The sequence below is a fragment of the Papaver somniferum genome, chromosome 1 (assembly GCF_003573695.1).
Source record: "Papaver somniferum cultivar HN1 chromosome 1, ASM357369v1, whole genome shotgun sequence".
Lineage (NCBI taxonomy): Eukaryota > Viridiplantae > Streptophyta > Magnoliopsida > Ranunculales > Papaveraceae > Papaver > Papaver somniferum.
In genome coordinates, this window is record NC_039358.1 from 81,051,399 (window position 1) to 81,120,538 (window position 69,140).

The 69,140-nt window shown below is 38.2% G+C and overlaps 8 protein-coding genes, 2 non-coding genes and 1 pseudogene across 11 annotated transcripts; 3 read left to right on the forward strand and 8 right to left on the reverse strand.

The window, feature by feature from the left end:
- Positions 1-14,333: 14,333 nt before the first annotated feature.
- On the reverse strand, positions 14,334-16,137 carry LOC113291853 (UPF0548 protein At2g17695-like). Its single transcript, XM_026541343.1, has 4 exons — positions 16,039-16,137; positions 15,763-15,942; positions 15,452-15,656; positions 14,334-14,665 (listed from the first exon to the last, which is right to left on the reverse strand). Exons 1-4 carry the CDS (start codon positions 16,095-16,097, stop codon positions 14,474-14,476), a joined length of 636 nt encoding a protein of 211 aa, XP_026397128.1. The 5' UTR covers positions 16,098-16,137; the 3' UTR covers positions 14,334-14,473.
- A 188-nt stretch (positions 16,138-16,325) lies between these two features.
- Positions 16,326-17,693, forward strand: LOC113291862 (annotated as a pseudogene).
- A 133-nt stretch (positions 17,694-17,826) lies between these two features.
- LOC113291828 (putative tRNA pseudouridine synthase Pus10) lies at positions 17,827-22,475 on the reverse strand. The gene is made up of 16 exons (XM_026541321.1): positions 22,013-22,475; positions 21,730-21,930; positions 21,262-21,602; positions 20,982-21,102; positions 20,688-20,808; positions 20,176-20,330; positions 19,878-19,949; positions 19,564-19,632; positions 19,390-19,470; positions 19,195-19,314; positions 19,008-19,082; positions 18,788-18,868; positions 18,457-18,530; positions 18,311-18,371; positions 18,167-18,222; positions 17,827-18,073 (listed from the first exon to the last, which is right to left on the reverse strand). Exons 2-16 carry the CDS (start codon positions 21,910-21,912, stop codon positions 17,995-17,997), a joined length of 1,689 nt encoding a protein of 562 aa, XP_026397106.1. The 5' UTR covers positions 21,913-21,930; positions 22,013-22,475; the 3' UTR covers positions 17,827-17,994.
- A 111-nt stretch (positions 22,476-22,586) lies between these two features.
- LOC113291837 (enoyl-CoA hydratase 2, peroxisomal-like) lies at positions 22,587-26,676 on the reverse strand. Of its 2 annotated transcripts, XM_026541329.1 has the most exons (11): positions 26,493-26,675; positions 26,364-26,386; positions 26,152-26,257; positions 25,474-25,544; positions 25,251-25,323; positions 24,360-24,399; positions 24,078-24,150; positions 23,804-23,954; positions 23,442-23,512; positions 23,161-23,334; positions 22,587-22,944 (listed from the first exon to the last, which is right to left on the reverse strand). In XM_026541329.1, exons 1-11 carry the CDS (start codon positions 26,529-26,531, stop codon positions 22,857-22,859), a joined length of 909 nt encoding a protein of 302 aa, XP_026397114.1. In that variant the 5' UTR covers positions 26,532-26,675; the 3' UTR covers positions 22,587-22,856. The 2 variants fall into 2 exon arrangements, with proteins under 2 accessions (XP_026397114.1, XP_026397121.1); XM_026541336.1 differs by lacking the exons at positions 25,251-25,323; positions 25,474-25,544 and having other exon boundaries at positions 26,493-26,676.
- Positions 26,677-37,389: 10,713 nt separating this feature from the next.
- On the reverse strand, positions 37,390-38,780 carry LOC113291868 (probable xyloglucan endotransglucosylase/hydrolase protein 23). Its single transcript, XM_026541353.1, has 3 exons — positions 38,408-38,780; positions 38,105-38,298; positions 37,390-38,009 (listed from the first exon to the last, which is right to left on the reverse strand). Exons 1-3 carry the CDS (start codon positions 38,690-38,692, stop codon positions 37,604-37,606), a joined length of 885 nt encoding a protein of 294 aa, XP_026397138.1. The 5' UTR covers positions 38,693-38,780; the 3' UTR covers positions 37,390-37,603.
- A 1,105-nt stretch (positions 38,781-39,885) lies between these two features.
- On the forward strand, positions 39,886-39,958 carry TRNAA-AGC. The gene has a single exon. It is a non-coding gene; the product is annotated as a tRNA-Ala (tRNA).
- Positions 39,959-40,326: 368 nt separating this feature from the next.
- LOC113291882 (probable xyloglucan endotransglucosylase/hydrolase protein 23) lies at positions 40,327-41,716 on the reverse strand. Its single transcript, XM_026541368.1, has 3 exons — positions 41,359-41,716; positions 41,047-41,240; positions 40,327-40,952 (listed from the first exon to the last, which is right to left on the reverse strand). The coding sequence occupies exons 1-3, from the start codon at positions 41,629-41,631 to the stop codon at positions 40,544-40,546; spliced, it is 876 nt and encodes a 291-aa protein (XP_026397153.1). The 5' UTR covers positions 41,632-41,716; the 3' UTR covers positions 40,327-40,543.
- Positions 41,717-42,312: 596 nt separating this feature from the next.
- LOC113291875 (GDSL esterase/lipase At5g55050-like) lies at positions 42,313-44,395 on the reverse strand. Its single transcript, XM_026541361.1, has 5 exons — positions 43,860-44,395; positions 43,532-43,674; positions 43,160-43,387; positions 42,815-43,064; positions 42,313-42,595 (listed from the first exon to the last, which is right to left on the reverse strand). Exons 1-5 carry the CDS (start codon positions 44,119-44,121, stop codon positions 42,375-42,377), a joined length of 1,104 nt encoding a protein of 367 aa, XP_026397146.1. The 5' UTR covers positions 44,122-44,395; the 3' UTR covers positions 42,313-42,374.
- Positions 42,654-42,725, forward strand: TRNAW-CCA. Its single transcript has one exon. It is a non-coding gene; the product is annotated as a tRNA-Trp (tRNA).
- A 764-nt stretch (positions 44,396-45,159) lies between the features above and the next one.
- On the reverse strand, positions 45,160-49,964 carry LOC113291893 (T-complex protein 1 subunit beta). Its single transcript, XM_026541377.1, has 12 exons — positions 49,846-49,964; positions 49,558-49,632; positions 49,403-49,459; positions 49,234-49,299; positions 49,018-49,129; positions 48,716-48,844; positions 47,932-48,003; positions 47,562-47,677; positions 47,268-47,344; positions 46,349-46,834; positions 45,811-46,126; positions 45,160-45,568 (listed from the first exon to the last, which is right to left on the reverse strand). The coding sequence occupies exons 2-12, from the start codon at positions 49,561-49,563 to the stop codon at positions 45,422-45,424; spliced, it is 1,584 nt and encodes a 527-aa protein (XP_026397162.1). The 5' UTR covers positions 49,564-49,632; positions 49,846-49,964; the 3' UTR covers positions 45,160-45,421.
- A 630-nt stretch (positions 49,965-50,594) lies between these two features.
- On the reverse strand, positions 50,595-53,816 carry LOC113291898 (L-ascorbate oxidase homolog). Its single transcript, XM_026541383.1, has 6 exons — positions 53,442-53,816; positions 52,913-53,183; positions 52,276-52,387; positions 51,815-52,172; positions 51,347-51,712; positions 50,595-51,217 (listed from the first exon to the last, which is right to left on the reverse strand). The coding sequence occupies exons 1-6, from the start codon at positions 53,693-53,695 to the stop codon at positions 50,869-50,871; spliced, it is 1,710 nt and encodes a 569-aa protein (XP_026397168.1). The 5' UTR covers positions 53,696-53,816; the 3' UTR covers positions 50,595-50,868.
- Between the last annotated feature and the right edge of the window lie 15,324 nt (positions 53,817-69,140).

The following is a 69,140-nucleotide window of genomic DNA, read 5'->3' on the forward strand; positions in this document are numbered from 1 at the left end:
TGTCTTCTGGAATGATGTACATTGATGTGAAGATCAATGGAGAGTGGATATTAACGTTGGCTGATACCGGTACTACCAAGTCCTTTATTCATCCAAACATTGGCTTGGTATTGAACTTTACAGTTACTAGCACGGCTAGCACCATCAAAGCTGTTAACTCAGAACCACAAACCAGTCGAGGGAAAGTTCGTAATGCAGATGTTCAAGTTGGAGAATGGAAAGGAAACTAGATTTTCTAATGTTGGTCATGGATATGACCTGATATTGGGCATGGATTTCTTTTGCGCGGCGAAGGCGTCGCTATTACCTCATAGAGATGGGATATTGATTCAGCACCCTCAATACCCATGCTTTTTCTCAAGGGTGAGACTAAGCGATGAATCAGACAAGACACTTAAGCCATGTTTGTCTGCAATTCAGGTGAAGGAAGGTCTACGTAAAGGCTTGACTACTTTCCTAGGCATGTTGGTTGAGATCAAACCAGGAAAGGTAGTAGAAGTTGAGGATGGAATAACTGAGGTCTCAGAAGAGTTTGAAGACGCGATGCCTGCATAACTGCTTAAGTCGCTACCACCACGTCGTAGGATCAATCATATGATTGAATTGGTGCCAGGGGCAAGACCGCCTGCACAAGCATCATATCGTATGTCACCATTAGAACTCAAGGAAATGCGCAAGAAGATTTCTGAGCTTCTGCAAGCAGGCTATATACAACCGTCTAAAGCTCCATTTGGTGCTCCAGTTCTGTTCCAAAAGAAGCAAGATGGCTCACTTCGTACGTTTGTTGACTATAGGTCTTTAACAAGCTAACTGTGAAGAACAAGTATCAAATTCCTCTAGTGACAGACTTGTTTGATAGATTATCCAACGCCAAGTTCTTCACCAAGTTGGATTTGCGCTCAGGTTATTACCAAGTGCGCATAGCAGAAGGAAATGAACCAAAGACTGCAATGGTAACCAGGTATGGCTCGTATGAGTACCGTGTAATGGCATTCGGCTTGACGAATGCTCCTGCAATATTTTCCAACCTGATGAATGGTGTGTTCGCTGAGTATATTGACCACTTTGTAGTATTATACTTGGACGACATAATTATTTACAGTGAGACTTGGAAGAGCATGCGATGCACCTTTGCAAAGTGTTTGCAAAACTTAAGGAGGCAAGTTTGTATGTGAAGAAGGAAAAGTGTGAGTTTGCCCGGACCACAATAACTTTCCTTGGCCATGTGATATCGGTGCGTGCATATGGACTTGAAAAAGAAGATAGAAGAGCTTCGTTCTTTCTTGGGTTTGGCTAACTATTACCGACGCTTTATCAATTCTTCTTAATATAAAGGAGAATGATTTTTCTGACGTGGCGGTACCACATCAACCCCTATATTTTGTCCAAAAAGTGTACGCCACGTGGAAAACAATAACCGATCTGTCACCATTCAAAAAAGATACAATTTCCCCTTTTGGTCCTTAACAAAGAGATGCGATTTCTCACGTATCTTTAAAGTGAAGACAATGAATCGTTACTTCAGTTAGAAATGTGAGAAGACACGACTCTTAGTCATTGCTTAAAAAACTATTACGAAAAGACTGCCCTTTGCGAAAAACTCTTGGAAACCAGTATAAAAAATTGCCCTTCGCGGGACAAAATCGATATTCAAATACAACTATCTTTCTGTACAGATGTTCGGCTTCCAGATTAGGATCATTAGATTAACTGACAGACAGACTTGCTGTTAAAACATAGGGCTAAACTTTCAGAAAGGGGAATGCTTCGCTCCGATGTGGCATCTTGACATTCATTTTCAAAAATGCTGAAACAATAGTGTTCCACGTCAGGTGCCAAATCACACCCATATTTAGAGTGTTGTTAAAACATAGGGCTAAAATTTCAGAAAGGGGAGGGGAATGCTTCGCTCCGATGTGGCATCTTGACATTCATTTTCAGAAATGTTGAGAAAATAGTGTTCCACGTCAGGTGCCAAATCATACCCATATTTAGAGTACGGGAAAGGAAAGAAGAAGTGAGAAACAACGACGGTTGGAATGTTGCGTTTCAAAACGAAAAAGATGCATGCGTTTCGCATTTCAGAAAGAGTTTCAACTAGGGCTGCACATAACCGACTCGACCCGCCGACCCGACCCACACCCGTCGAAAAATATCCGTACCTGAACCGACCCATTTAGGTATGGGTCGACTATGGGTGAGGCACGTGAAAACCCACCGTATGTTGGGTCGGTTGCGGGTAGGAACTTCCTTCACCCGAACCGACCCACCAACCCGCCCAATATTTCCTAGCATGCTAGCCCTTAGATTTCCTATCCTAGAATGAATCTCAGCCATTGGATTGAAAAAATAAAATACCTAACCCTAACTAAGCATCGTACTCGCAGCCCACACCTATCACTTCGGCCTCTTCTTCTCTCCTTCTCAGAAACAGAGTCACGGAGACTCTTCTTCCCTAAATTGATTAATGGCTGCTTCATCAGCTGATCAGCATGCCTCGTCGGAAATGGTTTATCCACCCCTAGTAGTAAATTAGGTGTTAACAAAGAAGTTTATGGAAAATATTTGTCTCCTTCATTTTTAAGTAACTTTAATTTTCTACACTTGAATTCTGTAATTCTTCATGAATCATGATACAAGTAATTTGCAAGTTATGACGGGTAACCCACCACCCGACCCGACCCAACCCGTCTTATTGTGGGTCGGGTGAAAAGCGACCCATTGTTATGGTGGGTCGGTTACGGGTAAAAAGTTCAATTACCCACCAACAGTGGGTCGGGTGGTGGGTGAGGCCAAACCCGACCCATGTGCAGCCCTAGTTTCAACAGTTGCGTTCATAAATGAACCATTTTAAGGCACTTCACCATTATTAATGAACCAAATAATTGATTGGTTTCAACTGCTTCTCCCATTCCGGAACAAAGGGTAAGAAATCGTTTCAACAGTTGCGTCCATAAGTGAACCATTTTAAGAACTTGTTTGTTTGCAGCTGACTCGGCGTCTGAATCTGAGTCAACTCCTGACTCGGACCGAGTTAGCAGTCAGACCGTTTGTTTTCCATTTTGAGTCAGATCTCACTCGACCTCTGACTCAGACATAACTCCTGACTCAGACTCATTTGAGTCAGGTAACAAAATACCCCTGACTCATGGAACCAAACCACTGACTCACTTATTTACGAGTCAGACGAGTCAGATCTGACTCAAAACAAACATATCGACTCAGATTCAGATGAGTCAGGTGATTTCACTCAAATCCAGATGATTCAGATCCAGACGACTCAGATGAATCAGGAGTAAACAAACATGGTGTAAGGCACTTCACCATTATGAATGAACCAAATAATTGATTGGTTTCAACCGCTTCTCCCACAAATTATCTCCGTAATAAGAATCCAAAAAATATATACAGCGCTGCTTCCATTCAACATGCCCGTACTAGCATGGGTACTCTCATTTTCTGCCTATTTACGGTAAGTGGTCTTGGGAGTATACAAAGATTGATGTTTGGGTTAAAAAAAACTGTTCTCCTTGCTAAAATGTGTGACCCGGATCTCAATCTGCTTGGTAAGAAATCAGTTTTCTTATGGTTTGATGACCTGAGAAAATTTCAATGAGCAGTTTTTTGATAAGATCAAGATTAAGAGATGTTTCCTTGCAAACATAAGAGAACAACTTTTATCAAGGAAATTCCAACACTGCCGAACAGGTTGCATCCTTTTCCTTTCTCTTCTTTTTCTTTTGCTTTTGCTTTTATAGAGATATAATTAATTTTGGACCCTGACCGGAACAAAGGGTAAGAATTCTTTAAAGTGAAATACTAATTCTCGAACATTTAAGTTGTGGTCATTCTTAATATGATCGTTTCTCACTGTTTTTGATGATTATGTTGATTATGTTGGAGGTTGTAATGATGCTGGGGGTCATGTAGCGTTTGGATGGATTTCACAGTAACAATGCTTTCGTGGAGACTAACTAGGAGTGGAAAAGGGAACAAATTATATCTTAAAGCGCATACTTATGCCTATATTCTGTGGGATGAGGTATTTTGGTATAGGATCAATTCTTTTAATCAACATTTTAGGATAAGTCGGGTGACTATAGATCTAAATTCTGATTGATGTTTAAGTAGGAGACTGTCTGACACTGATCATTGTTGTTGGCAGTCAGAGATGGTCTTGCTAGAGAGGCGGAGGTGAAAAATAAAGGATTTCCATAGAAGAAATGGGATGAAGAACGTAGAGGTAATATGTAGCAAAACTTCCGTGTCAGTTGACGGTTGGATTTCACATCTACGTCAAAATTTACCTTTTATGTAGGAACGATCAGACGGCGGGCTATGTAAAATTCTCTCTTGCAAACAAAACATCCGAATGACATAAGTTTTCTGAACTAATTTGTTTCTTTTCTTTTTGAAGGTATCATATGAATTAAGTGTTGGGTGCAATAATCAAAAACAAAGAAAAATCAAATAAGCAAAAGTTATTGATACTTAGCTTCTTTATAATGGAAGTGATTGCTTTGACGAAACGAACAAGCTCCCCGTATCTCCGCAACAGCAACAAGGCAAAACTTTGGAAAATAGAGTGAGTCACGTGTTCAACACGCTGTCCTTAAGACATTAGCGCCCGGCTACACTCAAGAGTGATGCTATAGCCCTCACAGGACGGATATCTCCAGGATAAAACACCCTAATACACCTACTACTAGCATATGTAGTAGATGCTCAACTTGAGCTTGGCAACTCCGAAAAAACCGTTAAGGAAAATCGCGAATGCTTAAAAACCGCTATAAAATATTTTCCCTTAGGGGTCCCTCTAAAATATAGAGCAACCCCTTTCCCATAGATTTTACAAAAGTAGTGAATTTCTTTATATAATTGACAAATACAACTTAAGAAGAAAAACTCCCCGATGTGGGACTAAAAGCTTTATATAGTTTCTTAAAACTACTAAAAATTGGAAACTCCACGATGTGGGACTAAAAAGTTTCATTCACAAAATAAAACAATAAATTATAATTTTTTATTAAAACTTTAAAAAATTATTTTTTTATTAATCGTTTTCCAACAATCCCCCACATGAATGAAAACTCAATAAAACATGAAAACACATATAGATCTTGGTAAATAAACATCCCAACCTCACGATCCAAACAGACTGATCGTGCAAGTATTGAAATCATACTAGTCATTTCTACGTCCTCTCCCTCACACAAAAGTGTGTTGACCCCAGGGTCATACTATGGATTGCATAAATCATAATAGTATTGAGAGCTTTCATCTTTAATTCTCACATGGTGAGACTATAGGTATCTTTCACCAAAGTGAAAAAGCATGAACTAGTGAACCCTTAGTGACCTTTAGGTCCTAAGTTCCAGTAATACCAAAACCATCAAAATGAAAATCACATAAAAAACGCAGGAAATACCATTTTAGGCAGAGGTGTCCATGAGGTCTTGAACCTTTGCTTAGTGAGATATTACCAGAATTACTTGCTAGAGACAGTGAACTATGTCTTGAACTGCTAGCATTTGATGTAATTCGTGATAACAACCACGGGTGATATCTCCAAGATTGCTGCCAAGCTCGTGCCGTTTTGTCCGTTTTGGCCCTGGACGTATCCTGTTTCTCAGAATGCTCTAGAGAATCAGCTCATATTCTCACAGGAAGCGACCCACTTCCTCATTCAGATAGGTGAGTTTCCATAAAGAGTTTTACTGCTACACCCCACTTCAATATTAAATTGAAACTATAGAACTCATTAAGACTTATTAAAAAGTCATCCTCCACATGCAGTCATACTATCACGTCTACACCATAGGGAAGGGATAGAGAATGAAAATCTCTGATAGTGTTTACCTTTACCCACCACAAATTAGTTGTCTCATTCGAAACCTTGATCATGGGATCTCCAGTCAGCAAGGTTGAGTATCCTTCATGGCAAGTTTAATATATGAGCTTAAGCCCCAACCCCCTCGATGCATTTTTAACTATCTCTTTGTACAAACCTTTCTTCAAAGATTGCGCGATATTCTCCTTGGACTTTATCCAATCAATGGAAATAACGCCGATTGAGATTAGTTATTTCTTAGCTTTAACTATTATAGCTTGGCTAACACAATGTATAGATATAGCTGGCACAGGCCTATGCCAAAGAGGAATGTCTTCTAAAAATCATCTTAGGCACTCGGCCCCCTCTCATGCTTTATCTAACGCAATACTCTCAGATTCCATAATGAATTGAGCAATATGTTTGTTTGGAAATCTTCCAACAACAAACCCACATGTTAGAGTGAAACCATATCCACTCGTAGACTTAGACTCCTCTGAGTCAACTATCCAGTTTGCATCATAAAGTCCCAAGGACAACAAGATACCTTTCATAAATCAAAAGAGTATTTTAGGTACCATAATACTCTACTCAGTGCATCTGAATTCTCTTGCTCTGGACTACAATTATATCCACTTAACTTACTCACAATATAGGCAATGTCTGGACTCTTACAGTTCATTAAATTCATCAGACATCCTATAACTTTTGAGTATTCAAGTTAAGATACTCCACTACCCTTATTTTTCTTGAGACTACAAGAATAATCGTACGAAGTACAAGCAGGTTTACAATCAGACTGATTGTATCTCTTAAGCACAACTCAACATAATGAGAACGACTAAGACTTATAAATGTTTGATTATCTTCTAATCCTCATCCCTAATATTACATCAAAAGGGCCCAAGTCTTTCAAGTCAATGTTCTCATTCAGTGCATGTTTTTAGTGGAATTGATCACATCTATGTTTGTATCAAGCATATCATCAACATACAAGCATACAATTACGCAGACATCCTTAACAAGTTACTTGTAGACATACTTGTCAGATTCATTAATTTAAATCCACTATCCATTATCACATGATTAAATTTTCCATGTCACTGTTTACGTGCTTATTTGAAAACCATACAAACATTTTTCAAATTACAAACTTTGTATTCACAACCTTTCACTACAAAGTCTTCAGGTTGATCTATGTAAATTTCTTTACCTAATTCACGGTTTTAGAAAAAGCTGTCTTAACATCCATCTGATGTATCTCTACGTTCTTTATGGCAGCAATAACAATTAGTATCTCAACGGAAGTAATTTCCGTCACAATTGAATTAGAATCAAGGAAATCTACACCTTCTTTTAGTTTATAGCCTTTAGCTACCAACTTAGCTTAATATTTTTCCACAGTTTCATCTACCTATCGTTTCCTCTTAAAGACTCATTTACATCCCATGGTCTTACAACCTGGAGGTAAACTAGAAAGCTCCCAAGTCTGGTTCCAACGGACTGAGTCCATTTCACTAAATGAAGCTTCTTACCAGAATGGGGTTTCAGTAGATATTAAGGCTTCTTTACAAGTCTGTGGCTCAGACTAAGCTAGGCATGTTATGAAGTCGGTTTCATAAGAAGTCTCAAGTCTAATTATTTTACTTCTCTTAGGCTCAACACCAACTTCCTCTTCCTTTAAAATAAGTTCTGACTATTTGAAGATAAATCTAGGGGATCAACAACACATCTCTAATGAGGTACATGTTTAGAATAAACATGTTCAAAGAACTCAGCATCCCTAGATTCCGTAATAATATTCACACCAATGTCAGAAAAAATCAGAACACACAACCAAAAATCTATTTGTAGAAGTATACTCAATATACCCTATACGAAAACACAATCAACATTTTTGGTTTCAATCTAGTTCTTTTAGGAAGAGGAATTACAATCTTAGTCAAACGCCCCCACACTTTGACACATTCATAAGAAGGTCATTTACCGTTCCATAAACCATATGGAGTTTCATCTGATTCTTAAAAGGGTACTTTATTCAGGATATACTAGTTAAGAGGACTGCCTCCCCCCACAGGCCGCAGGTAATCCTGAACTAATCAACATGGAAATTATCATCTCCTTAAGGATACGGTTGTTATGTTCAAGGCTTCTAATTGGTTTCCAACTTCAAGTTTATACATCTTAAGGCTTCTAAGGCGTCATCCTTATCCTAAGCAAGTATACAAGATAGTACCTCGTACAATCATCTACGGAAGTTATAACCATCTTTTACCACAGTGGTTTTGGGTTGAACTCATGTCAACTAGGCCTAACTGAATTAATTCTAAAGGCTTATAATTACTCTGAACATTTGTGCTAAAATATTTTATAGCATATTTTGATTCTTCACAGATTTCACTTTTGTGTTCAAAATCCAAACTAAATTTGGGTACGAAGCCTATGCTAGCCAGTTAAGCATTGACTTATAAGTTTACGATTCCAAGTCTACCACGTAAAACAATCAATCACACAAAGATATCACAAGAATCAACTACGTTCACATCATCAGTTTTTTCCGTTAAGCTTATATAGACCCAAGTCATATAACTCTTGCTTAAAAAATCACTGCCTAGTTACAACAAGTTTTTCCAGATTCAATTAAGATCTTAAATATTTTTCCATCTACAACAGAACAAGATACAAGATTTTCGCATATGCTCGGAACATGAAAACTTCATTCAATGTGAGAATATTACAGATATGAGTTCTGCTCGACCTTTTCCTTTTATGCAACCTCTATTTCCTCTTGGTGGCTCCAGAGTCCACCTACTGGTCTCTCACATTGGTTATTAAAATAACTTCCGACATCATGCCACCAAACTCGTTCTAGTTTGTTTCAACTAAATTAGCATTAACTTTCTACTTATTAAGGTTTTTATGTTGTCTACAATTTACTGCCGCGTGGCCAGAAATTTTACAAACATAACACTCACCCTTAACTAAAGTAATTCCGGATTCAGGTTTACGAAATATACCTTTATCATGAAGACCATGCTTAGAGTTGCGTTCGATGTTCTCACCTTTGCCATCTTTGGAAGATTTGTTTCCAACCACATGCGGGTATTATCCATGTCCCTCGGAGATGACACCTTTATTCACAAATCACAATTCCAAATCAGAAAGTAAAATATGAGTTTTGAAGATAACATCTATATATACAAACTTCGTTTGAATCAGCGTTTCAAAAAACTCATGGTTACCCCACAAAAATTAATTTAGTTAACAACAATTTTCTGCTCGTCAGAATTTTTCAGAAACGTTTTTCTGTTTTGTAAAATATCAAAAAAATACTTTTACAACTCCAAAAATTCTGAAATTTTACACGGGTAACTATCAGGATGTCTACTACGTTGTGTCAAAAGGGTTCATCGAAATTCCTTATAGATTAAAAGATAAAATTTAAACTCTACAGCTGACCAGAAATTCGTTTTTGTTTTTTCACTCCACAATTAACATCCATGATTCACAAACCAATCAATCGTTTTCGATTATTACAAATGGTAATGTCTTAAGATTGTTGGGTGCAATAATCAAAAACAAAGAAAAATCAAATAAGCAAAAGTTATTGATACTTAGTTCCTTTATAATGGAAGTGATTGCTTTGACGAGACGAACAAGCTCCCCGTATCTCCGCAACAGCAACAAGGCAAAACTTTGGAAAATAGAGTGAGTCACGTGTTCAACACGCTGTCCTTAAGACATTAGCTCCCGGCTACACTCAAAAGTGATGCTATAGCCCTTACAGGACGGATATCTCCAGGATAAAACACCCTAATACACCTACTACTAGCATATGTAGTAGATGCTCAACTTGAGCTTGGCAACTCCGAAAAAACCGTTAAGGAAAATCGCGAATGCTTAAAAACCGCTATAAAATATTTTCCCTTAGGGGTCCCTCTAAAATATAGAGCAACCCCTTTCCCATAAATTTTACAAAAGTAGTGAATTTCTTTATATAATTGACAAATACAACTTAAGAAGAAAAACTCCCCGATGTGGGACTAAAAGCTTTATATAGTTTCTTAAAACTACTAAAAATTGGAAACTCCACGATGTGGGACTAAAAAGTTTCATTCACAAAATAAAACAATAAATTATAATTTTTTATTAAAACTTTAAAAAATTATTTTTTTATTAATCGTTTTCCAACATTAAGCAAGTGGTCATTTTTTTCAGGTATGCAAGTGTTGCTTGACTAAGTATTATACTTGGAAACGATCCATATTTATAACATCATTGTGCTAAGTATTCGATCATTTGTGGCTTGAAAGTGTTGCTTGGCTAAGTATTGTACTTAGTGTTTGATCCTTTCTGAACCTTCTCTCATTAGCATGCGAATGGTAAAATAAAATATCCGGGAGACATGTGCATTATATGTTACGGCTGATGTAAACTTATCTGACGATAATAGAAGCATTAAAATTTCAAAGGTTGCACACACTCTCAATATGCTAAGGCCATCAGATCTGCCTTACATTTCATTTACAGGAGAACCAGTATTTCCTTCGGTCATTACATAATTGGGATCAACACAAATATTTAGGCAAGGACTACAATCTTTTATGATCATTGTTTTGCTAAAGCATTATTATTTTCGATGTTTTTTCTTCAAAGAAGATTTTTTTTCCCGTAATTATTTTCGGTGCAAACAATTTAATATTGCAAACAAAATTAGACTAGGTCGCGACCTGTAAAGTTTTTCCGATGTGGCAGCAGACGTACCAACAGGTTTTGCAGGTGAGATCCAGCGATACCATGTAGTAGAATTTTCCTGGAATTTTATACTAGGTAGTCCTTTCAAGTGCAATTCATTATTGAAGAGTTTGAATACTTACAATTTGCAGCATAAAAAAATGAAAGAGCAGGAACATCAAAAGCTCTGTTAATAATTTTACTTTTTTTTTTAGAGCCTGCTTCTTAATGGGTTCTTTTCTAGTTATTTGCAGTGTTCGTGTTCATATTTACAACATAGGAGCTGCGTTAAACAAAGGATGTCCTTGCCAAAGAAAGAGTCAGAGCATTTCAGTTATAGGTACTACATTGTCTTATTATTCCATTGTATTTTAATGTATGGTTTAGATAGAGAAATAACCTTTTCATAAGATTTTTTGGTGTGAGGAATATAATATCCACATGAAAGAACCATCTGCAAAGAAACCACCTTTGAGTCTTTGACACCAATGAGTAACTATCAACTTAGTGTCTCAAAAGCAGAAGCAACAGAAATGAAAGTTTGAATAAATGTTGGATGATTTTTCCTCTTAACCAAGAATTATTATACAGTAAATGTGAAGTTATTGAAGATATAAAAGTTTCGGTTAGACAAAAGTTTAAAGTATAAAAATTTGGTTAGAAATATCTATTACAAGATGTTCCTGAAATATGAAATCTATTGATGAAGTAGCCCGTGCATTTGCATGGGCATGAAAGACCTTGTAGTTGTATATTCAAAGAAAATAGCCCCTTTGACAGATTTGTTGAGGAAGGACAAATCTTGGGCATGGACTGACGAGTGTCAGTGGTCATTCGATGCATTGAAGGAAGCGGTCTCGACAGAACCGGTTCTCCACTTGCATAGCTTCGATATACCATTTGAAGTGCACGTTGATGCTTCAGACAGGGCTCTAGGGGGAGTCTTGGTGCAAGATGGCCATCCGGTAGCTTATGGGAGTTGTAAAATTAACGATACTGAAGGGAGATACATTGTGCATGAGAAAGAGATGTTGGCAGCGACACATTTCCTAAGAACATGGCGCAATTATCTGTTGGTAACTTATCTCATCATAAGGACAGATAATGTGTCAATTACGTTCTTTTCCATCCAGAAGAAACTTTCGCCAAAACAAGCAAGGTGGCTTGACTTTTAGAACGAGTTCGAGCATAAGCCGTGAAGGCTTAATTATGTGCCAGATGCGCTCAGCAGAAAGTTGGTGGCCAAATATGTTATGGCACTGACCACAATTGAGGAGAGTTGTTGCCTCGAATCAAAGAAGAGACGAAGAATGATCAGGCATGTGTGTGCATGACTACGCAGATCTGTGATGGGATCGTTCGTCAATATTGGATAGATGATGGGGTCATCTTTGCCAAAGGAGGGAGAATTTAAATACCCAATTCAGGTGGATTGAGAAGGGAACTCTTTCGAGAGACGCATGATTCCATTTGGGTTGGTCATCTAGGCATGGAACAAGCGCATGCTTTGATAGCTCGTTCTTATTATTGACCTAAGATGGAAGAAGATGTTGAGTTGTATGTGAAGATATGCTTAGTGTGTCAACTGGATAAGACGGAGAGGAGGAATGTAGCAGGATTGCTACAGCCTTTTCCGGTTCCAGATAAGCCATGGTACTGTTTTTCGATGGACCTTATTATCGGGATGCCGAAGGTGCAAGGCTTTAACTCGATATGGTCGTCGTTGATCGTTTTTCGAAGTATGCTACATTCATTCCCTGTCCCCATTCTTGTAATGCAGACGTTGCAGCGGATCTATTCATCAAGAATGTAGTAAAGTATTGGGGACTTCCTCAAGATATTGTGAGTGATAGAGACTATCGGTTTACAAGAAGATTTTGCACTTCCTTGTTCGGGTTACTTGGATCCGGAACTAAAATTTTCTACTAGCGATCGCCCCCAAACCGCTGGACAGCCGGAGAGGATAAATGCATTGCTAGAAGAGTACTTGCGTCATTATGTGACAGCAAGCCAGGGAAATTAAGCGGCGTTGATAGATACAACCCAACTTTGTTACAATTTGCACAAGAGTTCACCAACAAAGTTGAGTCCTTTTGAGTTAGCAACATGACATCAACCATTAACCCCTCATGAGGTGCCAAAGGCTAAAAAGCAAGGCTCCTGTCCAGCAACATATCGCTATGCAAGGTCTAAAACAGAGATGAGCAAGCGCGTGATAGTTTGTCCAAGGAAGTGAGAAGGATAGAGAAATATGCTGATTTACGTCGCAGAGATGTGAAATTTGAGGTGGGAGATATGGTGTGGTTGAATCTAACACCCCAAATTTGGAAGAAGATTTCTAGCAAGATAGTGCATAGAGGCCTAATTCCAAGATATGATGGTCTTTTTGAAGTGATGAAAAGAGTTGGTAAGGTGGCTTACAGACTTGTTTTGCCGGAACGATTGAAAGTGCATCCCGCTTTTCATGTTAGCTTCTTGAAAAAGTATCATCCTGATTTGCTGGACACTTCGAGACAACAAACGAAGCGGGCACCACCAGTAATCAGATCACAATTCGACAAGCAAGTTGAGGTTGTACTTCATGATCGAGTTGAGGGGAAAAGCAAGAAGAATAAGAGAATTTATTATTTGGTAAAGTGGCATGGTTTACCAGACTCCTAAGCTTCTCGGAAGAAGGATACCTATAACAAAAAAAATCGACGAAGGCGTCGAGTTCAGCTGGTGGGGGAGGTCTGTGACCGGTCGGTCAAGCGGCATGGTAATATTGCGCAACAGTTGTGCATTATTGGCAACATGGCATTGGTCAGAAATGTGGTGGCGCATTCACACTTGCAGCTAGGCAAAGGCATGTGCCAAACAGGGTTTGGACATGGCCAATAATGCGAGATTAGCATCAAGAGACGTCCAATGAGTTTGGCATATAACTTGTATGCATGTGGTGTGCAGGAATGGAAGCAAGACTTGCATTAGCACACTTGCATCATTGAGGGAATGATGCTCAACAATGATGGTCGGGATTTGGTTAGCCGAGCTATCATGCCGCAGCAAGGATGGATGACATGTGTCAGGCAAATGGCTTTGACAGTTACAAATTGGTTACACGGAAGTTGTTTGCTTTATGCTTTCTTAAAGGATAGGAATTGCCTGTTTTGCTTTAGGAAAGTAGTGGGCAAGTTGGCACGGTTGGCCAACCACCCTATATAAAGTAAATCTGTAACTGCTAGTGAGTTACTTGTCTATAGCTTTTGTAAGGCTATATAAGCTTGATCTTGTGATGGATTGGGTGTCCGGAACAAGAAGAGTTTGTGTAACCCTAAGTATGCATTAATAATAAGGCTTCGGCCAAGATTAAAGCCAAGTTTTGTTGGTGCATTTGTCCCTTGTTTTGGTTATTGTTTTATGCATCAGGTGGAGTGCGTGCTGGTTTGAAGGCTTGAAAGATTTGTCAGCAGAACCTCTATTTAGTATGGGCTAAATAGAGTTTTGGCCAAGAAGAGAAGAAATTGGCAAAGTGCGAGTTGGCCGAACTGTGCTGTGAAGAATAGTGTCATTGTCAAAGTTGGATGTTGTATTTGGGTAGTTTGAACCTGTGACACCGTGCCATGTGTTGTGGGACGTTTCTATTTTTTAATTATTTTGAAATCCGATCTTCTTATGTTAAACATCAAGAGAGTTGCATTAGCAATTTTTCCGATCAACTGGTTATTTACTGGCATGTCATGGTGAATGCGGGAATTTATACGGAAGTACAAACTGCAAGCAAAACAAATACAGCAGTACATGAAGTGACATTCTGAGAACTAAAAATGAGAATGCAACAATCAAATTTGAGTTTACATTATATTCTCTACCCCCAAAGAAAACATCTACAGAATAACAGTATTTGTCTACAAGATTTCTCAACAACAGTCACATTTTAGGTTGTTGATTTACATAATTCACGACTGCATTGGCAGACTGATGAGCAAATACTTTCTGCCTCAGCTGCACGTAAGGGTACGTAATAAATGACAGAAAGTGAGCAGGTTTTGAAAAAGAAAGGATTTCGTACCACACTTGGTTGTTCTCATCCATTTCAATCGAGAACCGTTCTTCCCCTGACTACAACATTTGAACAAGCAACGCACAAATACAAGAGTTAGATGAGTGACAAAGATGAACCTTTTTGCAGAAAACATGCTGAAAATTAAAGGAGAAGAACAAGATAGACTTTGGGATATATCTTAAGCATCTTGTTCACAAAGACAGAGACAAAAAGCATATGCAAAACAAAGTGTGGGTTCATTTCAAATAGCCTCACATAGTGGTGAAAGATAATAAGGTTGGGGTGGAATGCACGGAGCAAGGGACAAAGAAGGTTCATTCGATTCTTAACCTTTATTGCCTTTACCAAATCCAATTGCCAAGTACCAAATACATACAGATGTCAGGTGAAACAATTCTATTCAGTATCAGGTAGAGTGCTCAAAGCCTCATACAACTAACAAGTGGATCGGCTCATGCTTCAATTAGCCTACTGAAATGACAATATTCTGTTCTCACATCTTCAACCTAAGGATACTAACATCAAACCGAACTATTAAACAGTTAAGACCAGGATTGTTACTACTGGATAACATTATACTGAAGCTGTATCTTCGAGGATGCATTATAAATTTCTTTAGTCAAACAGATAACTGAATAGTTGGGTAAAAATGTGAACAAGAGTGTCTCAATTCTCAAATCAAATAAAACCCTGATTACAGTGTCTAGTAGGGGACTAGGGGTAACCAAGGTGCTAAAAGGATCTCAATTCAGGTGTTAGCTTAACAACTAAAAGCTCCAATGTTTTAGTTCTAAGCAAGTCCATCATATGCCATAACAAACTATGAGTAAAAGAACACTAACCAACAAGTGACCTTGAAGGGTTCCACTGCCGAACCCAAAAGATGCCTTGAGCTTCTCCTTGTTAGGATTTTTGATATCGGTAACATAAGCCACTTGTAGTGGCATTGCTATCCATGGGAGAATTTCCTTGGCACAAACACAGAACTTTGACCCTATTTCAATTGGTGTACTAGGATCAACCATTGCCCAATTCAGTGCAAAATGTCTGCAACCAAATATCCAAACAAACTGTTGCTTATGAACAAAATTAAATTTTTGTATTTCCTTGGTGATCACTGAAAAGAATTGCAAGTACATAAATAAACAAATACCTCCATGTTAAGAGAGCATTTTTGCCCCTTTCATAGGTGTTGAGACCAGAACCAACTAAAGTACGAGAGTGGTTAAGGAAGAAACCCTCGTTTGAAAGCTCTATATCATTTCGAAGAGATGACACTGATTTTGCAGAAGCTCCTCTATATTTAGAGTCATAGTTGAATTTCCCTCCTGACCTGGTTTCAAGATTTCAGTAAAAAATCATAAAAATCATCACAACAAAAAAAAATTAGAGCATACTTTTCAATTCAAGAATAAGATTTAGGGTTTACTTTTCGATGCAAGCTTTCTGCTGATCAGAACTCGGCCGTTGCCTGAACAGAAATACCATTTCCTTCCACTCTCTCAGTCCCTCCTCACTCAGTAGGATGTTTGACTGTTGGAGATGTTCATTTCAGTGGACCAAAAATCGTAATTAGTAAACCGGTACTGAGTCATGACGCATGAGTCAAGACACTTGACTCACTCGATTGCCTTTGCCTTTTCAGTGGGTCAACAAACGCTTTTGAATTTTAGGCACTTGTCTCAAGACTCTCAACAACGCCGCGTTTCACTTTTGCCAACCTGTGCACAGCTTCAACTCAACTAAAATCAAAAGGTTAGGAACACCGAACCCTGAAATTTCCTGCTCTTGATCTTAGAGTGTCTGAACTGTACTCCTCTAAAACACATTACAAACATATCAAATTCAAAACCTCCAAAACTATTATAACACCAAAGCTTCATTTCATCAATGGCTTCTTTTACTACTACTACTACTATTGGTTCATTTGTGTTTCTGGTTTCTCTAATGGCCAGTGCCTTAGAACTAACAACTGCTGCTACTAATTTTAATCAAGATATTGATATAACATGGGGGGATGGTCGTGGTAAGATACTTGATGATGGTCAGCTACTTACACTTTCTCTTGATAAAGCTTCTGGTTCTGGTTTTCAATCCAAGAATGAATATTTATTCGGCAAGATTGACATGCAGCTCAAGCTTGTACCTGGTAACTCAGCTGGTACTGTCACTGCCTACTATGTAAGCCTACTGCAACCACTGCAACCCTTCAGATATTACCAGTATGTTTATTGATATGACCAATGTGTTTTCAAGCTTTATTAACATCTTTTGAGATGCTTTATTATGCAGTTATCTTCACAAGGACCGACACATGATGAAATCGATTTCGAGTTCTTGGGAAATCCGAGTGGGGATCCTTACACTCTACACACCAATGTCTTCAGCCAAGGAAAAGGGAACAAAGAGCAACAATTCCATCTGTGGTTTGACCCCACTGCCGACTTCCACACTTACTCCATCCTCTGGAATCCCCAAAGAATTATATAAGTTTGTTACAGCTCATCCAATTTGGCTCAAATTCTGCACTTCTCATGTACATATTACTGAAATGTGTGTTGTATGTTGAACCTCATTGAATTTCTCTTTTCCTCAGCTTCTCAGTGGATGATACTCCAATCAGAGAATTCAAGAACTCTGAATCAATTGGTGTTCCTTTCCCAATGAACCAGCCTATGAGGATCTACTCCAGTTTATGGAATGCGGATGATTGGGCAACAAGAGGCGGCCTCGTCAAGACTGACTGGTCCCATGCACCGTTCACCGCCTCCTACCGTAATTTCAATGCTGATGCATGTATTTCATCTTCATCAAGCTCCTCTCCTTGTGGTTCACAACCTTCACTATCCAGCAACAATGCTTGGTTCTCACAAGAATTAGATTCAACAGCTCATGAAAACATGAAATCGATTCAGAAGAATTACATGATTTATAACTACTGCACTGACACAAAGCGATTTCCACAGGGTATGCCTGCAGAATGTGCCACCACAAATCTTTCATAGCTACAGAGGGAACAAAGACTGCCATAAGCAAATTAATTCTTTTATTCATTCCCATTTTTGTTAGACACAGTTAAGCAGAGATGATTCATTCTATTACCCTGAAATGTAATGATATGATACAATCTGCAGAAACAAAATCAGACATGAATGTACCTTCTTTTCGGCAGGAAGCCTTTCAATCTAGAAATGGAACATGGAAGGCAAATGAAAGATTTTACAAAAATCTTCATAAAGTTAAGCACGTATAGATATTATTGTCAAGTGATACATTTAAGCTGACAAATGATTTGGATAAGCTCGTATTAATTCTAACAAAAACTAAATACCAAAGCATCTCTTAGAATTGAAAGTAAGCTAAAGCTAACGAGGGATGACCACCTTCAGTTAAAACAGTCCATCTTCACATCTGTAACATCAAGCTGCAGTATCTCAGCTCTGCATTTCAATATTGAACCAAGACTGTTGTAGCAACACAAACAAAGAGAAAAGTTCATTAGCATCTGATTACTTACTCGAATATAAATTAAGAAAGCAAAAAAAAAGATTAATTACTTTGGATAAGTACGCCCCAGATCACCATGCACGAATTCTTTGATATATGTTCCTGCCTGCACTAGGAAGACACGCCATTAGAGGTCAAATGATACATTTTATCGTTGCAATGTAAATATATTAAAAATAAAGGCAATTAGGCACCTCAGTACATAGATGCAATAGCAAATACTGCTGACTTCCGACTATTCGCTCAATCTTCATCCTGATATGACAAACAATTTTTTTTAAGAATAGGCAAACAACTTTAGAGACACAACGAATAATATGCCAGGAGTGGTGGCTCATACCAGTGGATAATCTTTTCACGATCCAATGGACTTCGACGATGAAGCACCCTGACTGGGGTTTTCTGCAGAATACTCTATAAACAACAATAGAAACAAATCTTTCAGAAAGAAGAGGCTATGGTTGTGCTTGAAATTGGCGAGACACACTAGTATTATAGAAGATGATTTTACATAGACTACGAAGCTATATAAGAACAATTCAAAGCAACACTTCGGGAAAGGTAAAGGGCGGAATAGTGTCTGATCATTAGGGGAGAACAAAGCACATATTGACAGTTTTTTTCTTCACAACATTACATTTACATGTGAGTAAGTTTGCATCGATGTTTACCATGTCCATAAGTGAAGTTATCGTCTGAAGGTCCTCATCTTCCAGCGGACGAGAAATCCACACTAGTGCTGCATATTGCTTCTGCATAAATAAAAAAATAAAAAAAGGACTGTAAAGCCAAAGACTAAAAATAATTTAGTTTCGTTAAAACGAAATAGAGTTTTGCTAAAACAACCATAAGTATTAATAGCAATAGATGATAATAGAGCACAAATATTACCTGTTTCTCTGTCTCTCCTTCACGCATCAAGGTCCACCCTTCGCTTCCCAAAACCTGAAGATTTCTCACTCTAACCTAAATCAATAAAAAGTAAGTCATTACTGGTAGTTCAAAAGGAGACAGTAAGAGCAACAGAACCTCCAAAGGCGTACCGCCATTCAATCTAATAAAACAACAATGTACTCACTAATTTTTCTCTTAGGCTGTTTATCTTTTCTTCCATTTCTCCAATAGACACTTCTGAGGGGACATGACGTGCATTTTGTATTTCAACAAGGAAAGGCCGACCAGAACCTAGCATACGAACCTGGCAGAGACAACATTAATTAGAAATGCCTCATACAAGCAATGTAAGCAGTAACGAGAACAGCTTTCGTAGTACATCAATATCTTCTCTACCAGCTGCATGAAACTTGTAGTTGTTGCCTCGACATATAGGAAGAATGTTGCCCCCAATTATCTCCTACATAACCAACAATAGATTTTCAAGTCGTCATAACCAAATAATATGTTTGTTTCAAATAATAAGAGCCACAAAAGATAGAATAAAACACACCTCAACAGATGCTTCTCCCTTTCTTTCATCGTCAATTAGCCAACGTGACTGACTCACATTTCTCGAGTACTACAGTACATAGAATAATGAGATGTATTAGTTACATGCCCCACCTGGTACATAGTTATACTTACACATCTGAAGTTAAAATACAAGATCTGCCAAAAACGCACAAGTGTTTTTGTGGTTCTTACAAGATGTGGTCTCACTGTAACCATGAGACTATCACTTGTGGTGCTATACAAGTAGTGGTCTTAGTATAGGTGTAGTTGTTCAAGAAATTTGAGTACATTGGTAAAGCTACACCAGCATACCTTTAAGTACCGTCCACCAATATAAATAGGTGCTCTATTGCAAATAATTTCCAATTTGCATGGTTCTTTCACCTACAAAAGAACAACTTAGATGGATAAGACAGGAGGTTCCAGTTATACGGGAGAGCAAAAGATTAAATCTGGATGACAGTTTCCAAAAACAAAACCAGCTGTCATTTGTACAGTCAAATTCAAATATTATCATCCATGTTAATTTAGGAACTCAGTAATTATTGAAATAGAAGAAAAAAATTTTTGATCCCCACATAATAGACAGCATCTGCAAAATAACAATCACCTTCTCGGGTGGGGACTTAAATCGCTCACAGAATGCATAATCTTGCAAACGACTAAGAGATCTCTGAATTGCAGCATCTGTTTCGCCATTTGATTGTTCAGAACACTCAGCGCCACGTTTCACATTTGCCCCATCAGCATTTTCTACACTATCCTCTGTGCATCCAAATAACATATAAAAATGAACATAAAGTAAATACACTAAAGTAATGATACAGATAAATTGACAGTAACCACAAGAAATAAAACACGAAAGGTCTTGAGCCCTAACAACATGCTTTTTCAAGGACATAGCACATTAAGATAAAGAAATAAAAGGCTCCACAGAACAGTTTAGCACAAACTTCAGGAATCAGTATCAAGGGTGATCTAACCATAGACCTGATGGATTTTTTCTGTCTCATCCAAATAGATTCTCCTTTTTTCACAATAAAAACAGAAGAAATAGGATATGCATCACAAATAACACTTGAAGGTATGCGCTGACAGTTAAATTCATGATAGATAACATGCCTGTTTTCCTTCTCTTGCAATTTTGATCCGTCTCTACGAAACTCTCAAGATTCAAGGATGCTTTACTGTGTGTGTAATTTAGACGAATACGGGAGGATGAGCTGATCTCAGATTTAGCAGTCTGCATAACTTCAAATTTTTAGGACAATTAGAGAAGATTCACGTGTATTGTTTTCATCAAGCAAATAACGAGAAACAAAATTTTTAAAAGTTCTACACCTCTCTTCTCTAGCCCTTATAATCGACTCTTGTGATCATGTAGGAAAGAAACCAAAGAAATGAAAATTTTCATACCAACAGGGTTTCAAGCGAACTTGTTATTGCCAATTTGAAGGCGTCTTTCACAGTAACATGCTCCGCATGAAACTTATCTTCAAACCAAAGTTCAGATCCATACTTCTTTTTCAAATATAACCTAGAGAAGTACAGGAAAAGTTATTTTAGTCACAAATTGTCAATAACTAAGCAAAACAAAGCAGGTAAATCTTGTAAATAGAAGAACTGAAGGTCTTGAACAGAAAAAGCATCAAAAAATTGAACAAAAATATGGTTTCAAGGGAACAAGAAACCTTACCAAACCGAACGTTCATTTGCTAAGATAATTGGAATAGACACTTCAAGTGAAAAGCTATCAATCTCATGTCCCTCTTGCTTGATAAATCTCGCAATCTCTTCACTAACATTATTAATAAGCTCACTTTTCACCAAATTTTGCTTCTCCTTACTAAAACTAAATTGCAAAATCCCTAAACAAATACTACAAAATTCAGATTCCTGAGGTGGTCCCTTAGAATGTTCATCATCAGAACCATTAGATTTCTGAATGAGTGGAGCAAAGATTGTTGGTGATAACAATGAAGACGAATAAATTTGTCCACGAACTCCAAACAATCGAAAGATACATCTAGTACAAACCTACATAACAAATAATACCAAAAAATTATTAAAACCTTAAACCCTAGTTCAATCATGGCTTCCATTACCAAATATTTTTAAATTCAGAAACCCTAAAAAGAAATGAGTAGTAAGGAAAGAGACATACCCCAATAGATAATAAGTCGAGGATAGCATGAGAAGGAAAAGAAAGAACAGTATCAGAGATAATCTTATCGGCGGCTTCTTCCTCGGAAGGACCAGTAGTAATCTGCGCCTCTTTAGCTTCAACAATAACACCCACCTCCTTGCTGCAACTAATAACTTGTGCTTGTTCGTTGTTGATCGCCATCTCTGTAACCAACTCGAGCTTCAAAAACCGAAGAGAGAGGGAGAGAGATGAGTGTGGGGAAATCTCGCTGGGGACTGAAGCGTTAAACTCAGCTACCCACCTACAGTAAATACGCTGATTTCAAATATACGCGCGACTTCTTGACCGTAGGATTACTTTCTCATTGTCACGAAGGATTACTTTTATTGTCACAAACAGTGCTATATAGAGTTTTGGACTCGCAATTTGGAGCGTGACTTGTCCAGTGAGTCCAGTGAGAGTCTGTAACTGTAATAGAGGGTTGGAGTTTCTTTGCTAAAGTCTCCAACCCAAAGAGACTGTTAAACACTAAAAATTATAATGCACCAATTTGCATCAGAGGAGGTGGTATCTTGCGGAGATATCCTCATTTCATTTGGCAGTGCCATAGATGCTGGGTTTTCTTTGTGCTGTTTTTTTTTGAGCTATCCATCCATTAAACGATTTGTATGCATGCACAGATATGCCAGGCTGTCCGGGCGTATTGTTTATTGCTGGACGAGGATATAAGGTTAAAACATAAATGAAGTTTCTATCTCATCGGAATAGATGGCCACGAGCTGTCATACGCCCATTTGCACACAGCTGCTACTGGAAAAAAAAAAAACTTAGATTCGATTATCCTAAACACCAATTATATTGTCAAGTAAGCGGGCTTGTAAACTTCATTCTTTAGTTGGTCAACAGCCCGGATGGTATACAGTATTTTAAAAAGATGCTTGGCAAATGCCGATACAGCAACGAAAATTCCAAGTACTAAAGTAAATTCAAAGTGTCTGTGTAACTTAATTACTGTGTCCTCAAACAGGGTTATTCAATAAAAGGTAAGTCAGGAAAGCAAACACTAAAACTTGTACATTTAAAGGTGGCATACAGTTCAGCTATGGGCGTGCTTCATCATTATGCAGTTTATCCCTGCAGAAAAATTACAATGATGCTGTGGGAGGATGGATACCAACATAACCGGAGAGAACTGTTTTGTTTCTCTCTTTCACCTTCGTCTTGTATAAGACCCTGCAGATTTTATCTACAGTCAGTATTTACAGACCAGTAACTCTTTTTTACTTACATGAGGATATTCTAAATCATATCACTTCTGCAGTGCCATAAGAACAGAAATATTTCTTTGTAATGCAATCAAGAGTTCCGAGTCCTATTACGTAGTAAACGATAGACATCTTAGCCCTAATCAAGTAGTTTATAATAATGACAAAAGATGGAGGAGCCTACCTCGAGTCTTCTACCCACATTTCTGTGATCAATGTTTCGCCTGGGTAAACATGTAGAAGGAAACGACCAAGTATACTTTTAACTCTAGTTGGTTCCCCATTGCAAACACATTTTATAATTGCCCTTACTGCAAACCCAAGTGTACACAATCCATGCAGTATTGGGCGAGAAAACCTACAAAAAAGGAAGGGCAGTGAACAATTTGGAACGGAGGTACAGAATATGGTGAATACAGAAGACAGAAATAATTGAACTTTCCAATAAGAAAGTGTCGTACTAACCCTGCTACCTCTGCCACCATGGGATCTGAGTGCAAAGGATTATAATCACCCGATAGCCTGTAGAGTAGTGCCTGCATTATAAGCACGAAGCCATGAAAACATCCTGATTATATGCATCATTCATAGTGATGTAAAGAGACAATAGAAAACAGTTTACTACGCTGAAATATATATAGCGAGAACAAGAACAGGAATTACACACAAAACCAAAAATATGGAACGAGAGGCCAAACCAGATACCGTGTATAGCTGTCAAGAAACATGAAGAAAAATGTTCTCGACTAACTCAAACAGCACTAACAAATTAAATCTTTCTTAAGTTATGTAAAATAAGTTATAACACTACGGTGCATATTACATGCCTGAGATTTTTGTGTGCATTCCTCGCTGACTGTGAAAGGTTGGCAGTTCGGAAACTTAACAGGCTTAATCTGATCGGATGGGTACTTGCTACACGAATATGGGGGTGATGATTTTGAGAAGCCACCAGCACCTCGCAAGTAAACAGTCAGCCTGCAAGTTGGATACACAGTAATACTGATCAGGAAAATCAAACCTTTCCAAAATGAGAACTCAACTGTGAGTACATGAAAATCCCACTCATGCTTCCTAAAGAGAAATAACAAGCACACCAACCGGTTCAGGCATAGAGCTTTGCCAGATTCTCTGTCATAACTTGTGGTATCTACCTCAATGACAGCTGCTTTACCTGCAAAATGAAATTCTATATTAATGGAACCGCCATATCTGAGATCAAACATCAATCAACATGAATGGTGTTACCACCACGCTAGTCGTCTATAATAACATGTCAACATAATCATCTCAACTCCATCATTCATAATATAATATTACAAAACCAGCGGATTAGTAATTTATTTATTTTTAATGGGATTACTATTTTTTCCTGTAACATACCTTTATCATGCAATCCTGCAACTACGGATTTATTTTGTATCTGAATCAACAAGAGAAAAGGATAATAAGTCACTCTGGTCACTGAAAGGATGAAAAATTAAGAGGTTAATGCTTCCAGAGATTGATTCTGGTGGTTTACAAAACTGCAGCAATTCTAATGAAAGAATGCAAGAAGTGCTTCAGACAACTCTACACACCTACAAAGGTTGAGCATAGTTCTTGAGTTCAAAGAAATAGCACCAGTTTTTCAAACAATGTGTAAAATAGTATAAGAAGCTTTTTCAATATGAACTTTCCATTGAAGTGATATTTGTCTAACAATGCAACAGGTGAGGTTCTAGGTTTCAAATTTTGATAGAGTTGGCTGTCAAATGGCATGGGTTACATAGTATATATTACAAACTACGTCTAACCAACACCAAGTAATGGCTAGATATGTAAGAGGCAAGTTCTGGTAGCTACAGGCCAACAAGAAGGAAATAAAAATGTAACTACAACAAGTTTCCCTAACCTGAAGCTCAACAAGAAGGAAACATAATCGTAACTCATGTTTGTCTAATTTAGAGAAGTCAGAATTTTGACCTATTAAACCTTGTAAGCTTGTACAAAATCACACACAGAGTATATACGTATACATTAAAGAGAGGAGAAGAAGATAGTAGTTGGCAGTTGCCAAAACTAATCATTACCATTCTCCGAAAAATGAGGTAATTCCATCAACAAAACAAAAATAACAAGATGAGCGAGGAGATATATCAAAGAGCAAAATATACTTATACGACTTCTGTGAACAAGATATAGAAATGAGAAGCCATCAAGGGCCATCATGATTTCCAGATACCCCCTTTCATTTTTATTTTATTTTTTTTAATTGTTTGGGTAAGAGCTTACACAGGCATTTGCAGGTAAAGGACTGTAGATTTCAATGTACTGCTGGCCATGCAGTAGAAGCCTTGGATCAAATCTGGTAAAGAAAGAAGGCCGCATAAGTATTTAATTTTTTACTTAAGATCCAGATGATACAACATTCCATTGCACTAATGAGATTCTCATCTAGCCAACTATAATTCTGCACACTAAGAGACGAGCATTGTCAGGTTCCTTATTTACTCACTCCATGCTTGGAATACTCATAAAATTCCGAATAGCCCCTGGATTGAATAAAGTAGCAAATGTCGGCAACACCTACAAATGAATAATTGTTGTTGTTTAATACAACATATTTTTGCATGTGAAACGTAAACAAGTTCGTACAGCTGCGTCTAAATAGGTTTATCTGGTTGGTCTGTGAAGCAACTGAGATACAAAATAAGAGCGCAAAGAACAGGAAATGAAAATAATATCAAAAGGGAGGGACATTCAAGGTGAAGAACCAACATAGCAGCTACTCCATAAACTACCAAGATGAATCCTTAATAGTCTCAACTCTCATCAAAAGCTAAGGGAAGGACACCAATCTAGACTTCACATATTATGAGAAAACAAAGAAAAAATCTTACCCATCACAGCATAAAAATACATAATTAAAAAACACACAGTGGAACTCTAGGTTTTTCGGTCTGTACCTTAGTTTCATAACACAAACTCAATGCAGCTACAAGCATTCAGTTTTACCAAAACGAAAAAAAAAAAAAAAAAAGACAAATGACAGTGAAGAAAACTAGTGGTCATCAAAATGAAGGAGAAACTCATAAAATCCATTATTATAGTAGAGCAGTCCAAAGAAAAGTGTATGTAGTAAGTATTTGAACTATATGAAGCAAAACAAGTAGAATTCAGTTCATAATAAGACCTTTATATGTGATTGCCCATTTTCATGGTAGACATATTTCAGCTCTTTCTTATCTACAGCATCCCCTGAACATGCTCCAACACCTAGGGCATAATACGCTACATCTCTGTTCACAATTAACCAAAACAAACAAAAATTTAGAGAATCAAAAACTCTAATAGTGAGAAAATGAATTACAACAGAAGAGAGTTTCTTACAGATTAATAATTTACCTCTCCGTATAGGTGAATTCAGCCTTGAATCATCCCAATTTAAGAAGAAAAATGAAAGGAAAACACCCAATTTAGTCAAACGCAACTCAATTCAATAATAAGTGGATGAAAATCAGCAAAGAGACGAACCTCGGGAAATTGATAAGAGATTATTGCTTCAGGATCCATGGAGACTGTAGTAGAAGCAGATCCCAGTAGTATCTGTGATTTAGGTGAAAGTTTATCCACGTTTCACTTTTGATTTTAGACTCTTTGATCGCCCAATTGAAGAAGCCTCGGGAAGCGTAAATGAGAACGCATTTAGAGGAGATATATTGATTGTATAGCGACACAATGCCAACCATAATAGACTGTTGCGACCACGTGACATTTAAAGACGTCAAGCCGCCAAGGCGTAAGTTAACCTTGAAGGGAAATGGGCAGCCTTCAAGGCAGTAGAATCCATATTTACACAGTCGAGAAGAGGCTACTGCGCCCCAAAGATTTATTAACTACTTTGAAACGAAAATAAGAAATTAGAGGCATTTTAACAGAAATAAAATACCGCATGCCTTCGTAAGTAAATTTTTTTATAGAAAAGAATGTTTTGGTTAAGTCTTATGGTCTTCTAATTTAGCATCTAGATTGACAGGTAGGACAATCTCCTAAATCGTATGGTAGTTCTAATCTAGCATTTAGATGTGCTGAATGGAACACCGAAAAGTAAATACACTAAATGGAACAATGAAAAGTAGAATTAGGTTGCGTTGAAACCATCTCAGCCGTCGGATCAAATAATAAATCAATCTTCGCTGAACCATTCCGTTCAGCGCAACCATCTCCGTCATCGGATCAAAAAATAAATCAATATGTGCTGAACCATTCCGCGAAAATGTGATTTTTGCTGCGCTGAACCATTCAGTGAAACTATCTCGCTACTAGTTCACATGTGAGATATATCTAGAGAGAGAAGTAGTGTTATTAACAAATAGACAACACTTTTTTTTAATCTGCAACGCTTTTTTGGAAAATCTAGAATAAAAACTTCAAAATAAAAGGAGGCATTGAGGAAGTGGTTGTCCATTCGTTGTTCTGCCGTGTTTTTCTTGTTGTTTTTTCCAAGCTATCAGCCACTTTGTTGCCTTTTCCGTTGATGACATCACTGCGTTCTACCGTTTGAAGGCGAAGCTCAACCGAAGCTTTTGGAGAACTTCTTCAACAAAAGGTAAGTGAAGACTTAACCACCTATTTCTCAAGTTTGCACCTTTCGATCTACGAGACATTGTCTCATGACTAAATTAGACAGCACATGCATAACAGAAATTTCGAATCAAGTTTATCTTGATTACATTCTCAAAATATGACTAAGCTTAAGAACATTTGTTCATACTTGATGAATTTGGTTTAGAACAATTTATTGTTTATAACCTAAATTATGATTCAAGATTTAATCATTTGAAAATAACCTGAAACAGTGATATGTATCATTGATGTTATTCGGGAATGTTTCTAGATTGACAGTTAGGACAATCTCCTAAATCGTATGATATTCTAATCTACCATCTAGATGTGCTGAATGGAACAACGAAAAGTAGATACGCTGAATGGAAGAACGAAAAGTAGAATTAGGTTGCGCTGAATGGAACAACGTAATCGTCTCAGCCGTCGGATCAAAGAATATATCAATCTGCTCTGAACCATTCCATTTAGCGCAACTATTTCCGGCATCGGATCAAAAAATAAATCAATATGTGCCGAACCATCCGCGAGAAGGTGATTTTGGCTGCGCTGAACCATTCAGCGAAAACCATCTCGCTACTAGTTCACATGTGAGATATATATAAAGAGAGAAGTAGTGTTATTAACAAATAAACAACGGTTTTTTTTTTCCTAATCTGCAAGGCTTTTTTGGCTAATCTAGAATAGAAACTTCAAAATAAAAGAGGGCATTGAGGAAGTGGTTGTCCATTCGTTGTTTTGCCGTGTTTTTCTTGTTGTTTTTTCCAACCTATCAACTACTTTTTTGCCTTTTCCGTTGATGACATCACTAGGTTCTACCGTTTGAAAGCGAAGATCAACCGAAGCTTTTGGAGAACTTCTTCAACAAAAGGTAAGTGAAAACCACTTATTTTTCAATTTTTCACCTTTCTATCCATGAGACATTGTCGCATGATTAAATTAGACAATACATGCATAACAGAAATTCCGAGTCAAGTTTATCTTGATTACGTTCTCGAAATATGACTAAGCTTAAGAACATTTGTTAATACTTGGTGAATTTGGTTTAGAAAAATGTATTGTTTATAACCTAAATTATGATTCAATATTTAATCATTTGAAAATAGCCTGGAACAACGATATGTATCGTTGATCTTATTCGGAAATGTTTCAAATCGATTATTATATAGATATAGAACTAATGTAAATCTGGATACATGGCAACATGCATACCAGTTCACAAACTGGGAGAAATGTTATAACTCCAGAGCCGCAGTACATCTATCGGCCTAACTATAGTTCGACAACGAATTTTTGGTACGCATACCCGGTATCCATACCACAAAAAGTCTGTTGACTCGTGAACCAGGAAAGTTACGCATACCCAGTATGTAAACCGGAAAAGATCATTTGGTTTCAAAACCGAAAAGGTACGCATACCCAGTATCCAAACTATAAAAGATCTGTGACTTCCTAAACCCGGTACACATAGCATGACAAAAATATTCACGAACAGGTACAATACACGTACCAGGTACACGTACTTACCCTGTCGAATATTTTCAGACACATCAAAATTATTTCTATGAGATAATCGATTTCAACAACTCTCTAAAAACATCAAGACATGGTTGATCACATGTGTGACTCGAGATTAAAGTCTTAAAATGTTATAAGAAAATGGTTAAACTTATTTTTCAATTGGCTAGTTTCGGCTAACCTTCATGAACATGTCATTGTACACGGTTCGATTATGGTCGTCCATCCTAACCAAGGGTGTATATTCTGCTATGTTAATCTCAAGTCAAGTTTTTTATCTAACAATGTTTATTGATTGCTTGATTCCAAAGCTATCTTAGCTTAAATCTAAAACAACCTTAACCTTGAAAGTCTATATAAGGAGAACCTCAAACAACTGGGATCTTTGAAACCCTGACACTATTCTTGTGTGTCCTAGTTGTAAACTAGAGTCGTCCTCTCCTCTAAACCCTTTTAGGGTTAAGCGACTAAAAAGACTTCACCTAGGGATTTGTGAAGCCAGGTCCAACTATCTTTATCTTGATAGTTCGTATATCCTGATCTTGCTTTGGTTGTCGAGCCCTGCTCCAACAAACAAGATAGATAGTAATCACAAAGTATTTTCGTCTCGGACTTTGTGATTCCACAAGTTTATACTTGTGAGGTGAATGATAATCTAGGCTGCTCTTTGAGAGTCATAAGACCGGATTTTGAGGTTTGCTAGACTTTGTCAGTTGCAATCGATTTCCTACCTCACCTTGATCTTTGATCAGAACGAAAATCACATATAGGCTTATCTGTGGGAGGCAGATAGGTTAAAAGTCTTCAATTGAGTTGAAGCAACTCTTAGGCTGTAAGGGACGTCAGTTAAGGGAATCAATTGCACGAAATCCTACTAGGATTCGAGAGACGTAAGGAGCGCGAATGTAACTGAATTGTTGTGACGAGTTAATTCGGTCTCAACTACATTCCAGTCTGAAGTTCTGATAGTAGGCTAGAGTCTGTAGAGTCTTAATACAGTTTGGTGTTCAAATCTGGACAAGGTCCCTGGGTTAATCTGCATTTGCGGTTTCCTCGTTAATAAATTATAGTAGATGTATCCATCTTTGTTTGTTTTTCCGCATTATATTGTTTATCTTTATAATTGAAATATCACCAGATGTACGTAAATCAATTATAGTAGATGTATCCATCTTTGTTTGTTGGATACGACTTGATTGATCTTGGATATTGATCTTTGGAATCGTCCAAGTACTCTCACGGAATAATCAGGTTCACAGACTTTGTCTCTGTTTACATCCCGATTGTGAGCGAAAGAGATATAATATCTTCATATAATTCCTGATTGAGATTTATTAAGTTGAACTCTCAGAATTGTGTACGAGTTTAGTCCATACAGGTTTCCCAAGAAAAAGTTGGTGGTGTATTTTGGTACCCCCACATTTTCAATATCTACCGTTCTCATCAGAGCTAAGGAAAACATCACGACTGAATGAATGGATGAGTTTGAATTAAGGGACAACATTAAATGTGTAAGATATGCATGCAGGGTTAGGTTTTTCAGAAGCAAGTGGAGAGTGGAGACAAACTGAGAAATTAGCTTTGAAAATAGCAAGCCATATTGCGCGAGCCAAACATCCGAAGCCATGGCGCATATCAGAGCAAGAGAGATAACGAGCTCGTGGAAGAATACCCGAATAGGGCACTCGCAGGAGGATATACGATTCCGATGAGATTTTCACTTAGTAGGGTGCATATTGTAGGATGTTTTAAGTAATAACAAAGTCTGATGTATAAACATTTTGTCTATAAATGCTGAGCATATCTCAGAAGAAACCAAGTAATTTTGGAAAAGAGAGTTTGGCTAGGATTTGTTGAGAGTCCCAAATATCTTTTCTTGTAATAAGCTTTACACCACTAATAAAATATTTGGATTCAAAGTGGACGTAGGTAACAATACCAAACAACGTTATCTCATGATGTTCATTTATTTACTTATGTCTTCTTAGTAGTAACTCAATACAACTTTTACATTCTGTTTTTTAAAATTTGGTCCTACGATTCAGATCTATGTTATTGTATATCCAGAAAAATGGTTACTATATTTCTCTTTATAAATTCTATTCAGCGGCTGGAACAATTTTGGTGGAGTAGAAGCGAAGAAGGGAATCGAAAGAAATTTGAAGAAAGACTGGAATTTCTAAGTTGCAAAATAAACTTATTTACCAATATACACTTTTCTGTTAAAGATATCCTGAACATGTGTTCACCATGATATAAGTAATCACAACATGTGGAGGTGATATACGGGCTCAGACAAGGCGATTGTCTCGTACATCCGAAACATCAAACCGATTTGACTCGTTATAATGAACCGAATCGCTAGAAAACGGTATACAATCCCATATTACACTGACCTCTTGTTTGTTTACTCCTGACTCATCTGAGTCGTCTGGATCTGAGTGAAATCACCTGACTTGAGTCAGATCTGACTCAACTGACTCAAAAATATGTGAGTCAGTGGTTTAGTTCCATGAGTCAGGGGTATTTTGTTACCTGACTCAAAAGGGTCCGAATTAGAGGTTAGATCTGAGTCAGAGATTGACTTAGATCTGACTGCTGAGTCGGCGCGAGTCAGGGGTTGACTCAGACCCAGACGCCGAGTCAGCTGGAAACAAACAAGGTGTGGGTCGATGTCTGATTCAATTACTAACTCACTTTTCTTCACAGTTTAAAACCCTTTTTGCACAAAAAAAAAGAGCCAGGTTTCTTCCAATAGCTCTATATGAGCTATCAGCTAACCCCGTCCCTCCTAAAGGAGAAAGTTATGCTGCAATCTATGCAACAACAACATAGCCCTAGCTGCGCTATTAGCGAAAAAGAGCCAGGTTTCTAGCTCATAACGCGGGCCTCATTTACCTAAGAAGCCACCCCTAAACCGAGAAGTGAACCTCTTCAGCTCTATCTCTTCGGTTTCCATGGAAAAATCAAAGTTGTCAAATCAGAGAAGTGAACGTCGACTCCCACCATCACCAGAGGTAGCACCTTGGCTTGTCATCCCACATGGAAACTATTGTAAGTTTCAAACTTTCTTAAATTTATTTGAAAATCCGAACAAATCTTACAAAAAATTCATACCAGAATTGAGTGAAAAAAGGTTTTGGCAAAAAAATTGTCATCAAGGATGGTTAATTATTGTTTGTGACGAGGATTATGATCCACATTTCAGTAATGGAGATTGTTTTCTATGGAATCCTAGTTCCCTAGAGATTATTATGTTACCTAATTTAAATCATTTTAATCAATTAAATGCATATTATATCAAAGATTGTCTTTTGTCTTCGCCCCCTCAGAGCAGCCATACTAGTACTGGTGGTGGGGATGGGATTGAGGGTAGTAGTAGCAGCAATTATAGCCATAGTGGTAGTATTAGTAGTACTAGTAGTAGTTGTAGTGTCAATGATGACAATTGTATACACCATAAACTGCCTTTACATGTGGAGGGTGATTAGAAGCTGATGCAAGATAGTACAATACAACAGTCACACTACACCCATTCTAAGAGTGCTTAGAAACTAAGCTAATGACACTTTAGCAATAAATAAGTATCTCTTTTTCCTATAAAGCAACGGAGAAAAGAGGGAGAGAGAAAAAACACTTTTTGATCGGCTGGGAAAGAGGGTAAGAGAAAGAAGGTTGAAGAGCCTTGGTTCTCTACCCGAAGGTTGAAGAGCCTTCGTTCCCTACTTTCACTCACTCCATACCTTTTATGGACTTCATTCTCATCAATGGAGTTCATCAATCTTGTAACACCAATGAATAATAATACTTGCCTTTACCTTTCCGTGGATGTAGGCTTAGCCGAACCACGTTAATCTCTGTGTGAATCCTTTGTTTATATGCTTATATTTTGCTTTCTATTTACTGTTTTATGGTTTGAATCAAGATCCAATGATCTTCTTTATTTGATTGTGATACTAGAAAAATGGTATTCACAATAATGTTGTTAATGATGATTCAATGTTTTATATCCTTTATGGTAGAAGTAAAAGTCCAGACATTCTAATTTATTGTCATCCTGGTGAAAAACAATGGGGAAAGCATGAGTTTGTTGATAAAATCGGAAAAATTGAATCGATGTTTTATTTTAAAGCCAAGTTATATATAATGTGTCTGTGCTTGGACCTCTTGGAGATAACAATACAACATGGTTCGATCAGTATAAATGAGTTGATTACCAAGAATGAAGATAAATTATTTAAGTCAGAAAGAGTAGGAGGATATTTTGATAATGGGGTAATTTGCGTTACCTTTCCTGACGAAGATTATAATTTGAGTTACCTCCCCTACAGAAATTAAATTAGCAAAACCTCCTTTTGTCATATTTTCCGTCAAAGGACAGTTAGTTGACTCATCAAAAATATACACGGGGCATTTATTTTATTTTATCGGTAAATTACCGAAAATGTCCCCGTCTTCTTCCGGGTATTTCTTTATCCTTCATTACGGTCAAACAAAGAAAGAGAAAGGGAAATACCAAAACCTAAATTTTCTAATATGCTGGACTAGTTTAATTTGCTTCTAATTGGTGGCTGTGTTGTTTTGTTCTTACAGTAAGCACCGATCTTTTTCGCAGTTGTGCTTTGTGTTTGTCGAATCGAGATCAATCCAAGAGGGATGTGATGCTCCTTGTCTAATCAGATAGAAACTAGGATCTGATTTTTGCTTTGTTATTGTTGTGTTTTGAGCATCCTCATGTTCAAATTTTTGTTGGTTAAATAATGTATTTTTATGCAAATCCCAATTGTCAGTTTAATGGGTTTTAAATTAAGGAATATGAGGAAAATTCTCAAAGTTTCCTCTGCAATTAGGTTACTGTGACCTTGAACTAATATAGAGAAGATATGAGATTCAAGTATTTAAAATCAAGAAAATCAAAATGAAACATGTAATTTATTTTTTTCATTACCGACCTCTGTACTCTCTAGTGACATCTTCCGACGATCTTTTCCATCTCTCTCTATACTCAGGGTAATAATACCAAAATCCTCAAGTATGCCAATACAAGTATTCTGTGTTTCCTATTAGCTTAATTTAACTTTCTTTTGGAATTTTGGAAGGTTTATTCGGAGTTAAGATTAAAATAGAATCAACTATCGTGTGGCTTTTATGAATCAATTTCCTTATAAATTTATTAAGTTTATGGAATTGTTTGGTTTTGGGGTGACCAATCTCACAGGAAGAGCATTCAGAACTACGGAATGGATATGCTTGAATTTTGTGGAGATTTCAAAACCCCTACTACACCAATTTTCAGGTGACGGTCAAATGTGGGAGTTCAAAGTTAGCCTTTGGATTTTAAGAAGGTGAAATGTTGAAGTAGTGTTAATCGTGAATTGTAAGCTTGTGTCATTTTTTAGAAAAACAAAAAAAAAAGTCAATTGCAGGTTTAATGGAAAAGAAAAACCAAAACAGACAGTGTGGAGAAGAAAGGACCGGTCCGTGATTGTAAATCTCCACCATCGGTTTTCTTTGACTTTAGATACCATCTTTAGATTAAATTAATATCGGGGGTATTTTAGGTATCAAGGTTGACACGTGTATAATTTTTCCACGCGTACAATTTTGCTGAGTCAGCTAACTGATCTTGGACGGAATATATGACGAAAAGGGGTTTTGCTAATTTAATGTCTGTAAGGGAGATAATTCAAATTATAATCTTCGTCAGGAAAGGTATTGCAAATTATCCATTGATAATTGTAGTCATCACTCATATTATACGGAGTCTTATGGTGAAGTTTTTAGAATCGACAGGTATCTCATTGAAAGAGGTTTTCTTTTTTTTTTTTTGAAGAGGTGATTATGCGCACTTTATAACCAAAATAATTGTATCAAAATTGGATTTCTCTTCATTGACTTTGGAGGAAGTGTAAATTTTGAAGGACCATGTCTTCTTCATAAGCTACTTTAGTGATACGCTACTGTCTTGCTTGGCATCAGACTTGGGTTTATCAAGAGGTTGTGTGTATTTTACACTAAAATGTGACCTGAGCTTGTACAAGTATGACCTGGAGGACGAAAGAATTTTAATTTTTTTTACCGTGTCTTGATATACCAACACCATGGATATCGCCCAGATGGATGATGAGTCCTACAACTTCGAGGTACGTAGCTTTAAAGAAGACTGCATTCTTGTTTGTTTTTTCTCTCATTAATTTCTGTGTAGCATACATCTTATTTCATTGTCACGTTTTTTAACTGAATTTTGTTGTCTTCAAACAAACACAAGCTACCCAATATGAATAACGAACAAGCACTATGGTCTGGAATGATTCTAAGGGATCCTTCAAGCAGCACTATGGTATGGAAAAATTCCATATCAAGGGGAATATCCCCGAAAAAGAACCATTAGAACACCACCGTCCTGATAATGATTGTTCACTGGGAACGGTTCCCTACTTAGTTCCCTGGATTTGTTGCCCCTGGAGGTGGAATTTACCCACACCATAGTGCTCTTCTTAAGTATCACAATCAATTGTAACTTCTTCCCCTTTTCATATTATCGGAAATTTTGATAATGTTCTCTTTCATTTTATACGTAGCGTTGATGATAGTAGAACAACAACAGACCTTATGCTAGGAGAGGATGAAGACATAGAAAAAGTTATAAAGGTAACAGAAAGCAGAACTGGTACTGTAGATAAGGATGAGGATAAAAAGGATACTGAACAAGCAAGACTATTTATCAAGCTTGATGATGATATAGTGTGGGCTATGTCAAATTTTCTTCATACACTGGATTATGTACATTTGCGTGCAGTTAGTAAAAAATATCGATCAGTAACTATGATCAATCCATTTTCAATTTCATAAACCCAATGCATAATAATGAGAACTACCTCTTGAACATCCCTGAATTGCTGAAAGGTTCTAGAATTCAGTTCTCGAAAGGTGGATGGTTGCTCATGTCGAAATGCGATACTTTGTTCTTCTACAATCCATTCACGAAATCTGCTGTCAGACTTCCGGACTTGCCAGATGTTAATGGTTATAGCTACACAGGTATTTCGTTCTCGTCCTTACCGACTGCTTCAGATTGTTTAGTATTTGCCATCGACCAAGAATTATTCAGGGATCAAGTTCGTATCTTCTTCATTAAAAGGGGAGATAGAGACTGGTCATATGACCTTTACAGTAATATTTACTTACCTGACGATAAGAAAAACCTGGATTTCAAGCTAACTCTCAACAATCCAGTATTCTACCGCGGTAGATTCTATTGCTTAGACCACAACGGAACAGTGGGAGTATGTAAATACGAACACCCAAACATTAGTTGGGAAATTTTATCCATGATAACCCCGCCTAATTGTGGATTTATCTATAATACTCCCTCCGTTACTTTTTAATAAGCCAGTTTCTTTTTTTTTTTGAGAAAATTAAGAGAACTAATTATTGAAAGTGATCCTCTAGACACTTGTCAATAAAAGAAGTGAAATGAAATGTTTTCCGTGACACTTGCCAGCCAAAAAAATATGTGAAATAGTCCACATAACACTTGTCATCAAAAGAAGTTAAAAAATAACGGAGGGAGTAGTTTTTTGGTGGAGTGTGAAGGACAACTTATTTGGGTGTTATTAGGGCGTTTAGGAAATTGGGTTCGTATTTTCAGATTGAACGATACCATAAAAAATGGTCTGGTCTGAAGTTAAACATTTGGGGCGACATATGTTGTTTCTCAGCACTACATCTTGCATCTCAGCAATTGCTCCAACAAGTCAAATGGAGAACGAAGTCTACTTTCCGAGGTTGCATAATGAAGGAATTTAATTTGTATTATTCTCTTGATACCGGTATGTATCACTCTCTTGGTAGTAGACATTCCGCTAAAGATTATCGTGGTTCGAAGGAGAAATTACACTGCAGTTGGATCGAACCTAATTGGTCAGAGATCCCAGATTACCATCCCGATTGGCTTAACATCTCAGGTACTCTTGCAGTTCGTTTCCTTTCCTGTAACAGTAGTATTTATTATTTATACGTATTATATGAACTTTTATTTTTCATTTTGTTTTGTAACAGCAGTGTTTTCTTATCTATATAAGTTGTTTCCTTGAAATTTCTTATTAGGACGGGCAGTGAGTGAATGTAACATTCGTGCTTTACACTGAATCTACATCTCAAATTTAACGTTCTCCTTGCATTTTCTTACTCCAAAACCAAAATTAAGAAAGCCAAGTTCATTCTATTTACCAGCTGGCCAGGTGAAAATGTCCCAAACGCCACACAATATTGTCCGAGTTTGATTACAGTGATGTAAAGTAACTTTCATTTTATTATTTTCGGTTTAAAGCAGATTTTACATTGCAAAGTGTAACTACAAAGTACACGGCACTTGAAATATTTTCACGTTGAAGATTTCAATTACAAAGAATTAAAGAATTTGGAAACAAAAAGAGCATACATGAACTATAACTTGGAGCACGGGTGATCTTCATTTTAGTCATTGTTTCTCATCTCTTTCTCTAGGAAAGATTGCTGGTGGCACATTCTACAGGCATGCCTTCCGGGAATCTTTTCGTGTCCTTACAGTAGTCATAGATCATATAATTCTTCTGAACCCATTTCATTTTCCCTTGGTTTGTTGAATCTAATTCCTGTGTAAGCCATGCGTTCTTGTTGGGTGAAGGACTACCACTAGTACAAGAAGAATCACCTGAAGATGGAACACATGCTTCGGCGTTGAAGTTTTGATACGAGGCGGTGAAAGGTGCATTGGTCCAGTCGGTCTTGACGAGACCACCTCTTGTAGCCCAATCGTCAGCATTCCACAGGCTAGAGTAGATTCTCATCGGTTGGTTCTTTGGGAATGGAACGCCGATGGATTCAGAGTTCTTGAATTCTCTAATTGGAGTATCATCCACTGAAAAGCTGAACAAAACAAAAAAAAATAATTAGCGAAAAATGATATTAACTGAACTAGCAATTTGCACTTGAGCAGTGCTTGTAACGGGTTTTGCACTTACACAATGCGTTGGGGATTCCAAAGGATAGAGTATTTGTGGAAATCGGCAGTTGGGTCGAACCAAAGATGAAACTGTTGCTCTTTGTTCCCTTTCCCTTGACTGAACACATTTGTATGAAGAGTGTAAGGATCTCCACTCAAGTTCCCCAAGAATTCAAAGTCGATTTCATCGTGTGTTGGCCCTTGCGACGACAACTGCATACGTGAACTTATTTGTTTAGCAAAGATCACTAACGGATATGAATATGACAATTACATTTTATCAAGCAAATGCTCAAAAAAAGATGTTTTTGCAGCGACTTACATAGTAGGCAGTGACGGTGCCAGCTGAGTTGCCAGAGACAAGCTTAAGCTGCATATCAATCTTACCAAACAGATATTCGTCTTTGGATTGGAAACCAGAACCAGAGGCTTGATCTAGAGACAGACTAAGGAGTTGTCCATTGTTGAGTATCTTACCACGACCATCACCCCAAGTGATATCAAAATCTTTGTCGAAACTACGGCCAGCAGCAGAGCTTAATGCAAAAGTGCTTGCTAATAAAGAGACCATTAGTAGTTGTACTACTACTAAACTAGAAGTAGCCATTAAATGAAGCTTAATTAAGAGATAATGAAGATTTGAGTAGTGAGAATATGAGTTGAGGCTTGCTGTTTTTGCTGTGCTTTGGTTGGTAGTAACATCCTGTATTTATAGTGGTGAATAGAATTATGTATAGGGATGCTAAAATTTTGAAGGAATAAAATCAGAAGGTTATAGGAAGGTTCATGAGGTGAAGGTGGTGGTGTAGTATTAAGTTGGACACAGTTGGCAAATCGTCGTATCTGGTTGGTAGAGAAACGCGTCCGTACGTTGAAGTTTGGGCAAAAGTTAATAGTAGCTCAAATCTTGCAGCTGCTGCTGCTTTTATGACATGTCTCTCGGCTTTACTACTCTTTGCCTACTTTGATGATGATGTACCCAAATTTCCATGGCCAGCCCATACACAACTTTGCGAGAAGGAGATGCTACGAACAATGCAAGTTCCGAGTTCCAACCACTCTTGTTTTTTATTTTCGATTTTTTTTGCATAATAAAGTGCAGCACCGCCGAAGGCCCACACGGTCACACCTGACAAATTGACAATAACATCATGGGCACTAGTGAGTGCCATATGTGATATGTACATCTTTATACAGCTCAAAAGTTGATTCTTTTGTTTATTTGTTTTTGGTTTTTACAGCGCTAGCACGTGATTACTTGAGCAATTTAAGACACTAACAGGGTGGATTTGTAGCTAAGTGCATACTTAGCCAAGAAGGTAAATTGGAGTAGTTGATCTCTTACTGGATTCACATCTCAATTAAAAATGGGGAAAATAAGTATCATTTTTAACTTTCATGTTGTTAATAATACCAAAAAAAAAAGGTTGAGTTTCAATCATGTCAGGATTTTCTTTCGCGAGTTTATTAACGGAACTTGCTACAGCCCCAACAACAGGGGATGGTCCTGATTTAGGACACTACGTGACACAATCTGAAAGGTGAAGAGGGGAATGATTCTATCATTGGGATTGATAGTGGAGTGTAGATGAAAATGATCAAAAATCTAGATTAATTGTCCCAAATTTGACCTATAGTTATCCCGGTTTTAGCATTTTCCTTTATTAACAAAACAGAAGATAAATTCAGCATGAAGTGTAGACTTCACAAACTGGGCAGGGCCAACAGTATCTCGGTAGAGTATGTAGTGATGGAATTTTACTTAGATTAATATCCAGTTTTCTACATTGTAAGCAACCTGGGGATGTAGCTCAGATGGTAGAGCGCTCGCTTAGCATGCGAGAGGTATGGGGATCGATGCCCCACTTCTCCAATTTTTTCCTTTTTTTTTGTTTTTGCACTACCTATTCAAAGCCATGTACTTGATTAATACCTAAAACATTCAGGAGATTAACTAATTAAGAGGATGGTCATGGTACACGATGTTAGTTTTAACCATCTGAAAGGGAAAATAGTGAAGCAGATTTTTCCAGATAGTTTGTCCAATTGGTTGTTTTTGGCATAAATCGCGCGTTCTTTATGGCTTGATCTTGACATTTTTATGGATAAGCATAATTTGATTAAGTTGACTAGTACCCACATTATCTCCACTTTTTAAACGAGGTTACTCCAATAAATCATTGAAGTCAAACATATGGATCATGGATGCATAGCATTGGCTTGAATTTGCAAATGATAAGATCAGCATATAAAATTCCAAACATTGTATAAAATATCGGCTTTTCATTTTCAACAGTGTACATTACAATTTCTTTTGATAGGTCATTCTACGTTACTAGTTACTACAGCCTACAGGAGTAAGAAAAGAACCATTTCTTCTCAGAAACAGAACTAATAAATGAATTAAAGAATCTCGATGATGGCGCTCCATACTGATTATAAACTCTTATGTATCGATCTAGGAGAGATTGGCAGTAGCACATTCCGGGGGCATGCCCTGTGAAAAGCGTTTTTTGTCGGTACAATAGTTGTAAATCATGTAATTCTTTTGTACCCATCTCATCCTCTTTTGGTTCGTTGAGTCCAATTCCTGTGAAAACCATGCATTATTGCCAGATGCTTTAGACTTTGCGGCACAAGAAGAGGCAGTTGACGAAGTTGCAACACATGCGTTAGCATTGAAGTTGCGGTAGGATGCGGTGAAGGGAGCATGGGACCAATCGGTTTTTACAAGACCTCCTCTGGTGGCCCAGTCATCAGCATTCCATAAACTGGAGTAAATCCTCATGGGTTGGCTCTTTGGGAAGGGAACTCCAATGGATTCCGAGTTCTTGAACTCTCTAATTGGAGTACCATCGACTGAGAAGCTGAAGAAGAAAAAAAACTTTGATCAGTCTCAAAATTACAACGCATTAGTTCAACAAAGTGAGCTCGAACAGTAATATTGGAGTTTCGACTTACATAATACGTTGGGGATTCCAAAGGATAGAGTAAGTGTGGAAGTCGGCAGTTGGGTCGAACCAGAGATGGAACTGTTGCTCTCTGTTCCCTTTTCCTTGGCTGAACACATTGGTGTGTAGAGTGTAAGGATCTCCACTTAGATTACCCAAGAACTCAAAGTCGATTTCATCGTGAGTTGGCCCTTGCGAAGACAACTGCATGACGCAAAATTCATCAAAGCAAAAAAGTTAGCAGATGGGAAATATAAATGGAATTGAACAATGGTGATATATATGAATGAAAAAACATATAGTTGTGCTGCAGAATACTTACATAGTAGGCAGTGACAGTACCAGCAGAGTTTCCGGGTACAAGCTTAATTTGCATATCAATCTTGCCAAACAGGTATTCGTTCTTGGACTGAAAACCAGAACCAGAAGGTTTGTCAAGAGAAAGAGTAAGTAGCTGTCCGTTATCGAGTATCTTTCCACGACCATCACCCCAAGTGATATCCATATCTTGGTAGAAATTACCAGCAGCAGATGCAAGTAGGACGGAACATGCCATTAGAGAAACCAACAAGTATAATTTTGAAACAGAACCCATTCTAAAGGTTTTGATACAAATGCAAATGATTTTTGCAAGAAATTTTTGTACTGCAAATGTGAATGGATGTGTTTGTTGTAAAAGAAGCAGCATTGTTCATGGTTTTATAGTAGTGGTACTGAAGGGTGTTTTCGGTGAGGAAAGTTACTAGAAAGAGCTTGAAATGAAACAAGTTATGAGTTGGACACAGTTGGGACACTTTTAGTTCGTTCCCCATACATAAATACGCGCTTTTGAAAAAGTTTGTCCTTGAGCTTGTTTTTCTTTAGCTATAACGACTGGTTGACTGTGACTAACCCATAAAATTCTTGCCACTTTTTTCTTTCAAAGAAGTTGCAACCACTTAGAAATTTTCAAAGGAAATGATTTCAAAAATGAATCAGCATCACCGCCATGGCATTACCTTTCCTACTAAACTACATCATGCCTTATTCCATTACCTGACATGTGGATTTTTACTTGTTACTGTCGTCGGTGCATAACATTGAAAAGGTAACTTTTCAGTTTACCGCCTGTGTATGTTATCTTGTTGTTACTAGGTCTGTAAATCATAAACCACCTTAGAAATGTACCGAAAGTAAAGTTCATTTTTTTCTCCTAATCTGAAACGCGTACCCCATTGATGCATTCATCGTACAAGTATACTTTAGTAATCATTTTATTTCATTCAAAAAAGGGTGCATAAAGTATAAGAAATTATGAATGCAAGGAAATTGACGGCTTCGTGCTGGCTTATTAGCAACTCAATGCTTAGCCAATTGTCTGACATTGATCGGTGTTACAAATCTTGGTGGCTCGTCATAGAGGGTTACAGCTGCCAAGTCGGAGGCTGCTTGTGTTGGGTGATACCAGTCCCAGAATAAGTACTCACTCCGATTCTGACAAACTTCTGCAGTTTCTATACATGGGCTATCTCCGTTAAATCTTCCTCCTCCGCAGCATGCCGATGTGATATTCTTGAACCCTGATGCACAGATAAGATAACCAATAAGTAGGATTGGTATCAGCAAATGAACACAGTTGGATCTGTGGCGCAATGGTAGCGCGTCTGACTCCAGATCAGAAGGTTGCGTGTTCGATTCACGTCAGGTTCACTTTTTGCTAAACAATTTTTTTTTTCTTTTGCTTCTCTTTGATCATTCCCTCATTGATGAATAAAAACTAACAGCATATTTGGGCGTACCATAAGGAATAGGGTTATCCATGATGTTGGCAACCATCTCATATGCATTGGCAAATGAGTATTTCATCTCTTTGAGTTCACAGCTTAGATCTACCAACATCTTTCCCATCATAGAATAGAACGCTAAAGAGTACTCGTTCAATATTTCAAGACATCCTCCCGTTGCATTCAAGGACCTTTGTGATGGACAACATCCTATCAGTGGTGTGCTTACTATCCCGAATTTCCTCGCTCCGAGTTTGTATAGATCCTGCATACATAAAATAATTAAGTTGTCCTCATATTTACTTAACTGTTTGTTAAGTTGTGCTCATGCATCATCAATATATTAAAGAGAGAACTTACTCTTAGTTGACTCTGGTAAGTCGATATAAGTCCAGTCAAGAACTTTTCCTTGTTAGGATTCTTATTCGAATGGATGTATTCAAAAATGTCATTGCTGCCTACACTGATGAAGAAGAGCGACTTCGAGAGATAAGTATCAGTTTTTCGTGAAGATCCTGAGTATTCTGTAAAATTTCCTCGAACTGTAGCAAACTGTATAATCTGTACATCAAAGGGCACAACCTTCCCCTGTTGACAGCAAGGACAAACAGATTATTTGTTTTTCAACACTTAAAAGTTAAAACTGCATGCTTGGCTCCAAATTTGAAAAAACATTTCTACAGATTCCATGGTTTAAAATCAGAAATCTAAAAGAGTATTGAGAGCCCTTACAAATTGGCTCCCGGTTAACGAGAGAATTCCAGACCCTCCTGAGGCGAAATTTGCACCACGAATGACATGTCTATTGAGAGACCCTTCGCTGCCCAAGAGAGCATGAAAAGGGGCCGGGCTCCTTCTAAGACCAATTAGTTTCGCTGCAAATGCACATTTCAATGAATTAAGGATAGACATTGATAATTTACACTGAAATTGTTATGGCTTGCACAATGTGAATATCTAGAGTAGTCACACAATCTTGTGCCATTGTCAGGTAACTATTAATCAAAACTTTCTCTAAGATTAGTGCGATTAGTAACAACTTATTAGTTAATGAGCTTACCTAGATAATCAGCAGTGTTACGGCCATTGCTAAACCTTCCGGTGGGTAATCCGTAGGAGGAAAAATCAATCCCATTGTGTGGGTAGTTTGCCCTGGCCACGAAAGCTACTTCCAAGTTATTGTTAGTCCCAACATCAGCTGTTGAGTCACCGAATATGAAAATGCTTGAAACGGTACTTGCTTGGGTCAGTTTCATAGTCCCCATGGAGAAAGAAAAAAGAAGTAAAAGAAGATAAGATGGAACCAACCATATGTCAACCATATTTGGAACTATGGTGTACTAACAAGTTACAGGGAAGTGATGTTTATTTTCTTTCTTTTTTTGGTCTTGAAAAAGAGAATGTATGGTACAGCTTATTAACACCACTGAGAGCTTATTTATATTGAATTACTGCAACTTGGAACAAAGTATAAAAGGTTGAAAGGGTATTATCAAACATATGCTCCTACAAATGCAAGCAAACAACAACTAGGCCGCTACTGATGGGCGGAATGTTCTATATAGCAAGAAATGCTAAAAAGCAGCAACCAACAGGAAATTGTACTATTCTAGCCTAAATCAATTTTAGTTTTAGTGACTAAAATAGATGTATATACACTCGAAGAAATTGATACGTACGGTGGTTAGCCACTTGAAGTTTCAAAGAAATATCATGGAGCTTAATGGAATCATGAAACGTGAACAATATACAAAGACAGTCCTTGCAGAATTTTCCTTTTGAAGTTTTCCGGAGTGTACATAGTTATTAGGGTACTACAAGGTCATCATGCATGTCACTACACCAAAAAAATGCATGAATCTAAAACGAGATCCATTATTAAAATAATGAAACTGCGGCAAATTAAGAAAAGAACAAACAAATGATGCTTAGAGAATCAATAAGGTAATAGTAAAGAACAAAAAGAAAAAAAGGGATGCTTAGGTATCTTAGGTAGAAACAACCTCGTTGTGCTCTTTTTATACTCTCCACCAAATTTCTGGAAATTACAAATTGGTAGATTTTATGCGTCCAAGTCCGATAAACTATGCAATTCAAACTAGCGTACAAAGGAATAAAAACAAAGGCTAGAAGCTAGAGTTGAAGGCGTTTGCGCACCCTCTGAAATCCCTTCAGGTTCAATAGTTAGCAAAATCTGATAGCATTTGGTTTTAATATCTGAATATGAATACAACTTCAGGTTTTACGAGGTCAATATTAGTTTTTAGATGTTCAGTTGTTGCTTTGTCCACAGCCCTGGGCATTCCTAGCTAGAAATTTCATCTTTACAGAGAACAGAGTACAAGCAATTAAAGAAATAATGAAGAACAAACCACAACATTAAAATTTAGAAGTAAAGACAAAGAACAGAGAAGAATGCGAAATAGGACTTGAGAAACACAAAATTCAAATACAGCCACCATCATTTCCTCATTAAAAAGTTCAAAACACCTGACCCTACCTTTACTAAACCCAATTTTCTAGCAAGTCACCATAGATCTTTGGAAAACCTAGATAATTAGAATATCCAGAATAAACAACAAGTCGTTACATTAAATGTCAAGATGTGCTCCAGTACTTTTGTCACATTCTATCTTCTCTCTTTCGTGGAGCACAAGTGATAATTTCATCAACCCTGAGAATCATCTCTGCAGCTTCAGTAGCAGATAGCAGAACATTCTGTTTAACCTTAAAAGCCTCTGATATCCCCAGTTTCTCCATGTCCCCTACCTGCATATAATCAAGAAACTTGTAAGCAAAGGAGCAGTGAGATAACACAAGTTCCTACTAGACCTAAAAAACTGAATCACATTAACTGGCCTCTCAAGAACGTGTGAACTAATCAGACTGGGTTTGATATTTGCTTCATCAAATTTTCTAATATTTAACCCCCAAAAAAGTGAAAGCAAGCAGAAGTAATACTTAATTAGAGTTATTTTGCTTTAATTAGAAAGAAAAGAAAGAATACTTACGGCTCCAGTGATGACATCAATCCCAGCATTGCTTTCCTCCTTGTGGTGCTCAGCACGAAGCTGAGATATCAACTCAGCGCTATCCAAACCTGCATTGTCTGCAATAGTTGTAGGAATGGCCTGGAGAGCTCTGGAGAAAGCCTCTATGGCATGCGACCTTTTTCCAGGAGTCTTACGTGCCAACTGGTCAACCTCCTTTGCCATCACCATTTCAGGCCAACCACCTCCAAGCAAAACCCTGCTGTCGACCACTGTCTGGGACAGGACGCACAATGCATCATGAAGAGACCTCTCTGCCTCATCAAGAACATGAAAACTGCAACAGAAGAAAAATATATCAAATCCAAAACACAAAAAAAAAAAAAAACCAAAGCTTTGCCTAGAATTATTAGTTTTTAAGATGCATGTTGTCAAACTTCGAACAACCACATTAATATATTTTCTCCACTGAAATCTAAGAGACTCCACCATGCACAAAGTATAACTATAACAAGTACTGATCTGCACTGTCGAAGGTAACAAGGTAAAAGAAAAATACCTTGCACCTCTCAATACTATAGTACATGCTTGACCCATCTCGACACCAGAAAAGTGGATCAACTTGTCCTCACCAATCATGATTTCCTCGATAAGCTTGCAATGACCAAGTTTAACAGATTCAGGATTGTCGAAGGTAGATGCAATTTCACCACCTGTTACTAAAGCGAGGCGTTCAATGCCTTCAAAGTCGGCATGCTCAATAGCAAGGATTCCAGCATCAGCGAAGAGTTCCTCGGGATAGTTGTAGATCAGTTGTCTATTAATAAAACAGTTAATTCCATGACCAATGATCTTTTCCACCTTTTCTTTCATTTTCCCCTTTTCCGCCCCTTCAATCTGTGCAACTCTAGCCATTGAATCAACACGAACACGAGCCCCATAGATCTTTACTTTATCGGTATCCATAGCAGTATTTGCTACCAAGATGTTAGCATTTTCTATGCGCTTTGGCTGCCCAATACCAATTTTTTTGTCAAGAATAAATCTGCATAGGGAGAACAAATGCCCGTGCAGTAAAATGTTATTAGTAACAAACATTAAGCGCATAAAAACAAAATATTGAAATAAAATACAACATATGAAGACTAGACATAGAAACGAAAAACACAGTAGAAGATTCATATACTTTAACAAGTGTATAGGATGTACGTTATCGCTCCACTAAATTGGATACAAGATGTAAATACATATAGAACACCACCAAGATGTAAATGTAAATACATAATATAAGATGTAAATATTATGTGTTCGAGGGGATAAGTTCGATGAGCACAAGGTTTAAAGAAACGCTGAGGCAATGCGATGCATGTTCCTGTAGCAAGGATTAGCCTTGTATTGCTAAGGCAAATGCTAGGAAAATAAAAATATATAAATATAATAACTCGTAAAATCATGAAAGAACTGAAAAGAAGGCTTACCCTTCGTCTAAAAATGAGTCCTTCAAGGATCCTCCGGGCTTCTTAATAATTTGGATGGACTCTAAGTTTGTGCTTCCCTGCAATTACCATAAAAAATGAATCAACCAAGCAACTAAAACATAATTTCAGATATTATAATCAGAGAAACTGTCCACAGCAGCAGGTGGCCAAGTAATGCTTCATAAAAAGAACATTCACAGAACTTATGTAGAAGGGCATGCATGGAAACAATGACAAAGGATCTAAACCAGATACGAGATTATTGTGAATAATGAATAAGAGTAAGATTATTACCTTAAGTCTCATAACAGCATCTACAGCAAGTGTTGCAAAGTGCTCCTTATCCTGGGAGAGAATTTTGGAACTCAAGGTAGTCATTGCAATCTTCATCAGATCCTCCTTGAATTTCTCTGAAGTAAAACCAAGAGAGGTGAATGAGCTAGGCAAAAACCAAAACAAATTACCAAGAGTCAACAGAAAGCATCATCAGCACCTGTCTGTATTTCAACAAGCTAATATCAACATGTATGGTTTATTTTGTAAGTGGCATGAGATCACCAGGTTGCGTAGATCATCAAAATAGTTGATAATAGACAAGTAGCAAGGCCACAAGGCTCACTACATAGTACACATATGCATAATAAGTTCTCTGAATGATATTTACCTGAATCCTCTTTGTTATCCATTACTCTCTTCAACAAAGCACTCAGTGCACATTCAGCGGCCATCCTGAATCCTGCCAAATTAAACAGAGAACATTCAGAAGAAAACAAAAATAAAGCAAGTGGTCAGGCTTTGAGAGATGGAAGCAAAGTGGCCGCAGACTAACATGTTGATTTCAACAAGAAGTTTTAAATAAAGAGTGAAGAAGATGGAAATACAAGAACTAGACCAATATTTATTGAAATGGAGCAGTAAACCACCATCCAGTGCATGCATAATGCTGAAAACCAACTGTAAACTGCAAGTAGAATTAAGCAGTAACACTAGATTCAATTGAATGGCGTATAACACACATCGAGTGTTCAATGAAGGCTCTACAAAACAAAATTTGCAACTGATTGAATATCTAGTACAGGAAATCAATTCCAGATTAAGCAAGCACTTTCAAACTAACTTTTTTGACGAGCTTAACGCACTGCCCATTTATAAAACACCATTGCTATACCAATCAAATAAGTGTAGCAGTTGCAATAAATATCTTACAACTGATAGCTGATGATTCTACTTTACTTTTTTGATTAGATGATAGTTGATGGTTGACATGCACAAGTTTACATAGCAGTAAAGAAGAGTGGAATGCACACGGCAACTTCAAATGATATAAACAATAGCAGTATAGCATAAATGTAAGTGAGTCTAAGAAACTTGGGTACGATGAATGACCCAGTGACACTATAGTAGTCACAATATATGGAAAATGACGACCCTTATAGGTTGAAATAAACCTGCAATTATTGTCATAGGATGGATCTTTGCGTTAACCAACTTTTCTGCCTCCCTGAGAAGTTCTCCACACAATACAACAACTGAAGTTGTTCCATCACCAACTTCGTCATCCTGGACCTTTGAAATATCTAAAAATTCTTGATTAAGGAAAATGAATTATCAACAGAAACGATTGAGTTAGGAGCCCCTGATATAGCTCTTTGCAGAAAGTACTAACAAAACGGCGGAGTCAGTCAGTTCTATTATTCCCAAGGATCAAATTTATTAAAAAAAAAAAATACCAACAAGAAGTCAAGGATACCAACAAGAACTTTAGCAGCTGGGTTGTCAATATGAAGAGACTTTAAAATTGTAGCTCCATCGTTTGTAACAGTAATACTACGGCCTCTACCAGATGATTGCAATATTTTATCCTACAACAAAGAGACATTAACAACCAATTATTAAGATCATGCCTGATACACAAACAAGCTGTTCAAAATGACAATGTCTGGTGCCCAAAATTTAAAAAACTTACCATCCCTTTTGGTCCTAAGGTGGTCTTGACCAAATCAGCAATTGCCATTGCACCAACAAAGGAAGACTACAATAAAGAGACAAAAGCAAAGTTCTCAGGTCAGGATACAAACCTAAGTATACAACAATATATGAAATTAAACATCAATCTAAGTGTATGTGTAACTCACCATTCGCGCCCGCTCCCCCTTTTCTTCTGTAGCCTCATCTTTAAACAATCTATCAGCCTAAAATAAAGTAAATAAACATTAAGTTAACATAAACGTTGAGAATCAAAAATAAATAATAAAACCCTAAATAAGAACTGAATCGCTAAAAAACATACCGGCATCGCGTAAAATCAGAGCGAAGCCAAACCCTCACTCGGGATTTATCAACTCAGCTCCTTTAATAACAGAATCTGAAATCGAATAGTAAAATAAGAAAGTGTGTTCATGATAAATGCAGATCTGTGTATAAGTAAGTAAATAAATGACCTAAAACTTTCAAGTAAGTTCCCGCAAATTGAAATTAATCATGATCTTGGAGTAGAGACATGGATAAACCCTAGGAACAACCGTAAGAGTAAACGTGAAACAGTGAGTTGACGGAGATCGGTATTTGATGGACTTACAGAGAAATCGGAAGTGGATTCTTCGCGAGAGAGAGAAGAAGCAGAGAACTGCTTTGAAGAGGGGGGATGATCGAATATGGACTCTATACTTGTTAGGGTTTTGGTTTTTCACCAAATTAACCCTGTCGAGTCGCGTGCCGAAGCACTGATAGTTTTGTAAAGGCCCATTTATAAGCCCAGCAAACGTTTCCCGCTTCTTAGACCTTTAGAGTTGCTTCCGGACTGACCAAGCTGTCTCATGGTTTCTTAGAACAAGATTTCCAAGGGAATGTTCTTGTATTGCTGGAAGAATTGCTGAAAAATACCATATGCTAGGTCAGCAACCTTTTAGATTCCACGGAGGTTACTTCTCGTGAACTTTATGGTTATTACGGGATGTTACATTTCGATTTTAGTATGAAATGTTGGATCTCACATTTGTGGCTAAACGAGATACATTAGTTCTCGTTTCTTGAAGCAATCTGAGAAGTAGCATCTCGGCTGGAACGAAGTAATTGGTATTTCAGATTGATGTGTTCGGAGTTCTTCTATGGACCGTGTGTAGCAGTAGTCCTTGTTCTTTACAGATTGATGTGTTTGGAGTTTTCCTACTCTTCCGCTTTTTCTTATGTACACATGATGTTTTCATTTATAGACCATTTTGGCTTGTTAAGCATGGCGAATGACCAAGACTTATTTATCGAAGTTGCGTACTTAAACTCGTACTGGAGCCAAGGGAAGAACCATTTAAGCTAGAGAAAAAAAGAGAGTAGTACTCAATGGATACTTTAGTTATTTTTGATAAAGAATTTCAATAGACACTTACAAATCAGAGAATCTGAAAACTACAATGACTGCAATATCAAAGAAAAGAATGGTGACCCCAATATAAGGTCAATCTATATCTTGGCTCATGAGTGCTGAGTGAGCACCAAAATCAAACCAAGTGCATAAAACTCATAAATTCATATTGTACTTTCCACAAATTTTGAATTCCAAGACTATTTATATTTATTTCCTCCAACTACGTATTGTAATGGCAGCTTAACGAGGGGGTGAAGCTACCGGTGCAACAGATATGGATGAAACAGGTGCAACTGCTGGGGGAGGAGGGGGGCCAAACACTGATGCCCTACCACAAAGAAGTGCATTTGGTGGGATAACTTTTTCATCCCTAACTGATTCAACGGGCGAATAAACTCGAAGATAGAATTGTTGTCCAAGGTATTGACGTGCCCAGAACTCAGACCTTATATTCCACATACCCACATTATCAAGTGGGACATAAATCGCCGTCCATGATTGGGGATATACCTGAATAGTGCAACGCGCAACTGCATCTGCCAGGTTATACCGTTCTCTCTTTGATTCTGACCAAACTCCTCCATCCATACTGCATTGACACAAACAAATGTAACAAAGACAATTAGATAAATACGGACTAACGCGTTATGAATTCTAGTCATGCGCTCACTAAATAATTCTACTTGTACAAGATATACTGAAAAGATGAATTACTTACCCGACTACGAAGAATGAATATCCAGCAACGTGATAACTTTGCACCATGTTTTCTGGGTTTTCGAAAATGATTTCAACAAAATCTCTAAAATTAGCTGCCATTACAGATGTGTCAAGGTACATTGATCTGCCAGAAGGGCTGTCTGCGATGCTACCAAGTGTAAAAACACCAGGGATCTTGAATTTGTCCGCAAGTTTGAGAGGAGTGTCAGCTGCGACGAAGGAGACACTGTTGATTGCATACCTCTGTTTACCATTTACTTGAGCTGCTGAGCTGGAAAGTCTGATGGTTCTGGTTGTGTTGATCATTCCATAATGGTATGAACCTTGTGGGTTTGGCCTTGGTCCACTTGCAGTCAAATTAGTCCTAAAAAAAGCACGTTACATAAAACAGGGTTAGAAAATGAAGACTGTCATATAACACACAATATGAAATCATTGCAATTATGTACACAAATCAATGTAGTACCTGATGGAGAGGGCTTGTTTGAGGGAAAAACCGATATCGTAGTTATCAGGAACACCTTCGACTGGCGCCACTGGCCCGGCTATTTGCCCATTCGAATTGCTATAACTAAAAAGCGCAGTGGCTTCTAGGCGGATGGTTGAGAATCGTGTTGTCACAACCATGTAATAGTCTCTTGGAAGTTGGTCGGCTGTTACTAGAACTGAGTAAGATTGGCCAACATGAATATCCAGCGATGTGTAATTTGTCTGGACTGTGTGTGTTCCTTCAACTTCAACTAATGTCATGGTGTGGTTTTGGAACCTGATGTTGAGTGAATTTTGTAAACCCACATTGGAAATCCTGAACCTGTATGTCTTGCCTGAAAAATCCAAGCAGGTTGACATCCTTGTTAGTATTGTTCAAAAATGTGTACTTTGAAAATCATAGTTGTATGCTAAAAGGCATTGGATCATGTATTGTACCTTGTTGGACAGTGTAGGTGACAGCATTGCCCACAGGAGTGGACTTTTTACCATTAATGAGGACATCACTTGGGGAAGGGGCCTTTTTACTTTCAAGAATGGTTCTCAATCTCTGTAAAAAACAAAAAGAGTGCAATTTCGTCAAGTAAATGTACAAGTGAAGTACTAATTATCTACTTCCTTAATGTGCTTTACTCTAATTGTTCCGCATAAGTCGATTTTTGTGACATATTTTTCTATTGCGTAGAAGTAATTAACTTCTAGTGAAATGACAAGATATTTTTGTAAAAATTGAAAATGATGTGTATCGTGGAGCCGTGGAGGCTTTAAATGAAGTTTGTTTACTTTGAGAGGCTTTAAGCTTTTTGATCACGAGACGAGCCATGATTATGAGTGAATTTGGATCTCTCGGCAATCACAATCGACAGAGTGTTAATTCCTATTTTCTTGATACAAAATCTTGTCCTTTTGTTTCAAAAAAAGAACAAGAGAAGGGGTAGTAGGGTCAACATAATGTAGCTGTCCAAACACAACTTGCAAGAAGGCAACAGAAAAAATAAATAATCGAGGTCAACCAAGAAAATAAGAGAAGAAAAAAACTGGGCACACTGCTAGGCGTTAAAGAATTAAGGTTTACCGTGTGGTTAAGATTGTACCAATCACCGATGAGAAGGGTGTGATCACCGGCTGGATCAGGGAAAGGAACTGGAATTCTTGGTCTGCTGAGAATCCTAATCCCACCAAATCCACCAGCGGCTTTGTGGAAAGAAAGTGAAGGATAGTAGAAGAAACTACCGATTTGATCCTTCACTTGTATAGTGTATGTCCAGTTCTGGCCTGGTAGAATTGGACAGTTTGTTCCGTAAACACCATCTTGCCATGAATTCCTCCTCTGCATTACTCCGTTCCTGTATGCATAATTGCGTATTTAATAAAAAAAAATTGCTCAGATGCGTAAATCCGCATTGCCAATTTACAGACATCCTACTACTCAAGAAGCAGACTTTTAAATCCAATGTGATTCTATAATTTCTATCGCTGCATGGTCAGATGCAGCATACAAGAAACGGTACCATGACTTAAAATGCATGTCTACATGTATAAAACAGTGATTTAAAATCTTAAATAATAAACGGATAAGCAAGAGAGGGAGATAGAGGGTTTACCATGAGAAAAGGAATGGTTCATCCAAGTTGTTGAAGACGTTAATGATCAAATTATCATTTGTAACAGCATGAATGTCAGGACCAGGGAATTGACCATTGATCAATATAACCTGTTGAGGAAATGCACTACTAACAGGATATATCGCTCCGTAAGTAACATTCCATTCAAAGAATCTGTAAGGATCTTCTGCATTTACAAACGCAAAAAGAAGAACAACAGAAAACAAAACCGTCGCTAATCTTAGCGAAGACATAATTCTTATCGCTCAACTGTCACCGAAGAGTGCAAGCAAGACAGGTAGAGCTAGCTAGATAGAAAACGATTGAGATTGAAGGAGAGAGAGATAATGTCCCTGAATGGTTTGTTTCCTCTACTAGGAAATTAGAGTCATGTATTTATAAAGAGACGAGGAAGTGACAGTAGACTGAAAATGATATAAACCGTGTTAAAAGTTGTCAAGTATTAGCTAGTGTCGGTACAGAACCGAAACTGCACAGAGAACAACAACTTAAAAAAATTAAACGGCAGAGATGGTTTGAATCCTTCTCAATCTGTCTGATTGACGACGTAGAAATTCAGCACCGCTTTTGTACGTAAGGAATCGAATAATCGTTTAATAATAGAAGTTTGGTTTTCGATAATTGGCATTCTATATTATTGGAAAATGAAAAAAAAAAAAAAAGAAGAAAATTATTTGGAAAATGATTAACCTTCGAAAATTAGAACCATATGCAAGGTTGCCATATGGCTAAACGTGTGATGTCGAGGCTTGATTTTGTTTTTGGTCTCATGGTATAATCCTTTGGGTGTTGTAGGCCTTATCTTGTATTCTTTGCCGCCTAATCTTCTTAATTAGTTCCATTTTTTCCTGCTAATTTTGGAGCTCATTCTTGTGAATCTAACACAATATGCAGTAATTAAGTTGTTTGACTATGTCGTTAGTAGTGAAAACAAAGCTCCACTGGCCGATTTTGTAGCAAAACATGAAGCTACGTCCCAAAATGATATTGATTGGGTAAAGTTCAAGATATCTCTAGATGCAAAAGGGTTCTTTCTTTTTCGTTTTTCTTTTGAAAATGATTCATTATATGTATTTCGCCAAGCAAAATGGCAAAATATTAGATTATAATTAGCTTTAAAGATTTTATGAGGAGATACTAATCTAGAATACTCTCCCAAATTATTATCCAAAAAACGCGTTTCAATCAGTATTTTATGCTTCAAATTAAGCTGGAAGCTTATATAATTCTTAATGTTCTTAATAACATGCATCTACGCCATGGAATTGTCCTCGAACTTACGTAGTGACATAGTTTCTAGTCTGAAAAGGAAATCTTTGACATTTTGACGTAATAGATAATTTAGCAATCCAGCTCACAACTCAACACTTGACTCTGAAAAATAAGATATTAAAAAGAGAGAAATTTGAAATTGGCCATTCGCTAGATCAGCAATGAACATGCGAAAAATAAAAGTCAAAATCTGAACATGCGATAATAAATTATATCTGAAATTATCTTAAGCACTCGAACAAGTAATACCTTTTCTGCTTTTCAGGTAAAACCCAAGAAGATGCAGTTCTTTTAACATAAGAATTAGCATCAACTTTCAAACAAGGAAGAAATATGTTGCCAAATACAAGCATACACATGGATCCTTCTTTAGAATATAAGCATCGATTATTGGAGAGTAGTAATAATAATATGACCTCTTTGATCCCGTATTGCCATAGGGTTTAAGGTATGTTCGGACGGGGTTTTACTTCCGCCCTGGTAGTGAGCATGCTACCTCAGACGACCATGAGTGTTGCGGCCATCATAACCCGCCGGCGTGGCCTGACCGCCTCAGCGTCCTTGTTGGAACCAAGGAGAACACTCTTCGGCTCAACCTGCCGATTGATTAGGTCGGCTTTCCCGTCCCGTAGTGTTAGTCCGTCTCGTGTTTAAGCAATGATCCGTCTCGATTTTTAGACCGTATGCAATTGTTGAGTCTATTCCACTTCCCCGATGACGCCCCTACCAAGTACCTCCACCCTAACCGATGATGTCCAATCCGGAATAGCGGGCCCGGGCATAGCCAGCAGGCGGCTCTTCGAGTCGGACCGGGCATCATCAGCTGTCGGCTAGTCGTTTTCTTTATTGGAGAGTAGTGTCAATATTAAATGAATGCAGCATTCCACATTCTTGCACATATCCGTCAACACTATTACAAATCTGTACATACTGCAGAGTATATGGAATTATGCAGTGTAGTCCACTACTAACATGTTGGCATTAAATCCCTGAAACCATGAATCGCGCTAAATGATGTTCAACTGAAATTAAAAATATAAGCAGTGAATTTGCATTAGCCGTGCCGGTGTAGCACAAGTTGCAATAGTTTAAGTTTCACCACTTGAGCTGGAGCTGCTTAACATTGTTGGCAAAATTAGAGGAGAGTCATGGAGAATCAAGATCACATGATTTGGGTCATGTATAAGGGCAACAAAGGTTCTACGAGAGGACGGATGCCACGGCCGAGCGATGCCACGGCCGAGCGATGCCACAGTGGGAGGCCGACCAAGAAGAAAGACATGATTAAAGCCCAACAAGTGATACCGGCAAAAACATAAAATACATAATGACAAAAAATACAAAGAAAGAGAGATGACCTTAAATACTATAGTGTTGTGTTTGATGATTGCAGTAACCGCTCATCTTCTTGTTGTCTTTCTCGAAGCCCTAGACATTCACTGATTTTATTACTCTCGAAAGTAAACATGGGATAAAAATTCAATGTTTCTTAGCTTCCCTGTAACTAAATACAAAAGACTTGATTTAAGTGTAATATCATTTCCTTCTACCAAATAACAAGGAGGTAGTCAATTAGATCTGTGGAGATTTTGAAAAACTTATTGTTTGAGAGGATTTGAGAGAGTCGTTGTAAATTCATAAATTTTGAGAAACTCTAGGTGAACCTCATCGGAAATTTCTAGATATCAATTTCGGTGATTTTGTAAAGAGTTTTCACATACTATGGTAGAGAGTACACAAAAAATACTAATCAAATTATAATAAATTGAATTTATGGAGTTTAGTACTTCTTCATGTAGTTTTCAACAAGCCATTGAAGATGTGTCAACTCTACCGAGAAGCATACCTTCGCAAATTGATGATCGTAGTCCTTGATTTGAGAACTCAATCAATGTTGTCATTCTAATCTATGATCTCTGGATCGATTTCCAGTGATATCAAGTTAGGGTTTCTGATTATCTTCTAAGTCAGTTATAGAATAAGGCGGTTAGAAGCTAATCAGATAGGAGAGAGAAATTTTCAAAGTCTGATTTCTATTAGCAAACAAATTATGTCCACATTCTTAGCCTTTCTGGATATTTATACATTGTAAGAACATGGGAATTACCTGTAAAATGACTAAGCACGTGACGGCTGGGACCCAATAATATTTTCCTGCCTTGCACTTATTCAGACCAGGGATAGTTGTTCATCAATAGCATCCAGCTTTCCAGGTTTTCACTCAGCTGACAACATCGAGATTCTTCTTAGCTTCGCATCTGTACTTAGGTTTTCCGCGTCTATCTTCGTGTCTCTGTTGTGTTTTGAAACCCGTGGCTTGACTTTTGACATCTGGTTCAGGTCTTCAACATCTGACCTTGAGTCTTATTTTACATCTCAGTTGTATTACTCTTCAGTTGTCAGTTCTCGTGTAGATGTTATATTTTTCCATCTACATATTTGCATTGATATCTCATAGTTGTAGATAACCCAAAATATTATTTGTGCCGACCTTTATCTGCTTATTTTGCGGACGTTTGATAGGATACCTGGGTATCTTACTTTACAATCTTAGCTTTTCATCTTTTATTTATTAAAAGAAAGTAGTAATTCTTATTTCTTACTGGAAATGTTTTTTCAGATGGCTGATATTATAAGGGTTCCTCAACTCTTCTCATAGTTGGTTTTTCAGCATGTATGACCCTCTTCCGATCTTTTTCAGATATGATGTAAGATCCTTCCCATGTTGTCGCAAGCTTACCCAAATTGTATTATGAGTTATTAGGTAAGACTTCACGTAGCACCAGGTCCCCAACTATCAAGTTCTCGGTTTGATGTACTTTTGATTTTTTTCTCATGCACGTTTGGTGTTTTTTGAGATGTATTAATACTCTTTCTCTTTTCAGATCAACTTCTTCAATAGCTTTCAAGATAGCTTCGTCATTTTTTCCTGAATTGACTGACAATGTTCTTGTAGTTGGTAATATTAGCTCTGTGAGTAAAACAACTTCCATGCCGAATGCTAAAGAGAAAGGGGATTCTTATGTCGAGTATCTTTTTGTCGATCCATAGGCCCATAGCACTTCATGCAGTATGCCTTCCTATTTCCATTTTGCAGCATCTAGATTATATTTGACAGCAAAATTTAGTTTGAAATTTCATCTTGCTCATTTCTTTGTGGAAAATATGTTGTGTTAAACCTGTTTTATTCAGAGGTTAGCTACTATCCATACCTAGATTAATTCACTTATTACAGCACTTGTACTTTTAAGCATTGTATGCGTTTCAGAACTTTAAGTTTCCGAAAGTTACGAGAGCATACTTTTGTTGTATATTCTTGCTCTTGCAGAACTTTATAGCTTGTCAGACTGAAATTACGGTCCATTGTCAGCTATTAGATAACGTCATTGGCATTCCAAATCTACAGATGATGTGTTCTCATAGGAATTTTCTGACATCATTTTTTGTGATTGTTACCAGATACACATATGTCATGCTTATAAGAAAATCCAAATAAATCTCAAAAGTAAGATACAAAGTGGCCTCACATGTATGGTTGCTAACACACCACAAGGTCCCCCTTCATACCAGTCCTCGGGAATGAAGACAAGAAATTATGAACAACAATGCCCCTATACGACTTTGAAAAACAGGAAGCACTGCCTTCAGCTGCTGACAAGCACTCGACTGTGAGGTATATGTGTTAACTCTCAAGACTTTTTGCAAGTCCGAAGCTGATTCGATTGAAAGACCTTGCAGAGCTTACGTCACCGCCTACAAAATGAAACATTTAAACCTCGTTTATATAACTATCACATTAACTCTCGATCCCATTTCGAACAGTTATCGATCAGTGGCAACCAACAAGTGAAAATGCGGGGGTCTAACAACCACACCCAACAATTCGTTTGGAAATCTGAGAGGACTTACTCCAATATACTTTCTAGAAAATTAACTAGACAGTCAGACTCATCTAGAGTAAAGTATATCAAAGAGCTTAATATCTCTAACTCTTAATTCAATCCGCAATCAGCAAATAGAAATCTGCGAGCCCGATTGAATATAAGAGGAGTTACTTGAACAGTACCAAAGACCAATGTTCAAGTGTCAATCAATGTAAATCAACAACCAAAGGTTGGATATTCTAATTGATTGATCTTAACACACAACCTGTGATATTTCAATTATATAACAAAATATAATGCGGAAAAGAAATAACACAGACACCAGAATTTTGTTAACGAGGAAACCGCAAATGCAGAAAAACCCCGGGACCTAGTCCAGATTGAACATCACATTGTATTAAGCCGCTATAGACTTTATCCTACTACCAATTAACTTCGGACTGGATTGTAGTTGAACCCTAATCAATCTCACACTAATTCAAGGTAGAGCTGAGTTCCTTATGTCTCTGATCCCAGCAGGATACTACGCACTTGATTCCCTTAGTTGATCTCACCCACAACCAAGAGTTGTTACGACCCAAAGTCGAAGACTTGATAAACAAATTTGTCTCACACAGAAAAGTCTATAGATAAATCTGTCTCCCACAGAAATATGATAAGCACGTCAGTGCTACATTTTATACCCATATTATATTAGTTAGGACTCGATATTTTGACTAACGACACTATTTTAGTGCTTTTGTAGAAAGTACAGGCGTATTTCGATCATCCCAGGAATAAACGCCTAAGTTGCAGCTTAATTGGCGTTTAATGACCAATGCCCCTCAATGCACCAAAGGAGACAACACTCAATTGATAAGCTGGTGTGAGCTGCCGAGTCAACAGCATATTGTGCCACACCACTTCTTCTCGAGGTCCAACTACAAAAGAAAAGAAACTGATTTCTTATATGATGGCAATATTGGCAAGCACCTGAATTCGACTAAAAGATTGACGACGTGGTCTACTCTGTGCCACACTTTGATATTCTTTGTTTTCATCAGAATCTCGCGCAGCACATCCCAATTATATCAAACGAAAAGAAATTTACATTTCTTCATGATAGAGACTCCGGCGATGAATTGTATGATAGCTGGCTCGTACCATGAGCTGTTGATATTGTCAGTGATCTGAGAAAGAAGTGGAGCTTGTGATGCAAGTTGAACCGGTGCAGTGGCCGGCCTGAGCTTGGTTTTGCTGGCGAAGGTAAATGACTGCATGACGGCTGCTGATTAAATGGAAGACATTCGTGCTTCTCTGATGACAACAAGTGTTCTCCCAAGGAAAATGAGGTGATGTCAAGTTTGCCACTGTTTTATGGTTTTGAACAAAGGGCTCAGAGAAATGCTAGAAGAGAAGGATTGAATCAGTTGCAGTTGCAGGCAGTGGTGTTTGTTTCGAGTATGCTGCGTCGACAAAATTGTGGGATTTTCTGATGCTTTAACTTCAGTTAGGCAGTGGTGTTCGAGTTCTCGAGATAGCATGGATGATTGCAGATAGTGGCTGTATACGTAAAGCTTCCAAGGTTCAAGGAAATGACAGTGAAAGCTTCCATGCAATCTGATTATGAGTGATAAAATAGCGAAGAACTGGTGATCAAGACGAGTTTGTTATCTAGAGGATCAACTGTAATGGGTTGCGGCTAAATAATATGGGCTGCTAATAATGGCTGGAGTTAGTGTTGTTCGGACCTGCCCGGGAAGTGGTGATCATGCACTGGAGAAGATGGAGAGAGTTTGTTGTGAACCAGGATCGGATTTAATCCGGAGTGAAGTGGACATGTGCGTTGAGTTATTGCAATCGATGGTCAGCAGTGGAGCAAGTTGGAGTTGTTGCCGGATTTGGGAAAGCACAGAAAATAAATCGGTCATGTGGCTGAGGTTAGACGAACAGAATATGAAGTTGGGTGCTCTGGCCAGAGTTTGGAGAGGGCCTGAAGTTGGACGTTAGTTAGTGATTGGACTGGGCTTTTTGGTCAGATACTACTTGGATCTCAATTCTCAACGCCTTCGCTACACTATATATTCTTCACTTGAGAAGAATAGAAAGGAGGTCGGCTACGGAGCCGAAGAACAGAAATTGAGAAAAGGAGGCCGGCAAGGGGACGAAGGCGGCTGCAGAGCTAGGGAGGAGGCCGACGACGAGAGGCTACAGACGCAGAAGGGTTTACGTTTGAGTTTGTGTTCTTTTGGTTTTCCATTCCATTTCAATTAGCTAGTGAATCTCTAATATATTTGTTTATGGCTTTTGAGAAAGCCATGTTTCCCTAAATATTGGTAACTAGGGTTTGTGATTGAAGCTACTTGGGTTTTAGGCTACTTTTAGTTGAATTGAGTTATGAAGCAATAAACCATTATCATTTGGATTGATTAATTTTTGATTATTGTTTATCGATTAATTGAAGTATGAGTTGTTGCGTTATTGGTTTTATAAACCTTTGTGCGTAATTAGATTGTTTTACAAATAGTTTTGGTCTCGTTATTTGATAGTCCATGCTTTAATTGAATCCTTTGATGGGTTATACTTAGAAGAGCCAGATACAATTTCTGAATCAATATGTTAGTTTCGTATGGTTTTCTCGCTCATACAATTTGATAGTGCATGCTTGGGTTTAATCTTTTTATGTGCTATGCTTTTAGTATACTAGTGACATTTGCGACAATATCCTGATAATAGGTGATGTCAATAGAAAGAAAGATAAACACATAATCATAATTATGTTTCATTTCAGTAATTGAATAGAAGTAGTAGTGGATATCATAAAACTCTGGTTACCGACTCTCACATTTTGGTTACATATTTTAATATTTTGTTTGCCTAGTTTCGTAATCTTATTTACCAGTTCTTAAACTTCTGAAATATTCGATTTGATTGGTTGGCTTTTGGTATTAGTTAGTAGTAGTATTTTCACACTCCTCGTGGGAACGACTTGTACCTGCCGATGTCTACTAGTTAGACACTGTGCACTTACAGTATATTATTATTGTAGGCTTTAGAGCCTACCAAAATACCTTTTAGTTTCGTCTTTTGATAAATCAAGGTGAACAGGAACCAATTGATAAACCAGACTTATATTCCCGAAGAACATCATGGTATTATCAATCAACTCACAATAATCTTAATCGACTAGCGAAACAAGATATTGTGGAATCACAAACGATGAGACGAAGATGTTTGTGATTACTTTTATCTTGCTTATCGGAGAAATTAATCTCGAGTCAATTATTTCAATTGTACTCAATACGATAGAATCGGGAAAGATCTGAACACGCAAATACAAAGAAAATAGTTGGATCTGGCTTCACAATCCCAATGAAGTCTTTGAATTCGTTAACCTACATGGTCTCGATAGAAACCTAAGGTTAAAGGAGAATCGACTCTAGTTTATGCAACTAGTGACACACAAGAGGTGTGGGGATTAGGTTTCTCAGTTGCTAGAGTTCTCCTTTATATAGTTTTAAAATAAGAGTTTACAATCCAAGTTACCTTGGTAACAAAGCATTCAATATTCATCGTTAGATGAAAAACCTCATTCAACCAAGCTAATATCTTTCAACCGTTAGATCGAACTTAGCTTGTTACACACAAATGAAATGTACCCTCATTTAGGTTTATGTAACCTGTGAATACCAATATTCTGCGGAGCACGTGTCACGGTCTTTGTGGCCGCATACAAGATTAACTGCGTATCCCTTGCTATACAGAGAAGCCTGAGTAACAAAGGATACCTTCGCATATATACTTTATCCCGTCCCAAGAAAGGATGCCTCGACGGTTGAGATGAGAAGAGTAATAGCCTAGTCTACAAGGAGGCAGCTGGCGAAGGGACAAAGGTAGATGAGATATCTAATCGGCATTAAATGCACAAATCTCTTATCTACACGCATAATCAGATCACGTGGAGAGAGACTATGTGGCAGAACCTAATTGGCAAAAGCTGGCGGTGAACGAAGGTACAACCTATACTAAAGTTGGGGAGTTCCCGGAGGAACGTGGATCAGCTGAGATGGCAAAGTTCGATTGGATAAGGCAAGCGACGAACGAAGGTACTATTTGTACGAAAGGTATATCAGCAGACGATGGACCCAAAGGCAGCAAAGATATACCTGGAGCAGAAGGGGCTATAAATACCAAGCCTCGCCAACAAACTAAAGGCATTCAATATCTAGGAGAGAAGGTCTAATCTTAAGATTATACCTCTTTAATGTTTAGAACTTAAGTATTCTTCAACTTGAGTTCTCTCTATTACTTTGGGAAGCATTTAAGATCTTCGTAACCACCATACTTAATACAAAACAATCACTCATTACCCCGTGGACGTAGACGAAAATCGAACCACGTAATCTTTTGTGTCTCTTGATAACTTAGAAGCTCTTACATTATATTTGTGTTCTTTGTTATTATTGTGATCGTGAATACCTTTTATTACTTAGCATTATCAGTTCAACATAGGTATCAATGCTACGTAGTATATGATTCTCTGAGTTGTATACGTTACGTAGACTACGGGAAAATGAGTGGTCACAGTTTGGCGCCCACCGTGTTTTGATCACAAGCTTGAGTTTAAACATAGTTTTATCTTTAACTTATGTATCTTCTGAAGCGAAGGGATCTGTGTTCCAAAACGATGAATCTCACTTTCTAGTGATTTGTTCATCCGTTATTGGTGTATGTTCTTTGAGTTCATAGCTTCTAAAGACGTACCTTGTTACAGATCTACAAAAGTTTTCACAAAAACGTACTCACAAAATGTTAAAATCTTTGTTTTATACTAAAACAACCTTTTCTAACAAAGCATCTTTTAGATCTGAGAACCTTTGACTGACAGAGGAATCTCAGTGAAGATTTTAAGGAAGAAAGATCTTCTCAAGCATTTAATAACCTTGTTTTTTGCCAAGATCTGACACCCCTTTTTAATTGGTTTTCAATGTTTAAAGTTGTTTTTTTCAAGGGTGTCATAAGCATTCAATACCTGTCTTTCAAAGACATTATTTCAGTCTTTTTTCTGAAAAAGCTGCTCAGCCGTCTTCTATGTCAGAGCATTAATTGCTACTTTTAACGGAGGCACCCAAGTAACAGATTTTGTCAACTTTCTGTAACCGCAGGATGGAAAAATTCGAAGGCATGCAGAAACCAAATGATGTACCAACAAGCTCACGACCAGCACTTACCAGAGGGAGATCTCAAAAGTCGTCTCAAGCGAATCAAAGAACCGAAGCAGAGGACGGACAAAGCGAAATAGCAAGAAGAACGATTGCTAATAAATCACCTGTTCCTGCTGAAGGGATGGGGAAAACATTGGGAGCTCAACCGCTTTACGAAATGCCGTTACCAGAGCATCCCACCACTACGCAGCCACCTGCGGCCAACGCAGGGTTACCCAGAACCTTAGTTCCGGCGGGACGAGGGTTGGGAAACCTAACTCCAATCCAGATAGATCTAGACGCACCAGTTATATAAGAAGGAGCGGATAACTCTGAGGATCCGGCCGACAACACTGCTCAGGGTGGTGGAATCCACAACGAAGACCAAATGGCGGCACAAATAGCGTCCTTCCTACTCCGTAACAAGGAGCATGAGGATGCAAGGCATGAGATGGCCCAAGAGAACCAGAACCTCAAAGGTATGCTGGACATACAGATCGAAGGCTCCCAAGCTCGCCCTTCACCAAAGAGGCGTGAAAACGGAGCTATCTCAGGAAGACGCAGGGTGGATCTCAACCCACCAAAGGCCAATCAACCTAGGGGAGCCAGGAGAGCGCACCACGATCCAGACGAGACGGATTCAACATACAAACCCTCTCAATCCTATTACGATAAAGCATTTTCCAAAGATGCTCACAATGTGAACATGGTTATGGAGTAAATGGAGAAAATGCGGAAGGAAATACAAGGACTAAAAACTAGCCACGCAGGTGCAAGGTTAGAAGAAGTGCTTCAAGAGGCAACCGCATCTCCATTGTCTTTTCGTATTTTGAAGGAACCCATCCCACTGAAATTCCCGGTACCTACGTTCCAAGCATACAACGGTACCTCAGATCCTGCAACCCACCTACGGTATTACACTCGTGTCCTTGCCCATTGGGAAAGAGATGAGGTATTAATTTGTAGGTACTTCCCTGCAAGCTTAACGGGATCCGCACTAACCTGATATGATAATTTACCAGCAAACTCAATTGACTCTTTTTAGCAATTGTCTACGGTGTTTTTGGAGACATACATGTACAACAAATCAACAAAGGCAGGGTTATATAGGCTATTTGCTTTATCTCGGACCCCGGGAAACACTGATGCAGTACACAGACAGGTGGTAAAAGACGTGCCAAGCAATTGGAAAGGTCAATCCAGAAATTAACATTAACCGCTATAAGTATGGACTTGATAGAACCTCAGCCATCTTCGTGGAGCTTCACAACAGAGCCCTCGATTCCTAAGGAGAGCGCAGGGTTGTCCAAGACCGCTACATCAAACTCGAATAAATCCATAAGGACAGCCCCAGGGCGCAAGCAAAAGCGACAACATCTCCACAACGTATCAACTCCCTGGAACCAATTCCGGAGTTACCTAAGCGACAAAACGAAGCCGGGAGCAGGACCAGCTCTCGTGACAAACGATCCAAATACGGAGATGGCAAAAGAGGCAAAGTAAGAGAAGAATTCATAGATAAAATCTACACGAAGCTGAATACAACGATCTCTCACATTCTCAGCAAGGAGGGAGCAAAGCCGGGCTTTCCTTACCCTAATACTAGGGGAAAGCAGCCAGACAAAACGAATGAGGCCAAGGAGTATTGTGCTTACCACAAATACTACGGGCATATAACTGATGCATGCTACCACTTACGAAACGTGATCCAGAGATTCATAGACGAAGGCAAATTCATGGAGTACGTACAGCTACAGCCAGATGAAGCTGAGGAGGCCCCGAATAAAAGGGTAGAATTACCTCAGGACGGCAAATACATCAACATGATCACCTTTTCCAGCGGAGGTCAAGAAGAACTGCTCGGAGATATCCTCGAGTTAGCTCGAAACAGAAAAAAAAAAAAAAAAAAAGCTAGAAGCCCACGAGGTGTTCAAGCTAAGTGGACCACCTACTAGCACTTGGGAAGAATGGATGGCCACGCAATTAACATTCTCAACAAAATACGTCAACCAGGAGGTCGAAATGCACAACGATCCACTAATGATCACTCTTCCAATACACTAATGAAAAGTTACGAAGGTCCTTGTTGACGGGGGCAGTTCGTTAAATGTACTGTTTTACGAACCCTACCTACGCATGGGTTTGACAGCGGAGCAGATGGATTCTTCTACTTGAACAATATACGGTTTTAATGGAGCAGTATCTAGATCAAAGGTATAAATTTTCTTGCAAGTACATGCAGGTCCCTTAGTAACCAATACACGGTTCTGCGTGGTGGAAGCACCTTCGCCCTACAATGTAATCATGGGCAGGCTATGGGTCCATAGATTACGTGGAACAGCTTCGACGTATCATCAATACTTACGATTTCCTACACCCATGGGTGAAATGAAAATCAAAGGTGACTAGCAATACGCAAGGATATGCAACCTAGCAGAGGTCAGACTCAACGAAGAAAGAGCCACTACCAAGAAGCACGAAAGAAAAAGACACAAAGCAAACACTAAGGAGGTGAAGGACAGAGCCTTCTCAGTACCCGAAGCCATCTTAGTTCCAGAGACAAGCACCTCCGCCACTCCAAGGGAAGACGTCTCCGCCAAATGAAAATTACAGAAAAGCACTCCTCAACGACCTCAACAACAAACCTGCTCACCGGTGGAACCAACGAAGAAAATCAACATGGGAACGGAGACAGAACCAAAAATGCTCAACATTGGAACCTTACTTGAATAGGAAGAGGAGATGCAACTAAAAAGTTTACTAAGAGAATACGCAGACGTCTTCGCATGGTCAATGAAAGATATGCCAGGAATTGACCCGAATTTGTTGTCACACCACCTTCGGCTCAAACTGGAAATGCCACCATTCAAGCAACGCATCCCCAAGGTGGCAGACATCTATCATGAAGCGTTAGAAAAGGAGTTGCAAAAGCTACTTGCATCAGGATTCATACGAGAAGTCAAATATCCTACGTGGATATCTAACATGGTCATCGTACCAAAAAAGAACGGAGGCGTGCGCATTTGCATTGACTTTAGCAATCTCAACAAAGCGTGCACCAAGGACAGCTACCCACTTCCAAACATAGACCAACTGGTTAATGCAACCGAAGGACAGCAGAGGCTATCCTTCATGGATGCATACTCAGGCTACAACCAAATAGCCCTTGCAGAAGAAGATCGGGAGCATATTACGTTCTTTACCCCACGAGGCTTGTATTGCTATACAAGGATGCCTTTTGGACTAAAGAACGTGGGGGAAACATACCAACTATTATTAGACAAAATCTTTAACCATGGATAGGCAAGATACTGGAGGTCTACGTGGACGATATGCTCGTCAAGAGCAAAGAAGCAAAAAACCACCTGTCAGACCTAAGGGAAATATTCGATGCCATGAGAAATTTCCACATGAAGGTGAACCCGGAGAATTGCACATTCGGAGTAACCTCAGGAAAATTCTTGGGATACTTGGTAACTAAGCGAGGAATGGAAGTATACCCCGAAAGGTTCAGAGCAATAATGGAGATGACATCTCCACAAACTTTAAAAGGAGTACAAAAGTTAAATGGAATATTAGCTTCCATGGGAAGATTCATAGCAAAGTCGTCGGATAAATGCAAAGCATTTTTCGATACGCTAAGGAAAGGAAACAGGTTTACATGGACCGAAGAATGTGAACAAGCCTTTCACAAGATCAAAGAGTACTTAGCATCAGTACCCATCCTGCAGAAACCGGGGCCAGGTGAGATACTCACCTTATACTTAGCAGCAACAAGCTACGTTGTGAGCGCAGTATTGGTACGAGACCAGGGGCAGGGAGAAAAGCTTGTATACTACATCAGCAAGACACTCAGTTCAGCGGAGCGTAACTATACCAAGGTGGAGCAACTCATATACGCCTTAGTAGTGGCAACACAGAAGCTAAGGATAGATTTCGATGCACACACCATCCGAGTCTTCACAAAAGCTCAGATAAGTGAAATCCTCGACAACACGGAGAAAATTGGAAGGGTGGCGAAATGGAACGCCATGATCAAACAGTTTCGCATAATTTTCGAAACAAGGAAAGCTGAGAAATCACAAATCTTAGCATACTTCCTAGCGGACTTACCTCTCAACGACGAAGCAGAGATAGACGACATCCCATGAATTGAGGAAGATAAGACGGAATCAGAAGATCTCTTGGAACCACAGAATTCAAGAAGGTGGGAGATATTCGTAGATGGCTCCTCCAACAGAGAAGGCGCAGGCATAGGGATTGTAATAACAACCCCTACCGGAGACCGACTCATCTATGCATTCAGATTAGAATTCGAACAATACACTAATAACATCACGGAGTATGAGACGGTCATACATGGCCTACGCTTGGCACATGAGTTAGGCTTATCAGATGTTCGCTTAACTAGTGACTCAAAGTTGGTCATTAGACAAATCGAACTCAAATATCAAAATCTGGATCCAATACTGTTTTCGTACCTAAGATTAACACATGAGCATGCTTCAAAGATCAACAAAGTCACATTCAGACACGTCTATCGGAAAGACAACAAGCACGCAGACGCCTTAGCATTCATATCATCAATGCTGAGGGACAAAAATACCACCTACGTGCAAATTGGGAGGATATGAACCTTCGATAGAAGGACCAATCTCGGGTGTTGAGGAAACCTTGTCCTTCCAAACTCGGGCCATGAAGGAAGCAGAAAAGGAGAAAGAAGACGAAGAGGTAGAAGAACCGGATAACGAAGCTGACGAAGACCAGTTCATGTCAGACGAAAGCAACGAAGATGAAGCGGAAGATGATTGGAGAATCCCAGTTCACCAGTACCTTGACAAAGGTACCTTACCAGCAGATGTCAAAGAAGCTCGGAAACTTGAGTCAAAGGCAGCAATGTACAGCCTACGTGATGGAATATTGTACAGTAGGTCATTTCTCGGACCTATGATGCGGTGCCTCTCACAAACCGAAGGCAGAAAAATACTACATGATATACACAGCGGAGAAGTTGGAAACCATAGAGGAAGAAGGCCATTGGAGATCAAATCCAAGATGCAAGGATACTATTGTATAAGCATGGACGAAGACTCAAAGAACGTGTCTAAGCACTGCGAAAGATTCCAACGCTTTGCAAGGAAGATTAAAGCACCAGCAACGGATCTCAACTCAGTTATCAGCCCATGACCGTTCGTCAAATGGGGGGTTGATATTGGTGGACCTTTGATAGAAGGGACATCGAAAAGAAAATACCTTATCGTGGCTACGGACTACTTCACCAAGTGGGTGGAAGCAATGGCTTTGGAAATAATTAGAGACACAGACGTCTTTAAATTTTT

Excerpts from the sequence above, each read along its gene's own strand:
- LOC113291868 (XM_026541353.1), bottom strand. The coding sequence starts at position 38,692 with ATGGCTACTTCTAGTTTAGTAGTAGTACAACTACTAATGGTCTCTTTA. Across the intron at positions 38,299-38,407 it reads GCACCGTCACTGCCTACTAT|TTGTCGTCGCAAGGGCCAAC; the intron begins GTAAGTCGCTGC and ends TCACGTATGCAG. Across the intron at positions 38,010-38,104 it reads TGGAATCCCCAACGCATTGT|CTTTTCAGTGGATGATACTC; the intron begins GTAAGTGCAAAA and ends TGTTTTGTTCAG.
- LOC113291853 (XM_026541343.1), bottom strand. The coding sequence starts at position 16,097 with ATGGTATTTCTGTTCAGGCAACGGCCGAGTTCTGATCAGCAGAAAGCT. Across the intron at positions 15,657-15,762 it reads AATGCTCTCTTAACATGGAG|ACATTTTGCACTGAATTGGG; the intron begins GTATTTGTTTAT and ends ATTTGGTTGCAG. Across the intron at positions 14,666-15,451 it reads CCCTTCAAGGTCACTTGTTG|TCAGGGGAAGAACGGTTCTC; the intron begins GTTAGTGTTCTT and ends CAAATGTTGTAG.
- LOC113291893 (XM_026541377.1), bottom strand. Across the intron at positions 48,004-48,715 it reads TCCTATGACAATAATTGCAG|GATTCAGGATGGCCGCTGAA; the intron begins GTTTATTTCAAC and ends TTAATTTGGCAG. Across the intron at positions 46,127-46,348 it reads ATAGTATTGAGAGGTGCAAG|TTTTCATGTTCTTGATGAGG; the intron begins GTATTTTTCTTT and ends CTTCTGTTGCAG.
- LOC113291882 (XM_026541368.1), bottom strand. The coding sequence starts at position 41,631 with ATGGGTTCTGTTTCAAAATTATACTTGTTGGTTTCTCTAATGGCATGT. Across the intron at positions 41,241-41,358 it reads GTACTGTCACTGCCTACTAT|TTGTCTTCGCAAGGGCCAAC; the intron begins GTAAGTATTCTG and ends TGCGTCATGCAG. Across the intron at positions 40,953-41,046 it reads TGGAATCCCCAACGTATTAT|CTTCTCAGTCGATGGTACTC; the intron begins GTAAGTCGAAAC and ends TTTCTTCTTCAG.
- LOC113291837 (XM_026541329.1), bottom strand. The coding sequence starts at position 26,531 with ATGGATCCTGAAGCAATAATCTCTTATCAATTTCCCGAG. Across the intron at positions 24,151-24,359 it reads TGCAGGATTGCATGATAAAG|GTAAAGCAGCTGTCATTGAG; the intron begins GTATGTTACAGG and ends TTCATTTTGCAG. Across the intron at positions 23,335-23,441 it reads ATGGTGGCAGAGGTAGCAGG|GTTTTCTCGCCCAATACTGC; the intron begins GTTAGTACGACA and ends CCTTTTTTGTAG.
- LOC113291875 (XM_026541361.1), bottom strand. The coding sequence starts at position 44,121 with ATGGTTGACATATGGTTGGTTCCATCTTATCTTCTTTTACTTCTTTTT. Across the intron at positions 43,675-43,859 it reads TAACACTGCTGATTATCTAG|CGAAACTAATTGGTCTTAGA; the intron begins GTAAGCTCATTA and ends GTGCATTTGCAG. Across the intron at positions 42,596-42,814 it reads GGATAACCCTATTCCTTATG|GGTTCAAGAATATCACATCG; the intron begins GTACGCCCAAAT and ends TCTGTGCATCAG.
- LOC113291898 (XM_026541383.1), bottom strand. The coding sequence starts at position 53,695 with ATGTCTTCGCTAAGATTAGCGACGGTTTTGTTTTCTGTTGTTCTTCTT. Across the intron at positions 53,184-53,441 it reads GAACCATTCCTTTTCTCATG|GAACGGAGTAATGCAGAGGA; the intron begins GTAAACCCTCTA and ends TTATGCATACAG. Across the intron at positions 52,388-52,912 it reads GGTACAATCTTAACCACACG|AGATTGAGAACCATTCTTGA; the intron begins GTAAACCTTAAT and ends TGTTTTTTACAG.
- LOC113291828 (XM_026541321.1), bottom strand. The coding sequence starts at position 21,912 with ATGGCGATCAACAACGAACAAGCACAAGTTATTAGTTGCAGCAAGGAG. Across the intron at positions 19,950-20,175 it reads TTAAGTCCCCACCCGAGAAG|GTGAAAGAACCATGCAAATT; the intron begins GTGATTGTTATT and ends GTTCTTTTGTAG. Across the intron at positions 18,372-18,456 it reads CGTGAAAAGATTATCCACTG|GATGAAGATTGAGCGAATAG; the intron begins GTATGAGCCACC and ends TTGTCATATCAG.